This window comes from Drosophila pseudoobscura, chromosome X (assembly GCF_009870125.1).
Source record: "Drosophila pseudoobscura strain MV-25-SWS-2005 chromosome X, UCI_Dpse_MV25, whole genome shotgun sequence".
NCBI lineage: Eukaryota > Metazoa > Arthropoda > Insecta > Diptera > Drosophilidae > Drosophila > Drosophila pseudoobscura.
The window spans coordinates 56,227,644-56,290,638 of record NC_046683.1 but is presented as its reverse complement, the minus strand read 5'-3'; the positions used below and the strand labels follow the sequence as shown (position 1 = coordinate 56,290,638).

The following is a 62,995-nucleotide window of genomic DNA, read 5'->3' as shown; positions in this document are numbered from 1 at the left end:
TGTTCAACGGCAACAAGCAGTTGGGTGAGTGCGACCCGTTCCGTGCCCCCGTGCCCCCGTGCCCCCCCCTGGCCCCCTCTTGATATGTTGCCGTTTTCCTTGCCACAGAGGACAGCACCAACAAGTTCTTCAACGACAACTGGCGCATGCTGGCCGATGCCCTCTACACGGTGATCACCCAGACCATCGAGGACATTCTGCTGGACGTCCTCAAGAAGATATTCCACTACATTCCAGCCAACTTCTTTGTGAGCGACATTCCAACGCCCGAGCAGCTCTACGGGAAGGCCAAGCCGAAGCCCAAATGAACGACTGGGGATCTGGGAGCGGTGGAGGGACTGGAGGGAATGGCAGTGGCAGTGGGAGTGGGAAAATCGGGAAAGGTAAATCTTTAGTCGAGTCAATAATAAAGTGTGCGACAAAACAACAGCTCTGGAGAACCCTTTAACCTACCAGCACCAATCAGGGCTACACACACACACACACTGCTGACCTTCGCTCCTGCTCTCCTCTCGAAGGCATTAGTGTCCTTCAACTGTTGCCTTAGTGGCCGCATAGAAGTCCCAGACACTGTCCGGCCCGGCTCGGACCGCTCAAATATATCAGGATGGACGTCAGCAGAAGCTAGTCAATGCAGCCCCCCGTCCGACGTCCCGTGCAACAAACGACTGCATTCTGCAAATAGAGCCATAAACAAAGGGGATTGGGGGGATGGGGGGATTGGGGGGATGGGGGGATTGGGGGGATGGTGGGTAACCGCACATATGCCAAAGTCAAAACCGGAACCGGAAACGCGACCAGAAATAAAGGCGGAGCCGCGTGTTCAAATTAATTGCCGCAAACAGACCCCAGACCCCAAATTAATTTACATTTTTTATGCAGGTTTTCCAGTCCCTTTTTTTTGTTTGTTGTATGCCCTGTAGAAGCAGGGTATATGGGTTATCCCAGCGAAAAGGGAAGAGGGTAGGGCTTTGGTCGAGTCCATGGCTGGAGATTGGAGCCAAATGTGGGGTGTGGCGCCTCACAAGCCATCCGAATCGTTTCGAGGGTATCTTTCAGTCGAAATCGTCCCGCAGAGCCCTCGCACTCCTTTGGTTTGGGGCATCATTGGCTTTTTGAAGCCTGCCAATAATTTGTTGCAACTGCTGTTGTTGCTGTTGCTGTTGTTGCCGCTGCTGTTGCAGATGCCACAATTAAAACGTTTGGCGCAGCGGCCCAGCCATTACAAATGCCAAACAATTAGTTTAAATTTAATGCGCAATGCGTTTTCGGCCTTTTAGTTGCAACATTCTGCGGTTTGCGGCGGCCCCTCCCCTCCGCTGCGCCTCTTTTTCTCGCAAGCGACAAATCTCGTGCGTGATTGCAATAAATTCGCCGCGTTCTGGGCCCAAAAGACAGCCCCGAAAATGCAGTCGGAGCACCCAAGGTAAACAGACAATAGCACGGGCAGCAGGGAGGGGGGCAGAGGGGCAGAGGGGCAGAGGGGGATCCCCAGCAGACAATGGGAGAGCAGGAAAAACCAAAAGACAAACACAAAAGGAAAAACTATCCCCGGAGCGGGGGGCAGCGAGGCAGCGAGGCAGGGAGGCAGGGCATTGCGGAAACAGTCCCCGAAAGTATTTCAATATTCCCAGCCAATGTTGTTCAATATTTGCTGTGGCTGTGCCTGTGCCCCAGCCAGTGCCACATATGCATGCCCCCCGCCAAGCCCCCCGCTCGACGGGGGGGGGGCCCACGTGCTTTGTGTTGGCTGGGCCTCGGGTCCCGCCTAAAAGTATGCAGCGACTTTTAAAGCCCCCACCCCAAAGGCGCGCCTTTAATTTACACCTTTTTTTTAAGAGTGTTTCAAAACGTTTCGGCACACTGCTTGGGGGTTTTCCAGCCGCTTGGATTCATAACATATTTTTGACCATTTTCTAAAAAGGGCCTAACTGGGCTAAAAGAGCGTAAAAGGGGCTCAAAGAGGCTCTAAATAGTCTCAAATCTGAACTAAAAACGGTTCAAAATCGATTCCAATTGTATTTGCAATTTTGTAAAATATTTCTTGATGAATTTCGAACATTTTGGACCTAGGAAAAGGTAAAAAATTCCTATTTTTAGCAAGTTATAGACTTCCAGTCCCTCATGGATGCCCTTTCAACGAGTTTGAGCCACGATCCAAGGCCGCTTTGGGTGTTTAGAAAGCACTGCTATCGCATTTGCTGCCCCTTGAGGTTTATTCGGGGGCGAAAAAGTTCGTCAACAAAGTGCAACGAACAGTGGGCTGCTGGCCTTTCGGCCCGCACTTGACTAATGGCCCAATTAGATGCCATAAATTAAATATTTAATTATAATGTCCAGTGCCGTTGGCCAATTAATTAATACATAATTTCAAATTAAATGCTGTCACTGCACGAGGGTTAATTCAGGAGAGCATCGAGAGCATGGAGAGCATGGAGAGCATCCTGCAGAGCAGGGAAAAATGTGTCCCACTGGAGTGCCAGGAGTGCCAGGAGTGCATGAACTTTAAAGCCCGAATAATACGAATTTATGGCCAAATAATTGCAATCTCATTAGGACACTCGGCCGGCAAACCGAAACACGGACATGACACGGACACCGAGCGGTCCGAGTGGTCCGAGTGGTCCGAGAGGTCCGAGCGGGCCAATTTGCCGTGTGTTAAAATAAATATTCGCATTTTGTGAAATATTTAACAATAATTGAGCGTAAAATAATCGCCCAGCACCGCCCTCGATGGAGATAAAGCCCCCTCTGCAGCCGCATTCAACGACATGCATCCCGGGGTCCGGGTCCGGCTCTGGCTACGGCTCTGGCTCCGGCCGGAGTGCGTTAATTGCAGTTGCCGTTGCACAGGACACGGATTGCGGCGACAGCGACAATTGTAATTAAATAGACACCACAAATGCACCCCCTGCCCCCGGTCCCTGGCCCCCTGCCCCCTGCCCCCCGCCCCCTGCTCCCGGCCACCGGACAGCTGTGGAGCCCATGGCATCTGTGGTGCGTTCAATGGGAATTCCCAGATAAAGATATTATTTTGGGGGGAATGCATTCGATTAGGGGATACAGAGATACCATATTATTGGATGCATCTCGAACCTCCAGGAATTTAGAAATCTGCGGAATTTTTGGAGCCATTCAGATCCCATATAGAATTAAGAGGAAATATATAAATAATCGAATAATTGAGGAATATTTTATAGTTTTTTCCAAGGCGGGCAAACCCTCGAGGGATGCATGAATCTTGTTTTTATAAATGCCAGACTTTTCCCTAGAATTCCCAAATATTCACTTTCCATCCGATTCCGCCCACTGTGCCCTGGAGGCTGTTCATTTATTGGAAATTATTGAGTTGTTGGCATTAATTTTAGCACACACATAGGTGGAAAATAGTGGAGCTATTGCCCCATTGGGGGGCTGTGGTTCGCTGGCAATTTTCGAGCGTTTAATGAGCTCTTCCACGTTAATGGGAATCTCGTAAAAATAAACAACATTTCGAGCCCGAGCCCAGGCCCGAGCCCCAGGGCCATTAGGCGGAATTTTCGGTCATTGTCATTGGATGAATTGGACCTATCATCGCACCACCCCCCCTCAAAGCCCGCCGCCGCCCCCCCGTCGAGAGCTCCATCAATATTCAGCCAGTTTTCCGGCTTATTTGCACAAATTTTGTTGACACACACAGACAGAGAGGCGGAGAGCGGAGGATCTGCCCAATCGGGAAGGGAACAAACAATCAGGGAATGGCAGGAGCTTAGCAGACTTCCGCAGGAGCAGGGGGAGGAGGAGGAGGAGGTGGGGGAGCGGCAGCCAGAGGCAGTGGCAACGCTTTACAAGATTTTATTTACACCTTCTGCGAAAATGTTTACACTTCAACAGACAGCGGCAATAAGCGAGGAGTCCGCTCCAGGACCAGGACCAGGACCAGGACCTCCCCCCAGCCCGAAATGAGCAATATGTAAACCTCCAGGACGCCAAAGGCAGGGCCCCCCAAACAATTGAAAGTGGATTTCCACCTGGGAACAAAAAAAAAGAAAAGAAACGACTCAAACGGCAAGGAGCCACCACCACGAATCCTCGCATAAAAAGAATACCCTTAGAAGCTTGAAAAAAATACGGAAAATGCCAACGGGGCCTGCATAATGCGAGGAACTAGAACTAGGAGAGGGGAGGGGAGGGATGGAGGGAGAGCCTTGTCATAGCGTAAATTTATGTAAAAATTTGTAGCAATTGCAATAAGTTGGTCGACAAGGAGGACGCCGCTGACGACGCCGCCGGCGGCGAGCAGGAACAAATAAATTCTTTCGATTCTAGTCAGTTTTTTTTATGCGGATAGAGGGGGAGGGGAAGGGGGCTGGCAGGCCCCACCTCTGGGCTTCAGTTGGGGTATAACTTTATTTTAAATGCATTAAAACTTTAGCAAAAACTGATTACCAAATGCCTGCCTCGCCCGATTATTTGCCAAGCCCTTCATGATGTCTGAGCCGAGAGCCCGGCACAGAGCCCGGCACAGAGCCAATAATGTACAAGACAAAGATGCCAAAAGACTGTGAAAATTAACTCTCAGCTGGCAAAATGCTTCAAAGTGCAAATATTGGGCTCGGTCTGGGGCCCTTTGACTGGCGTCGCACCCCGCCCCCTGCCCCCCGCCAAGAGAAAGGAGGTCCGAAGATGGGGATACCCTAGGCGGTTGTTCCAGCATTCCCCCGGGGGGAATGTCTTGCCTGGCAACTGTGGCATTAGTGCCTCGAAAGTGCATCCTCCATGCCCCTTGAAAGAGTATTAAAAGCCTGAGATTTCATCTGTTACTCGCTGTCGTCGACTGTTATTTTTGGCAATCTGTTTGTTTGCCGATTGTCTGTCTGTCAGTTATGCCGGGTCCCCATCCCCCCCCTCCTGGTACACGGCCTGATTTAATAAGAATTCATTTCTTTTCGGCTGGGCCCGCCCTTTTCCTTCGTTGCAATTAACATAATTTTTGTAAGTGGATTTTCATAGTTGAACAAACTCCGGCTACGGCTTCAGCTACGGCTACGGCTCCGACTCCGGCTCGCGGCATTTGCGAAAACTTTAAATTTCAATTCACTCAAGCTCGCGAAAAACAAAAAAAAAAGAGAAGAGTGGGAGAGAAACTTTTGGCAAAGCCATTGAACCCGACAATCAAGAGACTCGGAGCCATCCATCTATCCGTCCGTCCATCCGTCCGTCCATCCGTCCGATATGGCGACCGGAGAGACTTCAAATATAGTTTAACACCCTTTCGCCTTTCTTTTTGGCCTGGCCCCTGGCGCGGGGCCACCATTTGCATTCCAATTGAAGTTTGATTTCGACTGCAGATCGGAGACGGAGCGAATGCAAATTTTTTGGGAGCGGGGCGGGGGGGGGGGGGGATTGCTAACCCAAAGAACCGCCGCTTTCGGGGTTAAGGTCTTGCCGGAATCTTCAATTGAAATGTAGAAAGCGTCGTCGCCAGCAACAGCGCTGGGAAGAAGACCTGTGATATAATCTAGGGGGCAGTTCAACGAACCCTGCCCCACCCGCCCATCCGCCCATCCGCCCCATCATAACTGGGAGTGGTGGTGGTCTATCATCCATAACTGGGCCGTGAATCCATAACCCAACCCACAGTCAGTGGTCGCCGGTCGACGGCTCATCAATATTCTTCCTTCCCTTGGGTTCGATTTGCATATATCTAACCCAATTTCTAGGTTTTCTTCGAGCTCTTCGCACTCTTCGGAGTCTTCGGATTGCCGCGAGTCGTTTTATTATCTCACATAATTTATTTGCCGGTTATTCCAGCAGCAGAACTATTTAAATGCAATTTGGAAACGGATTTTGGCCCGGGTCTATCGGGTTTTATGCGAGCACCTGATTGGAATCGAAGAGTGCCCAATCCCCAATCCCCAATCAATCTGCGACAATGTGACAATAATAATTGATAACCTTATAGCCGAAAAAAACGCGACAACTCGATTGCATTTCATTTACAGCCAGCAGGCAACAGGCAATGGAATAAATTCAATAAAAGTCACTCAAATGTCGATAATTGAATGCGTATACAACAGAAGAAACAGAAACAGCAACAGAAACAGAACGGAACGAAACGTACAAAAATTAACATTTTTATATAACAAATTTAATTTCGGACAATTCAAGCGAAACGATAATTGCATAAATTTACAGCCAGCCCCCTTTCCGCGCCCCCGTGGACGGAAGGACACTGCGAAAGATGGAACAACAGACACATAAACGGGTGGACGGGATGGACATCCATATCCATTATTCAAAGTAACACTCGGAGAGCCGAGACACGGCTGAAGCAATTACGATCAGGCCCCGGCTACGGTCCCGAAATGATATAGGGGTAGCTCTGTGCAGGGAGAGAGAGAACGCTCCTCAAAGGAGCCGCCAGCCTCTAAGTTATTGCACTTTTCTACGCGAGATTTATCGCCCTCGCAACGAGGCCGGGCCTTAGATATATAGATGGGGTAAAAAGCCAAGTATTTGGCTACCGGAATGACTCATGGACTCATGGAGTGGCGCTGTCAACGACTCTCAAACGCGGCAGCGATGTGCAGTGCATCCTTAATTACAGCCGGGGCTGCGGGCGGAGGGGGGTGCCCTGTCTCTATCTCTTAGATATCTACAAGTTTTTGTGCCAAGTTCCGTAGGCTCTGGTTACGTGGCTATTCGGGATCTGCTTATGAATATGGGACCTGACTATGGCCGACTCTCGCCGTCTGACATGTGTGTGGGTGCCATGTGGGTGCCATGTGGGTGCCATGTGGGGGGTGGGGTGTGGTGTCTCCACTCGAGCAGTTCCTACCTAAATCATTGTCGTCTGTTGCTCATCAGGTGCACCCATCCTCTGGTGCCCCTCCGCCCCCCCTCTGGTGCCATTATCATCGTCATCAATTGCGCTGCCTCCGCCGACGGCTGCCTGCAGACAGCTTGTCACCGTCGTCGTCGTCGTCGTCGTCGTCGTTGGGCAAACATGCGAATTTCGCAGTCGAGCAGGCAAACACGTGACGAGATGGAGAGAAGCCTCTGGGATGGAATGGGATGCGCACCGGAGTGCAGGGGGAATGGGGAGCAGCACAAGGCGACAATGACGACGTCAATCGTGCGACAAAAGGCATTTTGCATACTAAACTACAGACAGTCTGGGGTTCTGGGTTCTCGTGTCTTTATTGGGGGAAGCTCTCTCCCTGTCTCTCTCTCGCTGTCTCTCTCTCTTCTCAGCCTAGGCTGAACCTCTTGAGATTGTCGAATCCCTTGGACTTGTCGATGCGCCCATAGATGGTGGTCCGCGAGAGCATCTCGTTCTTGGGCCTGAGAATGAGGACGACCAGCTTGAAGTTCGCCTCGGGCAGGAAGCTGGGCAGCGTCTCCTCGTCCACCCTATAGCCGCGGAGGCTGTAGGTGCCGCTCCGGACGGGGCACTCCTTGAAGAAGCTGCCGTGCTTGAGCAGGTCGTCGTAGAGGAGCCGCACCAGGGGATCCGAGCTGCGCTGCTTCATCATCTTGCAGAAGTTCACGGTTCGGTTGATCAGGGTCGAGTAGTTGCCCGTGTCCGTCTCCAGGGCCACGTTGATCTGCAGCTGGACGTCCGGGAGGTCCGCGTGTGTGGTCACGTCCACGCTGATCCTCGAGTCGCCCGAGTCGTTGTGCAGCTGCACGTTCAGGTCCACGACTTTGCCGTTGGCCTCGCACTCCACGCCCGTGAGGATCACCTTGAAAGAACGCTGCGGGGGGGGAGGAGGGTCATTTAGTCGGTGCTGCAGAGTGTTTCCTCATCCCCCCGCACGACCCGGGAAACTCACCCAGGCGCCCGTCATGGGGCCAAGCACCAAGAGCAGCAGCACCGGGGAGTACCAGCACCAGCTCGAGCTGGAGCTCGAGCTTCGGTTGAGCGTGGGCACCACACGCATCTTGTTTCAATTTACCCACTGGGGGGACACTGGGACACTTTTGCAATTAGCCGCCACTTATATATTCCGGCAATTGGGCGATTAGTCAGGCCTCAATGGAGGGCAAAGCGGTGCGGGCATTAGGCAGCCCCCAAATCGATCCAATCGGTGGCCACGGGGAATTAGGTCAACTAAATGGAGGTGGATATGGACTTTGGAAACGCACTGAGGCCTGCCCGATCGAAATCGCAATTACTTGGACCATTAGCAGCCTGGATCGGCTATAAAAGGCGGGCCAGCCGCCGAGAAGAGCCAGTGAAGTCCACGAGCTGGTCCATCATGTTACCGAAGACTCTAGTTGTGGTGCAAGTCCTGCTGGCCATCTGCCACGGCTCCCTGGCCGAGGTGAGTGCTCGTTTTGGGCCTTCAAGCCGGTTCTAATCCCCCTTCCTCCGCTCCTCCACTCCGCCCAGAAAATGATGCGGCCCAAATTCAAGGAGATCAAAATCTGGAGCGACGAGAAGTTCGTCAGCCACAAGGTGGTGTACGACAACAGCGATCCGCATCTGAACTTCTCGATGGAGGTGCACCAGGAGCTGAAGGACGTCGACATCCACCTGGAGGTGCGCATCACCAACAAGGTGGACTCCCACTACACGACCACCCTGGTGACCACCCTCAACGTGTGCCGCATCCTGGGCTTCGCGAACCAGTCGCCCGTGGGCCGGTTCGTGCACGGCTTCATCCGGGAGTTCGGCCACATCATCGACAACTGCCCCATCGCCAAGGTGAGTGCCGCATCCACAGAGAGTCCCCGTCTCACGGCCAGGCCACGTTCCAGGGCCGGTACAAGCTGCATCGCAAACTCCCCCCCCACTCACTCCGCACTCGTCACTTACAGGGCGCGTACTTCATCAACAAGTTCTGGTGGCCCGAGGACCCGACCACCGCCATGCTGCCGGAGCTCGAGTTCGACATCATCTGGCAGGCCCATCTCCTGGACGCCGCCAAGAAGCGCACCCTCATAATGGACGATCACTTCACCGGGGAGTTCAACGTCCAGGACGTGAACAACCTCAAGCCTGGCATATTCGCCATGCTGCCCAAGACCGTCTAGGAGCGGTGCCTCCTCAATGGTGATCCCCCGCCGCCGCCACCGCCCCCTTCCCGGGATCGTGTCTCATGTCTCAATGGTATTTTTCGTGTTTTTTTTTTCTCTCTCTCTATCTGTATCTCTCCCTCTCACTCACTTTCATGTTAGCCGCAGCAAAAGCAAATAAAATTGTTTACCAACAACAAGAGCAGGTCTCCTAAAAGTATCGCCGGGGGGGGCCTGGTGGTGTTCCCCTAAAATCTGTCTATCCATCAGTGTCATCTTCTATTAGATTTGTCATATTTTTGGGCATTTGAAACGTTCGTACGGCGTGACACTCGACATTTGCATGGTTTTTGGCGCCGCATCCACAAATTGAATTAAAATGGAGCGCCATCCCGGGTGCCCCGGGTGCCCCGGGTGCCCCGGGTGCCCCGAGCCCCGGATGAAAACAAAAGGCCCACAAAAGGTCCAAATATCATCGAATTATTATTCAATATATTCGCAATGAAATGTTTGCCAATTGTGTGTGTTTGTGTCCGTCGTGTTTATTGTGATCCGGCGTTGACGGTGACAGTTTTTAAAAACGCTTTTGGCCATTTGAAGGTGGCCCCAGCTCTCGGGGGGCTATCGGGGGGCTCTCGGGTGTTTTATGATTTATGAGTGGGGGGACTGGCTGACTGGATTCACTGAGGAAGCAATAAAGCGACTGTAACAATGCCAACGGAATGCTAACAAGTTGCCACTGATTGCCAATCACAATTTCAATTTCAATTACCGCGCATAATGGGCCTCGAAAAGGGGCAACGGAATACAAGCAGCACAAATCTCTCGACAAATCTGCAAGCCCCCTTGCCCGCCCCCCTGGACCACAAAGGGAAATAGGGGGGTGGTGGGGGGGGTAAAAAAAAAGGTGCAAAAAGGTGAATTTCATTGTGCTAAGCCCTCGAAAATGCCCCGATCCGATCCACACACACACAATGCATTTGTTTTCACTTTGTTGAACTTGGGGAAAACTTTTTCAACGGCCAAGAAAAAGTTGAGGGGTCAAGCCAACGGCCATTTAAGCTCCATTAGACAGGCACACAAAGCCACACCCCTCCGCACCCCCCGCCCACCGCCCCCCGCCACGAAGTCGTGGGCCAGCTGCTCTCCACCCACCCACACCCCCCACGGAGGCACCCCAAAAGGGTTCTTCCGATTGCAGTAAATCTTGAAAAATTGCCATTCAATGCAAACATTTTGAAAACATTCATCAATAAGTTGGCTACGACTTGGGAGCCACCCCCCGAACCACCCTCATCCCCCGCCCACCCCCCAGGCAATGAACATTTCTCTAATGTGGCGTTAAGGTCCCTGCAACGACAGGCAGATTTCTCCCGGTGGAAGGACCACTTGGCAGCCTCACACATATGCCACATGCCACATGCCACAGGCCAGCCAGCCAGCCAGCCAGCCAGCACGACTTGCATCCCAGCCAGCCAGTCAAATCTGTCCATTTGGCTAATAAATCCTTGAGCAGCTTATTGAGCAACGTCTGCGCATAAATATTATGGCTGCCAACTGGTCGTGGACGGGGACGGGGACGGGGACGAGGACGGGTCCGCAGTGGAGCTCCGCAAGGACGCGGACCTATTCACTTGAATACATCCCTCCGTCTGTGCAGCCCTCCCCCCTCCCTCCCCCTCTCTGGCATTAAAGCTCGCCTGGCCACCCCTCGAACGTGTTAAATAAAACTCTATCCAAGGAACGTATACCCTTGGAGCACCCGGAGTCCCACTGCTTTCGCCAGAGGTTTGTTTTCCACAAATAAAATGTGGCCAAATCGGAGGGGACTCCGGCTCCTACCCCCCCGCAAGGAGCGGCCCAGGATTTGACGGGCATTCATCCAGGACTCCGGCTCTGGGTGCTCTTCCCCGCTCTGGCTCTGGCTCTGGCTCTGGAATTCTTGAGCCGACATTGGATTTTGGTTGACTGTCGTGTTGGTATGCCTGCGTCCAGGACACACTCCTCGCACCTCCTCCTAGTATGCCTGCGTCCAGGACACACTCCTCGCACCTCCTCCTAGTATGCCTGCGTCCAGGACACACTCCTCGCACCTCCTCCTAGTATGCCTGCAGCTGTTGTTGTTGTTGTTGTTGATTTCTTAAGTCCACTCGCTGCACTAAAAGGATATGCAAATTGTTTGAATAGCAAAGGACATGCTAAACAATCTCAGAGCCTCGAGCTCCAAACGGGTGGGTGGGGGGTTGCTGGGGGGTGAAGAAGACATATATTTGATTCTTTTCTGTTATTTTTTTGTTGGTTTTCTTTTGGTCATTGCATGCCATTCGTTGTTGCGCATTAAGTTGTAGCTACAAGGATACAGGACATTCAGGACATTCAGGACGCTCACATATCCCCTCGGCCGCAGAGGAAATTTTCGTTTTATTTCGTTGTATTTCACACTCCCTGGGTATAAATCACAGAGCCTCATGTTATTCGGCAGAACATTCGAAGAGACTCCCCCCCCTCCACCCCTCTACCAGGGACCAGTGTCTCCCCCTGCCATCTCCTCCCCCTCCTGCTGTGGGTTTATTGAATTAGTTGATTATGGGCCAGGGACAGAGACAGGGACCAGGGACCAGGGACCAGGACATTTTGGGGCTATAAATCTCCTGTTTTGCAGGCTTACTCAACACGGCTCCAATCTCATTTAAATCTCGAAACAAGGCCAATTCCGTGTTGCGGTGCAGTCGTACAGGTATCCGGGACATCGGGCTTAGGCCCGGCACAAGTCTCAAAGGTTAACCTCGTCGAGGCCGATGCCTGCTCTCGATTCTAATAACTGTCTCCGCGAGCAGGGAGCTCCCTCCCTCCCTTCTTACCCGTGTTCCTGGGGTTTGAGAGTACCGAAACTAGGGGAAGATTTTCCTCAGAGGTTGAGTGCTCTTTTTTCCCTACTTAGAGGTGGCAAAGGGGTCTGCAAGGTCTGTCAACAATCAGGGATCTCAGCTCCCCTTTGGTGGCTCGAGGCCGCAGTCTCCTCCTCAGTGGCTTTGTGGCAGGCAAATCTGATCCGAAATTGGTTCCACGGACGAGCTCTTCCGTCGAGCAATTAACGGACACAAAGCCATCAATTTGCCTTGGAATACTATGGCAACTGTGGCTCCGACTAAATCCCTTAACCCTAATCTTGAATCGATTCGCAGTGGCACGAGGCGGCGCTCCACTCCAGCTATTCATATCCGCTTTTTCTTCGATTCCCCACACAATGGGGCCAAATGCGAAATCATTTTCCTTTTTCCATTTTCTCTTTCAGGGCAGCACCAGGGGGGTGGGGGCGGAGGGGGAGGCGCACGCGGACGAGGACGAGGACGAGCAAGATGATGAAGTGCCGTCGCCAAACCGCATCTTTTATACATTTATACACACAAAATTTGTATACGTATCGCAGATACTCGTACAAGTACCCCCCCCAGGCCCCGCTCCCCTTCGGCAGCTGCATATTTATGCACAGTTCAAAGATCAAAATGAATATTTTATTTGATTTGATTCCTGGCTGCGGCTCACTGGCTCACTGCCACTCTCTTTTGGCTACAAGGAAAGCATTTTTAAGCGCTCAATCCCGGGCACAATAAACTCCTGGGAGAGGGCCAATTGTCTGCCAGCCCAGGATTGAGGATTGAGGATTGATGATTGAGGATTGCGGGGATGCGGGGATGCGGGGAGGCCACATCTGTGCTCCCGACTGATTGAATGCGAACTATGTAAATGTGCGTGGGGGCGGCCCGCGATGGAGCTGGAGATGGAGATGTGTTTAAGCGCTGATAAAGTGCCCCAAAGAGCCAAAGAGCCAGTGCCGGCAGGGCTTATAGGATGATGCGCCGGAAGGCACCCAGGGAACCCGCACCACAAATCCCCCAAGCGGACAAGACTTAAAGGACTCTTCTCTTTAAAGGCATCTTGGGCTTTATTTATCTATTAGCTTCCGCCCCCTCGCTGGCCGAGGGCTCCACCCGCCACCGCCTAGCCGCTGAGCTGGCTGATCAGCCGGCGCTGCCGCTCGTAGATCTGCAGCATGCGGCGCCTCCTGCGCTCCTGGCGCTGCCTCCTCAGCTGGCGACGACGACGAATGAAGGCGCGTCTGCGACGCCTGGCCGCTGCCGAGCCCGAGGATCCCGAGGAGGAGGACGACGCCGTGGTCGTGTCCGAGGTCGAGGAGGCCACGGTGGTGGTGGCGGCGGAGGGGGCGACTGTTGTGGTGGCAGTGGACGTCGCGGCGGTGGTGCTGGCGGCCGAGGAGCTGGTGGTGGTGCTGCTGCTGGGGGAGGCCACGGTGGTGGAGGAGCCTGTGGCACCACCCTCCCGGGCCAGCAGGAAGCAGCCGAGGACCGCGAGGAGGAGAACGAATGAGAAGCGCATGGTGAGGTGCTGTGTGTCTGATCTGGCGATCTGTGGCGGCTTTTATACCAGATCTTGCCCAGAAGAAGGCCCCCACTCCGAGAATTCCGCCCGATTCAATCGGCAAACACCACGGCTGACCCTCGGAGGTGTTTGCGCAGCTTCTCGATTGACATTGGTCTCGGTACACACAACAAGCAGTTCTTTTGGCGGCTCGCGAGTGGGTCGCGTGTGGGATTAGTGGTCTGTTGGGGCAGAACCCTATCTGAGGGGCTCTAGGCTCTAGGCGGGCAAATACTTCCTGCAACGTGGATCGGTGGGTGGATCGACGGATGGGTGGATGGATTTACACGGACAGATATTCGAGGGTGGTGCCCATCGGTACGGCAACAGACCGACAAGACGCTTCATGGGGAACTAGTCAAGGACGAGTCTTTCAGGCTATTGTAATGCTCCAATCATTGTCCAACGTTTCTAATGGCAATTGTCATACGCAAGGTGATCTGCTATCCCCCATAGAACCCGTGATAATGCCTCTCCTGGAGATGTACTGCAGATGGTCCCGATCTTCAAGGGAACCATCGGTACAACGCCAGGATGTGGACTTCCCAAACGGGCTCTATGCACAGTATAGTCTCTGCCCTCCCTTCAGTGAATAATCAACCGAATCCCATAGATCGGGGATCGGGGATCGGTGGGTCCCACTCCCAGCCCCAGTCCCAGTCCCAGTCCCAGTCCCAGAGATGGATTTTGGATGTAAAGGAGGGCGCATCGGAATACATTTTCAAAATACTCGTATATTCAATTTTTTCATATTTCAGCGGTGCTTAAAGGTAAGTGTTTCAAGAGTGGGCGATCTCTCGGATGCGTCTCCGAGCTGCCGCTTATCCTTCGAGCTGGTTGATCACGCGGCGCTGGTTCTGGATGCGGTTGCGGAGCCTCTGGGTCTGGCGCTGCCTCTGGCGCTCGCGGCGCTGGCGCTGACGGGCCAGACGACGACGACGCAGGCGTCTGCGTCGCCTGGCCGCTGCCGAGCCCGACGATCCCGAGGAGGAGGACGACGCCGTGGTCGTGTCCGAGGTCGAGGAGGCAACGGTGGTGGTGGCGGCGGAGGGAGCGACTGTTGTGGTGGCAGTGGACGTCGCGGCGGTGGTGCTGGCGGCCGAGGAGCTGGTGGTGGTGCTGCTGCTGGGGGAGGCCACGGTGGTGGAGGAGCCTGTGGCACCACCCTCCCGGGCCAGCAGGAAGCAGCCGAGGACCGCGAGGAGGAGAACGAATGAGAAGCGCATGGTGAGGTGCTGTGTGTCTGATCTGGCGATCTGTGGCGGCTTTTATACCAGATCTTGCCCAGAAGAAGGCCCCCACTCCGAGAATTCCGCCCGATTCAATCGGCAAACACCACGGTTGACCCTCGGAGGTGTTTGCGCAGCTTCTCGATTGACATTGGTCTCGGTACACACAACAAGCAGTTCTTTTGGCGGCTCGCGAGTGGGTCGCGTGTGGGATTAGTGGTCTGTTGGGGCAGAACCCATTCTGAGGGGCTCTAGGCTCTAGGCTCTAGGCGGGCAAATACTTCCTGCAACGCGGATCGGTGGGTGGATCGACGGATGGGTGGATGGATTTACACGGACAGATATTCGAGGGTGGTGCCCATCGGTACGGCAACAGACCGACAAGACGCTTCATGGGGAACTAGTCAAGGACGAGTCTTTCAGGCTATTGTAATGCTCCAATCATTGTCCAACGTTTCTAATGGCAATTGTCATACGCAAGGTGATCTGCTATCCCCCATAGAACCCGTGATAATGCCTCTCCTGGAGATGTACTGCAGATGGTCCCGATCTTCAAGGGAACCATCGGTACAACGCCAGGATGTGGACTTCCCAAACGGGCTCTATGCACAGTATAGTCTCTGCCCTCCCTTCAGTGAATAATCAACCGAATCCCATAGATCGGGGATCGGGGATCGGTGGGTCCCACTCCCAGCCCCAGTCCCAGTCCCAGTCCCAGTCCCAGAGATGGATTTTGGATGTAAAGGAGGGCGCATCGGAATACATTTTCAAAATACTCGTATATTCAATTTTTTCATATTTCAGCGGTGCTTAAAGGTAAGTGTTTCAAGAGTGGGCGATCTCTCGGATGCGTCTCCGAGCTGCCGCTTATCCTTCGAGCTGGTTGATCACGCGGCGCTGGTTCTGGATGCGGTTGCGGAGCCTCTGGGTCTGGCGCTGCCTCTGGCGCTCGCGGCGCTGGCGCTGACGGGCCAGACGACGACGACGCAGGCGTCTGCGGCGCCTGGCCGCTGCCGAGCCCGACGATCCCGAGGTGGAGGAGGCTGTCGTCGTGTCCGAGGTCGAGGAGGCAACGGTGGTGGTGGCGGCGGAGGGAGCGACTGTTGTGGTGGCAGTGGACGTCGCGGCGGTGGTGCTGGCGGCCGAGGAGCTGGTGGTGGTGCTGCTGCTGGGGGAGGCCACGGTGGTGGAGGAGCCTGTGGCACCACCCTCCCGGGCCAGCAGGAAGCAGCCGAGGACCGCGAGGAGGAGAACGAATGAGAAGCGCATGGTGAGGTGCTGTGCTTGATTCTGGCCCCGCGTGGGGCTTTTATACTGATCTCGGGCCCCAGAAAGCCGTGTAACCATTTGGCTCGACATTGTGTAAATATTTTTGTTTGCCCCACTTCGTATCTGGAGAACGTCAATGCTGGAAATACCCAAAACAGAGGTTGGCTAAGACTTGGAGAGTATCGACTCTGTGCTCATGGATGACGGATTATGCGCATGATCTGATGATGGCGCTGTAATCATCAATGGAGGTCTGCTTCCGGGAAGGATTTGGCTTAAAAGGCTTTGCATTTTGGAAATCTGGACAAACGACTCAGCGATGCGTCTCACGTTGGTTCTGCTTCTGGGCCTCCTCGGCTGCCTGCTCCTCTCCCAGCGGGTAGGCTGCGAGGGAACGGACACCTCCACCGAATCGTCGACGGACAGCACCACGGTCGGGGCGACGGAGAGTGTGGCGAGTAGCACTGCTGGTCCCGCCACTGGCGCCTCCACTGGTTCGACGACTGCCAGCCCCTCCAGCGCATCGGAGACCACAGAGGCGTCGGCGACCACAGAGGCGTCGGACTCGAGCTCGGCCACAACCTCCGCCTCCGCCTCCGCCAGCGCGGCTGCCAGGCGGCGCAGGATCCAGGCACGTCGGCGACGAGCGCGCTTGGCCCGCCAGCGCCGCAGGAGGCAGGCCCAGAGGCGCCGCCAGCAGCAGCGAAGGAGGCAGCAGCGCCGCAACCGTCGGGGATAGGCGAGGACATTTTTCAGACCAAAGAACTTTCGGAATTCACTGAGATCCTATCGGGACGTAGAACGCAAATAAAGAACATTTCAAAAATGTATTCAACATCTTAAATTGACTCCCAAAACGAAACTTTCGGCTACAGGGATATTTGTTATTGATTTTTGGTCAATTGATAGTCGAAAAATAGAGTCACGAGCAATAGAGCCATGGAACACTTGAATCTACGAAATGAAGAGGATTTAATCCACCAAAAACTCCAAAGGAAGGTACTGCAGTACTCGTGTCCCGCAACTTGGAAGATACAGGGATAAATAGGATTCCCCTCGATCCGAGTAATCATTCAGAGGCGAAGCTGATTTTCCACCGACTCTTAGCGTAGTTCCCTACGTATTCGCACTGCCTGTAAAATGGTGAAACATCCACGCAGCGATGACACCGCGATTCATAGGCGCTCCAGATTCCCACCTAAGACTATCCCTCCATCCAGTGACCGTGGGAGATGACTTGGTACCTCCGGAACGAGAACATCCACAGAGACCTGAACCTCAAAGTCGTAGAAGATGAGATAGCAGGACAAAAGGCAAGACATCAAGCAAGGCTCGCATCCCAATCCAAAGCCAAATCCCCTTGAAAGATAACTACTCCAAAGCCTAATTGCAAAGGAAGGTTAGGTTAGGTAGAGGTGGCTGCCAGGCTCGCTTGGAGATTGATACCGCTTGGGATCATTCCCTTCCTGCAAGTGAGACTTCATGTCAGCAGTTGTCCCAGCCAGATGCTCTTATAAAGTTTGCGATCTTCGTAGGACATAGCGTAGACATCTCCGAGATGTCGTTTAGAAAGGCAGAGCCTAAGTGTTGTAGCCTTCTGCTGAGAGCCGGACAGGAGCAGAGCAGGCGTTCCACTGTCTCGTCCTCGTCCTCGTCTCTGCAGCTGCGGGGCACCCAGCCTGTATGCCAGTCTCCTGTGAGGGAACTTATGACTGCGCTACATCTTTCCCTGCCTAGTTTGCAGAGCTCTGGGGTGCGCTTCTTGTCTATGGTCGGCCATGTTTGCCGAGCTGTGTGACAACGTGACCCTATTTGCCACTTTTCGTCTGTCAGTCGCTTGTATTACTCTTTTCTGATGAGCCATAGGCATACAAATATCCTCCTTATGTTGGAGAAGGGGGGTCGTAGTACCCCATCTGGCCAGCTCGTCCGCTCTGCAGTTGCCCTCGATGTCCCGGTGGCCTGGGACCCAAATGAGGCAGAGCCTCCCTGATGGCTGTAACTTCCGCTTGGAAGACGCTACAGTGATCCGGAAGCCTGAAAGATTGCCTTATGTTTAGCTGTTCAGAGCATATTCCTCCTCCGACCCTGCCGTCCAGCTTCGAGCCATCCGTAAAGATGCTGGGCCTGGGAATCCCTCGAGCCATTCGTCTCTGTGCGGGATGATGGTGCTGAATGGAGTATCCGTGTACTCCCTTGGTACTTGATAGTCCGTTCCTGCTGGGACAATGTTGTTTTTATTTAGTATTCAGCCCAAGCCACCACAGTAGCTCCGTAGAGTGCCAGATATATAGTTGCAAAAGAAATTGGAATAAGATATGATGCTTGTTTTTAGTCTCTTTTCAAATGTCTAAAAAACTAAAAGGAACTGAGGTCACGAGAAGGCCACGATCTTAGGAGGAGTCTTATGAGAAGACTTCTTAGGTCTTAGGATTACAAATAGTCCAGGGTTTTCTCCTGTTTAAATCTGCCATTAAATGAATGAATCTTTCCATGGTGAACGACAAAGAAGTCAAAGACTTATCCACAGTGCTGCGCATATTCTGCTGACGACTGAAACGCGACTGCTTCTTCCTCTTCCCAAAGCGTATTTTTCCAACCATTTGAACGGTTACAATAATACATTGTGATCTCCACCTAAGCTAACACCCAGAGCCCAGTATTTGGCTAAATAAAGAAACCAATGTCGGCCGACAAGCTGTGCACACATTGCCGAATTCCAATATTAAAACAGTGGAACTATCGCTTGATTACAACAATTACGAAGCCCAACGCAGACGACTGCCGGTATAAAAGCCCCACGCGGGGCCAGAATCAAGCACAGCACCTCACCATGCGCTTCTCATTCGTTCTCCTCCTCGCGGTCCTCGGCTGCTTCCTGCTGGCCCGGGAGGGTGGTGCCACAGGCTCCTCCACCACCGTGGCCTCCCCCAGCAGCAGCACCACCACCAGCTCCTCGGCCGCCAGCACCACCGCCGCGACGTCCACTGCCACCACAACAGTCGCTCCCTCCACCGCCACCACCACCGTGGCCTCCTCGACCTCGGACACGACCACGGCGTCGTCCTCCTCCTCGGGATCGTCGGGCTCGGCAGCGGCCAGGCGCCGCAGACGCCTGCGTCGTCGTCGTCTGGCCCGTCAGCGCCAGCGCCGCGAGCGCCAGAGGCAGCGCCAGACCCAGAGGCTCCGCAACCGCATCCAGAACCAGCGCCGCGTGATCAACCAGCTCGAAGGATAAGCGGCAGCTCGGAGACGCATCCGAGAGATCGCCCACTCTTGAAACACTTACCTTTAAGCACCGCTGAAATATGAAAAAATTGAATATACGAGTATTTTGAAAATGTATTCCGATGCGCCCTCCTTTACATCCAAAATCCATCTCTGGGACTGGGACTGGGACTGGGACTGGGGCTGGGAGTGGGACCCACCGATCCCCGATCCCCGATCTATGGGATTCGGTTGATTATTCACTGAAGGGAGGGCAGAGACTATACTGTGCATAGAGCCCGTTTGGGAAGTCCACATCCTGGCGTTGTACCGATGGTTCCCTTGAAGATCGGGACCATCTTCAGTACAGGAGAGGCATTATCACGGGTTCTATGGGGGATAGCAGATCACCTTGCGTATGACAATTGCCATTAGAAACGTTGGATAATGATTGGAGCATTACAATAGCCTGAAAGACTCGTCCTTGACTAGTTCCCCATGAAGCGTCTTGTCGGTCTGTTGCCGTACCGATGGGCACCACCCTCGAATATCTGTCCGTGTAAATCCATCCACCCATCCGTCGATCCACCCACCGATCCGCGTTGCCGGAAGTATTTGCCCGCCTAGAGCCTAGAGCCCAGAGCCCCTCAGAATGGGTTCTGCCCCAACAGACCACTAATCCCACACGCGACCCACTCGCGAGCCGCCAAAAGAACTGCTTGTTGTGTGTACCGAGACCAATGTCAATCGAGAAGCTGCGCAAACACCTCCGAGGGTCAGCCGTGGTGTTTGCCGATTGAATCGGGCGGAATTCTCGGAGTGGGGGCCTTCTTCTGGGCAAGATCTGGTATAAAAGCCGCCACAGATCGCCAGATCAGACACACAGCACCTCACCATGCGCTTCTCATTCGTTCTCCTCCTCGCGGTCCTCGGCTGCTTCCTGCTGGCCCGGGAGGGTGGTGCCACAGGCTCCTCCACCACCGTGGCCTCCCCCAGCAGCAGCACCACCACCAGCTCCTCGGCCGCCAGCACCACCGCCGCGACGTCCACTGCCACCACAACAGTCGCCCCCTCCGCCGCCACCACCACCGTGGCCTCCTCGACCTCGGACACGACCACGGCGTCGTCCTCCTCCTCGGGATCCTCGGGCTCGGCAGCGGCCAGGCGTCGCAGACGCGCCTTCATTCGTCGTCGTCGCCAGCTGAGGAGGCAGCGCCAGGAGCGCAGGAGGCGCCGCATGCTGCAGATCTACGAGCGGCAGCGCCGGCTGATCAGCCAGCTCAGCGGCTAGGCGTGCGAAGAGGTCTCGTCCTGGGAGCAGCAGCAGGCATAAGCAGAATTTCAGAATAAAATAGCAAAACAATTCAAGGGCCATCAGTTTGGAGCAATTTTTCGTGAAAGGCTTGGATGGGGGGGGGGGGGGGGGGGGGGGGGGGGGGGGGGGGGGAGGGGTGGGAAACGAAATGAAAATGCAAACGAAAGGGTTCGCCTGGCTGTGGGGTTTGCGGCTCTGCTGGCATCCTTGGGGTCTGGCCCCGTTTCGAGGCGCAAATCCATCAAAGCGGAGGCTGTGGCGCATTTCTCACGCTTCGGTGGAGCTCTGCAACTCTGAAATTGGCACAAAGGCGGACAGACGGCGGGACGGCGGATACAGACAGGATGTCGGGATGCCTACACAGTCTCCGGCTCCGCCTCCTGCTCCGAGACTGAGGCGAAAGTTTTCGCCTGCAGCGTTGGCAAAAAAACTTTTCCAGCCGCCGTCGCCACTGACGCCGACGTCGACGCTGACGCCGACGCCGCTGAGGCTGAGGCTGCATAAAATTTGTGTCCAAATATGATTTCTATGCTCTCGCACTGGCACTGGCTTTAAGAATCTCTATCCGGGGGGGGGGATGCCCCGATCTCGTCCTGCGGCTGACGCCTAAATGCGCCTAAATGAAATTTTTGCTAGTTGGCTCAAAACTTTTGCCGCTGCACCTTTTTCGAGCGAAAAGTTTGTTTCAAGTTCTGTTTCTGTGAGTCCTGTGCCAAAGCCTGTGGGCGGTGTGTGGGCGTGGCGGGGGCACAACTTTTATAATTATTTGATTTGGCAAATAGCAAAGGGCAAAGGGCAGAGGGCAGAGGGGTAGGGGGTCGGGGTTGGGGGCTGGCTTCGATATATTTTCGAGGGTTTGAAAAGATTTTTCCGGCACAAAGAAAACGGACACGGGGGCACCCGATACCCGATACAGCGATGAAGAGACAGAAACATCTGTAAAGAGAGAGCGGAGTTCTCCAGATGATCTTGGAAGGGGTCTGATCTTAGAGGGCCCCAAACTCTCTGGATTTTAGTTCTCCGAACATTAAAGAGCGACACAAAGAGCACTGCTGTGCAAACAAGTCATGTGTGCTTTACCTGTTCACTCAATTCGAATTTCGAACGAGTCTGGCCACAACCGAGCAGTAGAACCGAGACACTTGGCCCCACAAGAATGTCGTACATCCAGCTGCTGCTGCTGCTGCTGCTGCTCTCCGGCCTGGTCTTCCTCGAGTGCACCGCCGGAGGCTCGGTGGGGACCCCGCCAATGCTGCGCTGGGAGACGAGCTTGATTGGCGAGCGAAGGAGGAATGCCACGGCCCCGCCACGGACCTCGAAGCTGAAGCCATGGGATCGCACTTCCGTCCTCATATTCTTCTTCTCCACCTACATCATGTATCTGGCGGCGGTTCTGTTCTGAGAACTAACTTATTTGGTGGCATTTGTGGCTTGAAATCTGAGTAAAATGGCTCCACCAATGGCTCCACCTGTTTAACATATTTAAAGCATACGGGCTCCCTGCTCCGAAGGCCATGTGCTGGCCATATGCTAAGTGACCCTCCCCGGGGTGCAAGCGATGGCTTCGCTGTTGCTTTCGTCAAGTGCAACATAATTTATGACGCTTTCATTAAAAGCGACAACCGAGACACACGCCCACACACAATCACGGGGCTTGGTAACAAATGTCCAAAGGAGTTGTGCCCCAGTCGATGGAGTGGCGGCTGTGGCCGGGCCGGTCCGGGCCGAAAAGACAAGCCTCGCTGGGGGGAACTACCGAGTTCCGTGTGCCAGACAGTTGTCACAGAGAAGCAAAAACACATCAACCGGCTGGAAGGGGGAGCCCCAGCCCCAGCACCAAGCCCCAGCCCCAGCCCCAGCACCAGCCCCAGAGAACCAGAACGTTGCCGACATTTCACCCCGAACGGTGTCAATTTTTTAATGTCAAGCGTTTAACTGGCATACCGTTGCGCACACACACACACACAGACACACACACGGGAGCCCATTCCTAGACAGAGTCCTTCCGTCGCGCTTTGACATAATTAAAGGCCATTAATCACGTGTGCTGATTCAACAACGCCCACTCTTTCTGTCGCTCTGCTGCGGGGATAGTGGCGAGGGGAGGGCAGGGCATTGGGGCAGGAGACCCGTGTGACCCCTCATAGGGTTAATAAAGCCACTTGAGCCTCGAGTCGGCTCGGCTCGGCTCGGCTCGGCGCGGGTCGGAGATCAGGTCGGAGGCGCATTTAAATTTACCGAAAACCCGACCAAGACACGGCACTGATGCTGCTCCATCTACAGCTCCAGCTCCAGCTCCTGCCACAAAATTTGTCCGACCGGACAAATTCTTTTTTCACATGCTCTCCGCTTCGCTGGTTATTCCCTTGCCTTTTTTCCGGAGATGCCCTCTGCTTCTTTTTGTTGTGCTTTTTATGCTGCAGCATTTTGGCGTCAATTAACGTTCTTTGTTGTGGCGTTACATTGGACACATTTTGGTGGAGGTGTCCAGCGCCGGACCCAGAGCCGGAGCCGGAGCCGGAGTCATGGCCATAGCCATAGCCATAGCCATGGCCATAGCCCCGTACACGATGCACAGATACACCGCGTAGATTGGAAATGTCGCGTGGATGTGTTGCGCTTCATTGCGCCTCAGTTTGTGGTGATTCCCCAACAATTATGGGCCAGTCCAGTGCGACAATGCAATGCCCTGCACACTGATTGACGCTCGACTCGAGACACGGGCGGCACAGGCGAGAGCAACATACATGCGTGTGCATGACAGGATTTTTTATTTGATATTATTATTAGAAACGAGGACCCACGAGAAAACACTATGCATTGCGTGTGCATGATAAGGTTTTTTACTTGATTTTATTATTCGAAAATTCCAAAAACCTATCCTCCGCTGCTGAGGTACCAAATGACCGTATTTTTCATAGAGCAACTCCCGCCAGACGACCCAAACATAGATACACCCGAAAGGATATCCCCTGCATACCGTTGCTGGCGGCGCTGGCGCTTATATAGACTTATAGTCTCGCATATTGACCACGAGACGAAGGGGCGTGGGGCGGGGGGCGACACCTTTGCCCCGCCCACTGGGGGATTGATTTTTAACGAGCATGGACTCTCGATGCGCCATCAATTCTTTTCGGTTTTGTTTTTTTTTTCGCTCGCCTTTTTGTCGACCCGCTTTAATGCTGGGTGTAAAAAATTATGGAAAAACAATTTTTAATGGACTAAATTGCTGCAAAAATGGATGCCATGTGTCCGGCATTAAAGGGTTAAGAGTGCATAAAAATCGAGAAATTATTTCCGTTAAATGCATCGCATAGTGCGGCTCGTTAAGGCCCTTCCATGGCTATGGTTATGGCCATCGAGGGGATTTGCAGTCGAACAAATTGTATGCCAGAAAGCGTGAGGGGGGCACAAAAAATGGGCATTACTGAACTATGATTAAAGTGTTCTCCTGCATGACTGCCTGGCATGGCATAATGGTCCCCGGCAGGAGCAACGGGAGCGAGTGATGCCAGAAATCAAAAGCCCACCGAAGCCCGCCATAATCCCAGGGCAAAGCCTATCAAATCTTAAAATAATACACTAAACACCCGGAAACGCCGCACGGAGCAGCAGGAGGCGGAGTCTAAGCCACAGCCAAACATTTAAATACCCGGCAGGAGAGACACTTTGTGGCTTTAAGCTGCTGGAACAAGAACAGCCCCGGCTCTAAGTAGCAAAGTAAACATGGCATAGATGTCGCACTCGGTGCGGTATCCCGGACACATGAACAGACGGGCCGGACCGCCCAATGCAAAACTTTATGCAGAATGATGCCTCGCGGCCAATCCACCACACGAGGAGCTCCTGTTTGGGTGCTTGGGTGCTTGGGTCCGGGTGTTCTGGTGTCCTGGTCTACGTGTTAATTTGGTTCGGCGTAATTGTAACTTGACATGCATGCACCGGAGGGGTGGGGGGTGCCACGTGGAGGAACCCAAAACTGGAAAGTGTTTTAATTGAATTATTTTCATTGTCGCCCCAGCTCGAGCTGTTGCCTGCTGGCATTATTAACTTTTCTTGTTGCTACAATTTATGCAAACTTTCTAAAAATAAAAAAAAGAGCACCCACCCACACAGACACACGGACACGGACACACACAGATACAACTTGAACCCCAAGCAACAAAAAGTTAAATGAGTTAAACGAGCAATTTTATGAGCATGTCGAAAGTTTTGCAAATGCCCCGAAATCCCAAAAAAAAAAGATAAAAAGAGAAACAACTGAAGCATTCGATTGGTGTCCGTGGAATGAAATGGAAGTTTACCACGCGGTTTAGGCCGCGGGCTTTACGATACTCTGGGGATTGGGGATTGCCGATTGCGGATCGTCCTCCTCAATCTGGAGGTTTTTTGTCGAGGTGTTGCTGTTGGAGCATCGATTGATTGCAGGCGTTTGCAGGAGGCTGCTTCCCGAAATCCAATTATCCGACAGCCAACACTTGACCCACAACTTTCCCCTCGAAATGCTGCTGCTGCTGCTGCTGGCCAAAGTTATGCCCAAAACTATAATCCCAGCCCACTTCCCACCCACTTCGCACTCCCACACCCACTCCTCGTGCTCATTCTTATCGCATCAGTCGGCAAACATTTTCAATTTCAATAGCCTAACGAGTTGTTGTTCGGGCTGTTCTACTCTTTGCCCTGCACTCCAAAAAAAAAGCCCCCAACACAAAGGTAAATTTTCATAGATTTATTTCCAAATGCAAGCGACTTAGTTGCCATGGTTTTGTCCAGTGTATATGGCTTGTGGCCCTGAGCAAAAGCGCATAAAAATGCTCGCCCCCAAAAAGGCCAAATGCAAATTCCGAAATGCGGCCAAAAAGGCAACAAGGAAATAAGCCATTCACACTCTGGCTGATACGGAAGCTGATACGAGAGAAAGAGAGAGTGGATGGAATGGGAGATCGAGTGTATGTATGCATGCATGTCCCTGTGTGTGTGTGGGTGTGTGTGGATTCTAATTCAAAGGCCAAACAGCAGCCACAATGCCAACATCCACATCCACATTCAGAGCAGCAGGAGAGCAGAGAAGAGAGAAAAAAGAATGCGACTTGGTGGGAGGAAGAGAAGGAGAGTAGGAGAGTAGGAGAGAGAGAGAGAGAGAGAGAGAGAGAGTAAGGGAGAGATTGCACGATGTGCAAAATGTTCTTAATTCTCAATTCATATGCAAATTTATTTTATCGCCAGCTCTGGCTGCCGGCTGGCTGGATAACTGGGCGGACGACCGCCCGACAGCCTCGAATGGATGCTGCCTGCAACAACAATGAAGGATTGTGGCCAGAATCCGAAGCTGAACACCCCCAAGCCCCCACCACACTCAACCCATTTCAATCATCCATGGCAATGTACAGGGCTCCAATTGGTAGGGGTTTCGCTCCCTTCCCTTCCCTTCCGTGCTGGCTGGCTCGTTATTGCTTGTAACTGTGCATTTGATGGCCTGCTCCTGGCTCCAGCGCTTGATAATTGATCGCCGGCATTAGCAATTGCCAGGAAAACAATAATGAAAGCAGATAGCAGAACGGGAAAGAGTTCTTCCAACGTCGTCCCTTTATTAAATGTCACTTTAATACGTACAAAACCATAAAGCTTTATCAGTGAACAAAATGCGAGCATAGCTGCCAGCTACGTGTGCTATAAACACCTGACATCTACATCTTACACCCACAGATGTAGATAGCCCTATCCCTATCCACCCTATCCACAAAATCCACAAGATCCACACGATCCACCCTTGTTGCTTTTGCATTATAGATCGAATGTACATCATAATAAATACTTTAAAATACCGTCCTCTTCATAAAATACTAATACTAAAATATTTACATACCTTTCTTGTAATGTAGAGACATGTTGACTGCGTTCTGCCAGCGATCTGCTTGTTATAAGCTTTCAACTTGGTGTCGCTATAAAAAAAGAAAATAAAACATTGGTAATCGAAGCTGCTTCTATATTCTATGGAAGCAATTGTTATGCAAGTTATGGCAACACATTTGCCATTCCGACTGGTGTAAGGAGGGTACAAAAACGCAGCCATTTTGAAGAAACAGCCACGAAGAAGAAGAACGAAAGAAATCTGCGAGGCTCATTCCGCCTGGACACAAGTGCAGTGATGAGAATGGGCAGGGGAATGAGGATGGGGGATGGGGGATGGGGGATGAGAACTGTGCCCGATGATGAGGACGATGTGAAAGCGTTGATGATGGCCGAAAAGGCAATTGAGAAGCAGCTGTAGCCAGGACAAGGCTTTGAATTGATTTCACTTTGGGTCTATCCCCCAACCCGACCCAACCCAACCCCACCCAGCCCGAGGCACAGCGGAAGTCATGTCGTGCTGCAATGCCCGGGACTGGGACTACTGCTGCTGCCGCTGCCGATGCCGATGCCACTAGGCAGACAGTTTTTTTTTCCCTGGCAGCAGGACTCCGCATGGGGGACACTGCACGTCTGCGCAATTTCAAAGCAATTGCAAACGTTTACCAAGGCGCACACAAAAGTAAAGTAAAGTAAGGCGGAAGTGTTTTCCTGCTTTCTTTCCTTCATTTTCCTCGTTTTTGTAGTGGGTGAAAGTCTTTTTAATTGAAGTGGACTCGGGGACACATACACACAGAGCTGGACACTCTGCTTGGGTATTTTGAATTCAATGATGCAGCAAGCGGTCAACGCCTTTGACTGCTTGCAAGCAGCCGGCTCCTTCAAAAGGGACACCACCGGGCACAAAAAACCAGGCTCTCGGCCGAGGCAAAGACGGAAGCAACTATGTCCATGTCCAGGCGGCTGCCGTATATGTCATTAAAATTTACTACAATCTATTTTGCTTGCTAATTGGCACTTGGCCATGTCCTGTGCTCCTGTGCCCCGACCCCGACCCTGGCACTATCTCTGGCGCTAGCGCTGGCTCTTTGTGCCTGCCCGAAGATCTTCCTGCTTCTGCTTCTGCTTCTTCATGGCCATAATCATTACTTGCACTGACGACAACTCCGGCCTAATTGCCGGGAACGAGAAAGCTTCAACTCTATCATGGAAAATGCTCTGTGAGCGTTTAATTACGCCCCTGGTGTTGATGGCACTTAGTACTTGCTAAGCCACACCACACACACATACAAAAAAAAAAAAAACAACATTCAAAAGTCGAATTTAGCTTACCTTTAATGCAGTCTCGCCGCCATTTTTGCATTCCTTCAAGGTGACCCGCAGCGCAGATGCGGGAGCGAGGTTGGGGCCGCCATTTACCGCACGCATTAGCATGTGTCAAGTGCGGATGAACTTAGTCCCGGCCCTCTGGCATCCACGCCTTGGCCACTTTCCGTTGATGCGTGGCAAAAACACACTCAACTGCTTGAAGCGGCATCGCCGCACACGACCTGGTGCGGCTCCTCCTGCAGACGCCTGCATTGCTAATTACGCTGCGCAAACTTCCAGCGAGGAGGCCCCTCGAGAGCCTGGCTAATGAAATCTTACGAACGGACCGTAACGCGAGCACGAAATGTATTAGGGAATATTTACAGAGCACTTGAAAAACACTGACGAACTAATTTAGAGAATTTACGAATTTCACCGCGCGAAAAGTGAACAGCGAACAAACTGCGTTGTAGAAAAACTGATCGATCAACGGTGCATGGGATGGTGGGCAAGAGGCTCACGCTTAATTAGTGTTGATAGCCGTAAAACAGAGCATATATTTCTCTCTTTCAAACGGCATGTTATTCTTATAAGATTTTTTTGTGGCTGGGACTGAAAAAGAGGAAACTAATTATTTAGTTGCAAAAATGTTATTAGCATTGCATATAAATTTTATACATCTTTAATTTTTTCGCCAAGTTGGCACTGCTAAAATCTAAAGCGGATTCTGTTTTGTTTTGCCACACTACATTCCCATGTAAACACACACCTACACACATGCACACCCCCGCAGCCGCTTTTTTTCGGTGTTTGTCCGTTTTCTTTATTTTAGGGAAATTTGCATACCACCGACCACCAACAACCGAACTTTGACAATGCAATTTGAAAAGCCTGACATTCGCCCGATCCCTGCCCTGCCACATGTGGCTAAACATTAGCGGTCACTTGTTGTGGGAGTTTCCCCTTCTTTGGACTGGTGCTGGCTTTGCGGCTTTTTTCGGTAAGTTATTTGTTTTGTGACACTATCGCCGCTCGTCCGTCCATCCGTACATCGTTCTTATCGGGCAGTCGCTCCGGCTCCGGCTTCGGGTCCGGCTCCGTTTGTCTGCGGCTGCTCCCGCCCGTGCTCCCATGGGGCCGGACCCTGACACGGGCCAGCAGCCGTTGGACAGGACTTGCCACAAAACCGATTGCCACTGTCCTCCCCCATTGTTTGTCACGCTGCAGTTGTTCTGTTTTTCAGTCCTCCAGCTACCTGGATACGATACGTTCTCCGTGCTCACCTCGATTTATTATATGCTGTTTTGCTGGAGCTATGCTCCGGAAAAACTTTCTTAATGAGCCTCATACGGATTTTGTGGCTTCTCTGGCTTGAATCGATGCAAAGTTGGGCCCCGTCCCGAACAATAGGCCGAGGACTGTCCTGCGATTGGCAGAGGCAAAGGAGTCCCAGCAAGACTTGTAGATGCATATCAAGCCGGCTTCCGGTCCGCACTCGGCACAATTCCAGCACTCGGAGCCCATTGTTTGCACTCAAATTATTTACACATTATCTGCGGGCAGAGGAGCCAGCCGGAGGACAAGAACGGGAGCACAGTGCCCCCAAGGAGGACAGACAACACACACACAGGGTGAGACAGCCAGTTGTTATTTTAATAGTTTAAGTAACCATAATATGTTGAGGACTTTTTAATAAACTTGAAACACGAGCAAGCGTGAGCCACAAGGACACCAGAGACCGGCCCCCAGAGACAGAGCGAGGGGCGAGGACAGGACAGGACAGGACATGGGAAGGATGCGAATGTAGATGTGAACGTGGAACAACTGCAGGCGGGGCCAAGATTTATGCAAACCAAAATGTTGCCAAAAATTACAATTTAATGGAGTCGACTCTGAGTGGAGAGTGTGCGTGGCGTGGCATGGCGTGGCGTGGCCCATAATGAGCAGCGAGAAACTTGCAACAAAAGCCAAAGTCGACAAGACAAAGGCCACAACAACAACGACAAAAATAGCAAGAAGGAGTCGCAGGACCAAGAGCAACTAGAAATGTAAGCAAAAGTAACTTCTCTAATTTTGCAGGAAATATGAAGCCATTAAAGTGCAGCAGACAAGGCGAAACATGGCAACATCTTGACTACTGCGGCACACACACATACCCAGACAGAGCAGAGGCTGAGGCTGAGGCTGAGGTAGAGGCTGAGGCGGAGGCGAAGGCTGAGGCTAAGGAAGGAGCAGCCACTACCGGGCCATGTGGCGACTACTGTCCTGTGAAAGTTGTCCTCGAGAGTGTGAAAATAAATTGTGAAAAAGTCGCAGGAGAAGTGAAAATGGCAACTGGTTTGCATGTGGCCCCACGACAAACTGGAACTTCAGTGGAACTCCGCTCCATGGTTCGGCCAGCGGTAAGCGGTAAACGGTAAACGGTAAACAGCTGTTGCACGCGTTTTTTTTCCTATTTCTACAATTTATTTCCACACAAAAAAATAGGAGGAAAGAAAAAGCCGTATATACATATCTTTAATTGCCAACTTGGGCAGTGACAGGCGGCGAGAAAAATGAGCCCTGGTGAGGTCCAGCGAGGGATTCTGGGCGGCCAGCTGGTGTCACATGTCCGGCGCTAGTTGCACTTAATCACTGCCCCGGCCAGCTGGCTGTCGTGTCGACCCGACGGAACCGGAGCAACCGGAGGTGCCTTTCCCCTCTGGGCGTCACCTGAGTGAAGTCCCGGCACTAAGCCATCCAGGAGAGCGCTTTAATTGGACAGATTGAGAGCGGGAACAGAAGCTCCGAGCAATCCGCGATGCTCCCCATCCCGCACAGATATAAATATGCATCGAGTGTACGCCATAGAGTCGGACTACCAGATGGATCGACCGCAATGTCGAGCGGCACCCGGAATTAAGTTAATTTTAATTTACGCTGATTAATTGCATTGTCAGGCCAGATGAAATGTCCCGCCCTGGTCGGGCGCTGCTGTGGGTGCCCAACCGGAGGACCAGTGGCAACCGCATGCCAAGTGTTAAATGTCAGAGCAACGCTTTTAATACAATTTGGTGGCAGATGCGAGGCAGGGCGCTCGCGCCAGTACAGTGCGTATCGTGGATATAATTGAGGGGAATCGATATAATTAGGGTTTTTCGAATAATATCCAAGAGTGTCTCGTTTCTGCCACGGGTGCTCTGCGCTCTGCGCTCCGTGCTCCGTGCTGCGTGCTCTCTGCTCGAGTTTCGGCATCATCTAATCGACAATCGGCCACAAATTGCTGTTTAAGCAACGCACATTGAAATTCCGTTTGCATATCGGCCATAATGTCGTACATTAGGTTGCTTTTTTCCTCTCCTCGGATCGGGGGGCCACTATCTAGTGCGGCGGTGCACACTCAATTTAATGGTCTTGGGTGTTCCAAATTCGGGAATTAAATAGAACATTAAGAGCAAAAACGCTCCACAGAGAGATCCCTCAATTTGCATAAACGGCCAGAGGCGGCACCTGATAAACAGGTGTCGAACAGGATATAAAATTCTATTGGCTCTTTTTTTTATTTTTATTTTTATTTGTTTCGTCTTCCTTATGTGTAGGTTTGCCCTTGCCGAAGGTACATTACATCGCCCACAGAAGAAGTTCTTTGGGTGACCAAAAATCCACCGATTTCACTTCGGGCAAATATCTATTTTGTTCATATTCGGATAAAACATTCACAAATATAAATAAACGTATATTCAATGTTCTTTTATTTACAGATATTTTATAGATGGCTCTGTGGGTCCACTAAAACTACCATCTACCTAAACTTGAGCATAAATCAAGCGCATTTTACACAGCTAAGTAGATTCAATTACGATTTATTGGCAAATTTATTCAAATCTCATTTCCAGTTAGCCCCAACCAATCGGGCCATGTACTGTCTGGGAAGAGCATCCAACATCCGGACTGTACCTGTAGCTGTACTGTATCTCCTTCCCTTGTTTATGTTTTGCTCCGGAGCAATCCAACTATTGCGTAGAACTAGCCCAGAACTGGGCCATTGTCATGCGGAGGAGCACACGGCTTCGTTGGGTTTTTTTGTTCGAAAACATTGCGAGGCATTTGCATAAAAAGTTGATAATTAGGAATGTGTTTTGGATAAATCATACAGTGGATGGGATAAATACAAAGCGTGCAATTACGTCGCTGGGTGGCCCCGACTGGGAGTGTAAAGGATCCCATTACCCCGACGTGAAGGCTTGGCCAGAAACCTTTCTAAACTCACATGAAGTCCCTACAATTTATGAATACACAACCAGCGAGAGGCTCATTAAATGCACGCCAAATCGTTGGGAATAATGGAGCAAATGGTCATTAAGCCACTCGCCATGAATGCGATTCCCATTCACATTCTTCCATACACAAAGTCAAGTGCGCGGCTTAATATGCAAAAAATCAATTCAATTTTCGATTGTGCGGCAGCTGTCGCCACGTTTGATGTGATGTGCACATCAGAAGTCGCTCGCAGTAATTCAAAAAAATTAATCAAAAATCCATTTTGACAGCCTGCAGTCGGTGCGCAACGATCCGATGCGACTTGGCCATTCCCTGCATGGCACGCCGTCATGTGAGCCTGCTGCAGCAGTAGCCTATGATTGATGCGAATGACTCAGCCAGAAGCGGAGGAGACTCACTTAGCGATGAGGTGCACGTCGTGGGGAACCTGGAAGAAACTGCAATAATTGACATTTAAGAGGCAACATCTGGCGCCCACCGGCAGTCTAGAGAAGAACTCTTTTACTGACGTCAATGGGCTGGATGAATCAGCACCACGTCAGCCTGGATCCGAGCTGATCTCCTGCCGGAGATATCTTATGCACTGCATGTCCCCGGATGGCTATTTTTATTCTCTGGGCGGCTCACTTCTATCGACGAGAAGGCGATAAGGCGCACACGCACCCATAAACCTCGAATTATTTGGCTTTTCCTATCCCAGGGGCCCCGAAATGACCTTAAAATTAAATTGCCAATTTTGTTTTTTATGGCCAACATGTGTGTCCCCCCCCCCCCCCCCCCCTTGCTCGTTCCGGTGCTCTCGATGGAGGGAATTGGATCGAGACTAACTATCTCCTACTCTGATCCATACGCTGAGGCCAGGCCGTCTTCAATATCTGTCGATACCCAACACCCATCGCTGATTAGGTCCCCGAATTGACAGCTTTAACCGATCTCGGTCGATCCACCGTAAACGCGCAATACGAGCATGATGATACGAATACGGCTACAATATGAGTATCATCAAGATCCCAGCGATCGGAGTTGTCAGGCGGATGGTTCGCACGTTCCGCTGGGGCTACGACAGACCCGCGACGATCCCCTGCTGCATACAAAGCAGGGCTCTGGCTCTGGCTATGACTGTGGCTGGGGCTGTGGCACTGCTTCTGCCTCGGTATATGTCTGCCTATGGGTATATCCGATTTTTTTGTCGCTGCCTCTCATTATGCTCGTCTTGTTGGCCTTTTTTGCCAGTTTGGTTTCGTATATAAATCTAACGCGCTGCGTTGCCCAGACATCACTTCTTTGGTGGAAACTTCAGTGACAAGTTTAGCTCCTGCTGTGATCCCTTAAGTAACCTCTCCAGTCTGCCCAAGGAACTATATAGGAATTCTTCCTCCTCCCCAACCGTAAATCGCATATCGAATTAAATCCAACATGAAGTTCAGTGCTGCCTTGGCTCTGCTGGTGATCGTCGGGTTCGTGGCCAGCGGCGATGCCCTGCCTGCCAGGAAAAGTGAGTTGAGCGAGTGAATAAGGAGCCGAAAGTCCAGCCTGCTCACAAAGGATTAAATGAGCTGGAGATCACCACTATTCACCATTTATTCGATCATCAATCATCTCTCATTCCATTCCATACGTCATGCCACGTCACCAACATCTACTGAAGATCGGCAATACCTCGTTCCAGGAATGGTCTACTACCAGCAGCCCGCCGCCGCCGAGTGGTACGGAGCCGCGCCCCAGCAGCGCATCATGTACATGCAGTACGTGCAGCCAGGACGCACCCACGCCCGCTCCACCCAGGCCGCCAGCGCCCTTGTGGCCGGCGAGACCGTTGCCACCGGCACCTACCTGAAGGGTAAGCACTCGCCCACTTAACTCCACTCACTAATCCCAGCCAGAACTAACCGTGCGGTTCCTAACCAAAGATTGCAATCATGCAGAGTCTGTGGATGAGCTCAGCGCCGAGGGAGTCCAGGCCGAGGATGTCCTGGCCGCTGCCGGAGCCCATGGAGCCACTTCCGTGGCCGAGGCCTATCCCGACGAGGCTCCTGTTGTCCAGGTGGCCATCGATGCTGATGTCGTGCCCGAGGCTGAGCCCGAGGTGGCCGCCGTGGAGAACGATGACGCCGCCAAGGTGCCACGCGAATACAACTTTGTGTCCGAGGAAGCCGCCGCCGCCGCAGTTGCCGCTGAGGAGGAGGCCATCGCCGAGCCCGTCGCCGTTGCCGTCGAGGCCGAGCTGCCCGCTCCCGCACCCATTGCCCCCGTGGCTGCCGTTGTGCCCGCCAACCGTTACCTGCCCGCCAAGAAGAAGGTCATTGTCGAGCTCGATCAGTCCCCCGAGGAGGATGAGCCCGAGGTCGCTGCCATCGAGGATGAGGAAGCCGTGTCCGACGACGTTGATGAGGATGAGGAGGAGCTGGTCGTGCCCGTCAAGCCAGTGGTCAAGAACCCAGCCCGTCGTCCAGCTGCCAAGAAGCCCGTCAAGGCTGCCGGTCCGGCTGCCAAGCCCTCGAAGAAGCCTGCCGCCCCTCTGCCCGCCGGCACCTTCTTCCCCGTCAACTTCGGAGGCACCAGCGGCGGTGCCATCGCCATTGCCAACTCGTTCAGCACCGGCGAGGGCGGAGCCGCCACCAGCCACGCCATCGCCTATGGCTCCCCCGACTCTGTGCGTGCTCGCGTCCGCCCCAATCCCAGCAAGTTCCGTCACTAAGTCACCGACTGACGACTATCCTCCGCGTCTTGCTAGATCCAGTCTGTAAATGAAAGATTCTCCTGTAATTATTAGCGAAATTGTCAACTTTTGACCGCAGTTAAATAAACTTTTTTTTTCTCTTTTTAAACGCCATTGAAGGAAGTGATTATTCGGTTGGGGAAACGATCCGCTATGCATTTCTAATATATTTATGTTTTCTGTTTCATTTGACGATGATCTCGAGCCAAGATCTAAGCCTATCGAGATACAATCAAACTGGAAATGGACAAAGTAAATGCTCTTAAATGAAGAAAAAAAATCAACTAACATTCGGCTATAGGCTCGACTTATAGCTAAGGGGCGTATGCATTGATCCTTCGCAAATGTTACATCTTCTCGGTCGAATAGCATCCATCGTACGTGTATGTTTGCATGCATGTATATATATATATAGGTATTTTAAAAGACACTACGCGTATTGTACAGCTTTCTAGACTGCTGGATTTCGTTATTCATTTTTCTTTATACAAGAACTATAGAGGTATCCGGGGATTAATCCTCTGATGCTAGACTACATGGTTAACTGCTCGGAATTGTTTATAACTTTCTGCATAATCGCTCAACTTTTGTGTGACTAATATATAAAAACATTAATTTTAGTGTCTCCTCCACCTCCACCTCCGCCACTGGTGCTGCTCCTGCGACTCCTTTGGCTGTGGCTGTGGCTGTGGCCGTCCTTCTGATATCAGTAGCCGTACTTGTCCTGCAGCGAGGACATCACATCGTTGGCCAGATTGCTGAGGCGCCCGGCCACCTTGTGGACGCCTTGGCGCACACTCTCCTTCACGCTCTCCACGTCTAGGTCGGGGGCATTAAAGTTCGAAGATGAATACCCACCGCTTCCTCCTACAGGAAAGACATTTCAGAAGTCACAATCTGTATATGCATCTGCATGAAGCCATCGAATGTGCACTCACCCCTGCCAACAGGAGATCCGTCGCCGAAGTAGTCCGACGAGGATATGGCACGTGATCCCTGGAATCGATTCAGACTCGCGCCAGCGTCAGAAGACGACTGTTCGCTGGCGAAGTATTGGTCGGAGCCAAAGCCCTTCGAGTTGCCAAACTTCTGTTGGGCTATCACGGGATCGTTGCTGGCGGTGCTTTTGCTCTTGCTGGTTGCATAGGAGGAGGAGGAGGATGTGGCACCCGAGCCGCTGGCCGTCTTCCCCGACGCCTTGGGCTTGTCGTAGTCGTAGCTGTTGGCAAACATGGACGTGATGTTGCTATGCGTGCCGCCTATGGGCTCGATAGTCTCGTAGCCCAACGCGTCTAGTTCGAATTTATCCAGTTTGCTGGACCCGCCAGTCGAACTCTCCCGCTTCTCGCTAGAGTATCCTCCTCCGCCGCCGCCGCCGCCAGTGCCGCTACCGCCACCGCCACCGCTGTACAGCGAGTAGTCGGTGAAGAAGTTGTCATTCTCCAGCGAAGACAGTTTATTCTTGGGAGCCGCCGTCTGCTGGATGGTCGCCATGTCCCCGATGGCGGAGTGGGCCATATCGGAGCCCCGCAAGCTGAAGCCCATGCCCAGACGCTCCATTTGCTTGGCCTTGGCCGGATCCATGGTCTTCAGCTTTGCCTCTTCGCGTGTCTTCTGTACCGATAGTTCCTGGTAGGCCAGACGCATGCTGGCTACCGTCTCCAGCTCCTCTTCGGCGGTTTGGGGCTTGTCAGCGGGTGCTGCCTGGACGCTGGACGTCTTCATCTCGTTGGCCGCATTGGCACGAGCCTCAATGTCGGCAAAGTTTGTCTTTACTTTGGTGGCTCCCAGGCCGCCCACCTTACGAGCGCCCAGCTGGAAAGGATCCGAAAAGAACAGTTAATCGGACGCACCTCTGTGTATATGTCTCGTGCGAAAACTTACCCCTCCCTTCTTGGGCTGTATCTTGCGCACTCCTATGGAAGAGGGCACGGACGATGCCACCACCGAGTTGAGCAAATCCACGCTGGGGGCGCCGCTTAGCTGGGTCTCCAGATTAGTAAGCGATGGAGTCGGTTTCGTCTCCACCTGGAAGGCAGACAGTGATGAGCGGGGTGGGGTAGTGGTAAGATTGGGGGTGGGGCGAGAACAAAATAACTCTAAAAGCGCGGGCGTGTCTCTTCTGTTTGTGTCTCTGGGGGGGGGAGGTCTCCTACCTTGCTGATGTTGTTGTTTTCCGCGTTAAAGTCCGCTGGGGGGACATTGTCGTTGTCGCACTGAGCGAAGAAGTCCTCCTCCTTGGCAGCCTCGTTGCCCTCGCTCTTGTCGACCGCCGGCTCCAGAAGATGCAGCTGTGTTGGTGTCGGTTTTGGGTGTGTGGCGGTATGTCGATTGGGATTGGGATCGGAATCGGAATCGTAGTTCGGAAAAGCGCACGGCATGTTAGCAAAAGCAAATGTTAATCAGGTGTGACAGTGTCAAGAAACTCCAGGCAACAAATAACAAATTGTCAGAGCCAGACGTGGAAGTGGGAACTCACCTTGGTTCCGTGCACCTTCATGGCCTGCTGGGCCTGGGCACTAAGCTTGTCCCGATAGAGCTGGGCCGCCCTCGAGTTATACTTGACCTGGGCATCGGAGCTGGTGCAGTTGTGGGAGCGGAAGAACTGCGAAGCGTTGGCATTGCCGCCGAGCTGCATCTGGCGCAGCTGCTGCCACGTCCAGTTCGTGTCCAGATTGGTGCTCCGCACGAAGGTCAGGTGAACGCCCAGGTTCCGGTGGACGGCCGAGCAGTCGATGCAAATGAAGATGCCATACGTGACGGATGACCAGGTAGGTGCCTTGGCCGCGCAATCGAAGCAGGACTGAAAGCGGGGTCAAAGCGGGTCAGAGGGTGAGTGTAGGGGGCCGAAGGGCAAGCTGCAGAAGTAGGGCAACTCACTTTATTGGCTGGCTGAGCACGCAGGCGACTGAACACGGACTCGAGGTCCTGCTTGGTGGGTCCGGCAGCGGAGTTGGACATGACGAATTGCACAAAACTGAATTGTTTGCTCACAGCTATGAAAATTGTTGACGTTGCCTTGGAGTTGCTCTTTCACCTTTGAAGATGTTGTAAGCCCTGCAGCTGTATCGAATGGCGCCCGTAGTTACGTGTTAATGGGCATACACCCTTGGATATTATCCTACCGAAGCGTTTTTAACTAATTCTTTAACGTTTTCAGAACAGAAAGTACGTGGACGTGTGTTTTCCTCAAATGCAGTGGATTTATCGATAAAATATACCGTCAGACCCTCAGAAATATACCGATATACCGTGTGTTTTCCTCAAATGCTTCAGATGTTAGTACTGTAAAGTCCGCCAAAAGCATACATCTATTCGTGCGGCTGCCACGTTATTCCCGCTCCGAATTCTTGTAAAGTGGAATGTTGTTTTACAAAAATATATGTATTTTTGAACATATTTTAAATTTCGAAATTGATTGTCTACTACAGTTTTTGAAAGAATGCTCAATACGCTCACTTTGTGCACTCTTTCCAAAAACATCGATAGAAGTTCGTGAGTCGACCATAGACCAACTACAATATATTTCATTGCAAGGTGTGTGAGCTAGAGATGGAAGTGGTGTTTCGGTGCTTAGCACAATTGCTTAATTCAAATTGAAATCAAAGCGAAAATCAACAAAACACCCACCAACTGCATAGAAGACTTCTCTGCGGAGGACCAGAAGGTGTCGGATATGGTGAAATCGCCGTGGAAGGTATGTGAACATGAAAGACGAATATCTACTTGGGAAACGCGCTTGGCGCTACGAAAGTCGCAATTTACGAATGAAGTAACATTTGACTCCATCTATTTATGTATTTATTTAGCGAGAGGAGAATGGGTCTCAGTCGCCGTGCCGCATTAAAAGCTCAATGAGCATGGAGGAAAGCAAGCCGCAAATCAAGACTGAGCCAGATGACGATCAATCCGTGGAGTCCGAGAGGGATCCTTTCGACGAGCTGGCCGAGCTCCTCGAGGAAGAAAACGTCCCAGTGTACCTTGTTGAAATGCCATTAGTGGCGCCGCCACCGCCATCTATCACCCTACCCGATGACTGCTTTTTGTTTACTAGACGCACCAAAGTGGAAATTGCCTCTGCCGTGCCCAGTTCTTCGTCCAGCGTCAACGAGTGCTTGGACTCACCACATCAGCGCGCAGCTGGCTTGGCGCCCATTGAAGTGCACTCTCAAAAGAAAAGTCGTTCACATTCCAGGCGATCCAGTGTTTCGGCGCAACGGAATCAATCTAGGCGTGGGCGTTCTCGGAGTGGTGGATCTTCAAACAGACAAGAAAGCAATCAAGGAAGAAGTCTGATTAGATCATTATCATCAGTAGGGCACAAAAACAGGCAAAAACCTCCAGAGATAGATAGAAGAGAGGATAGAATCACTTCCAGTCGTAAAGGGGCTCGCAGCAACAGTTCCTCGATGGAAACTAAACAATGCAAAATGTCAAGGGGTAGGAGCCCAGGCAAGATCAAAAAAGGGAATAGCACCTCGAGAATATCAACCGAAACCGATAGATGTAGAGCACGCAGCCCGAATGGGACGAGTTCCAGCGATCGTGAACATTTTCGCAAGAAGATGTCCTACAAACGGTTATCGAGACGTCAATTCGCCGAGAATGGGCATGTGTTTGGCCGTAGACGTTCTAGAAGTGGTTCACCGAACAGATGGCACTGGCGCCGAGACAGTTTTAGTCCGATAATATCACCGCAAAGAATGCGACGAGAGTTCCGACCCAGACAGATTCGTCTCTATTCCCCAAAACGCCTGTCCGGACAGCGATGTCTTTCTCGTGAGCCAACCAGAAGCCCCTCAAGATGTAGATCCCGTCAGAGCGGCCGTTCTCATCAGCATCCTCAAAGACGCTCGCGAAGTGGAACCCGACAGCACCGTCTTTCCCGTGAGCCACCTATACGCCACTCGAGAAGTATATCCCGACAGCACCGTCTTTCTCGTGAGCCCCCAATACGCCACCCGAGAAGTAGATCTCATTCTGCTGTGAACAAAACAAGGATGAACGACAACGTTTCTCCTGTCTGCTCGGCCGGGTCAATTGAGATCTTTCGACCGAGTGATTGTACACTTCCACCGCTGGGACCTGTTGAGGCAATGGCTCACAACTCACCAAGACCGATACTACCAATAGTAACTAGTCGATTCGAAAATCCAGTAACACCATCTCCAGTAACACCGTACAGACATTTGCCTCAGATGCCAGCAGCCAGCAACCATATGTGGTATACGCAAACGCACTACACTCACTTTCAGTATAGCACCACGACTATGCAGGACGGTCCGAACTGGCAAGCGCCTGTCTATGGCTATGGAGATGCACCGCCTCCTGCGTTGGGTCCTTACGATCTGCGCCATCGCCTGGGCTCGACTCGCTCGTTGCCATTGGGCCCATGCGATCTGCGCCACCGGATCCAAGGCCGACCAGAGTGTTTTTTTCCCACGGAAAACACAGCATCTCCATACAATGTTGCCCCAGGCCAGACGGTCTATCAATACTATCCAAATGGATACTATTAGCTATCGTGGGGCGCGAAAATCAAAGAATTCTCTGCATAATGCGTATTTTTATTTTTATTTTTATTTTTTGCATGGTCAAGCATCATGGAAAGGCTTTATTTGTACTTTGATTCTGCATCAATGTCAATAAAAAACATTCGAAGGCTTCCACTTATTATTAATTTAATGCATTTTATTCGAGTGCCAATATGATTCAATGAATAAAGAATAAAGAATAGTCTTAAGGTTGCGAACTCCAGGGATAGGGATCTCTTGGTGTCGGCGAGTTCTCCGCAGGCGATGTCAAAGGGTCGCCTTGCTCTGGCTTGCCCTCTTCCGATTCAGACCAAAGCAATTTCAGACGTCTTCCATTCATGCTGAAATCGATGTCCGATGGCGGCGTCTTGTCCATAGACCAGTTACGGTTTATGTAGTGGCGATCAATATGGATTTGAGAGGATCTGGGCTGCCCTACCTCTGGCCTAGTGCTTCCCGACATTCTGGATATCTTGGGATATGGGCTGTTGGCAATTTCGCTGTTAAGTTTGTTAAGTCAGGCCACTAACCATACAGTATATATATATATATATATAGTGGTCAGGCCCAGGCTCAACCCCAAAGCAACCCTGAGGCCAGTACTGGAAAGTAATAATAAAAACATACATATTTAAAGCCAACTGGTCAAAACGTAAAAGTAAGGTTAAACTCGGCCCATTTTGTAGGCGGTGATGCCATCCAAACGCATTGAATAATGGAATGGATCAATCTTTCCGCACTCCCGTTCCAGAACAAAGCCTGCCACGAGTTTGTGATTCAGTGGCATCCGTTTGTGCAGAAACCAGTCGTGCCATGGGCGATCCTAGATTTGCTTTACAATGAAGAACACTGCATATAACAGTGGTTTCGTAAATGATGTAGAAACAAAATGGAATAAAATCATGCATTTTCTGGCACGTTGGGACTAGGGCGGCTAGCGTTTTAATCAGTGCTTCGACCTGGGCCCCTTCGGACTCTATTCTGCGAAACAAACTCTCCATAGAAGAAACAATATAAGGCTGAACAAATTACAGACACGCCCATGGCAGATATGGTGGCGCTGGTAGTGCCTTCTGCATTTTGTACATTGTTTCTCGTCAGAGCTCCTCAGCAAATTACTTCCCATGCAGTTCTTATAGATTTGCTTATAGAGCAGAAGGCCATTATTCTCCACACCATCCTTTTCGTTATCCATTGCTTCCTTCACAGGTGTTTCCAAGGCACTACTCGCAATTTTTTTCGTATCATCTATATTCTCCACACCCACACTTTGGCTCTCATCGTTTCCGTTCCCAACGAACGTTCGACCATTTTCGCAGCACGCAGGCATTTGTAATTCTTTACCGCGTGACGATCCAAGTAGAGGCGACGCATTATGTGCATTATGTTCATGGTGCTGACCTGCTTTACGGGACAATAAAAACAATCCTTTTACTCAAATTCAATTTTTATAGTATTCTTCATATGGCGATTATACAAGTCCAGCCCCTAAACACAAGGTCAAGGCACATATTGCAGTGGTACTTGCGATTGGGCAGAAATTCCCCGAGATCTGGAGTCCAGCATTTCTCACGGTATTTCTTGGTACCCATGGCTCCATTCCCTAAAAAAAAAAAATTGTTAATGTTCAAAATAAACTCAACGCTAACCGGCATTTATCAGTGTTGAAAAACTTGACCATAGAACGCGGCGTCTGTTTTTTAGATTTCTCTTTTAATTCTTGTTTCGCGGCGGCTCAGTCGGTTTCTGTTTCGGTTTGCTGACAAAAAAAGTAAAGGTTTGTGGAAATATTGTTTCGAATTGCATGAAGAATGATCTTCATGCTAATTGTATAGTTCTTGTGCGTAAAAGCTTTTTTCGCTGCCCGGCTTTTCCTTTGCTATTTCGGAGAGTGGGCTCCTCACAAAAAAAAGACAAATATTGTTTCTGTTTGCATAAAGATCATTGTATTACGTGTTGCATGCTGGAGTATTGTTCCAAAGCGTATTTCGGACATTTTTCTATCGGAATTTGTGCTTCTAAAATCTTACACACATTCATTAACATACATATGCACTTGTGTGTGGCACACATGCATGAGTACAATCTGCAACATATGTATGTGTGTATGGTGAAATATGTACATATGTACATATGTAGTATTTTTGAATAACTTCAGGAAAAACCGGTCAGCTCTTTCCATTGGTTTTTACGTGCCCTCGCCGTCTCGTTCACGCACACGCTGCCGCCTGCGCACCTATTTGGTTATCTGTTGATTGCTGCCATACTTGCTGCGCGGCGTCCGCCCCTACTGTATTTTCCACGCCCCTAGCCAGAGCTGGCACTCTACTGACGTTGCATATGGCTCAAAATAAGCCCAATGCGTTCATGGCGTTCGTCGCCGACTGGCGCGCTTGTAACCGCTTCGGTCGTGGCTTAAGCACTTCAGAGGCGGTGGCAAAGTGTGAGCCTATTTGGGAGGTAAGTAGCAATGCAGTGGTCAGTAATAGATTATAAACTGGCATATCGATTTCAGGGCATGAGCGACCGGGAGCGCGGTCCGTACAAGTCGAAGGCTAAGGATTCAAACGTGCTGGAGAGAGAATCAAAGACAGAGCGTCTGAACTGTCCGGGCGTCGCCATCTCAAAAATGCAAGTGGAGAAAAACGAGGCCATAGATGCAGAGCTTCAAATGAAGAGAAATATCAAACGCATTGTTTTGAAAGCGACAAATTCGATGAGTAAGGTACTTTGTTCTTAATGAGAGCCAGCCGCCATTAACAAAAATAGCTTTTGATTTTCGCTTGCAGAGTTGGAGGAAAAGGAATTTTTGTTTGTTAGCTTCAATTATTTTACGAAGGCCCTGAATGGGGATGTTTACCAGCCCGCTGAGCTTTCCGCCTGCCGCTTCTCTCTGAAGGGGGGCATAAGCTCTAATTACAGCACCATGATTAATCCTGGTGAGTGTTGCTGTAACCCTGATGCTTTGGACCTCGTTGTAATCAGAATTTCTTCTCAGGCCACATCATCTTTGGACAGACCAGCGATGCCCAGGATCATTCGCGGACTACGCACAAGTTGCCCTTGCCACCGAATGCCATGGGCGAGAAAAACCTGGGAAACTTATACAGTGATACCTTGAAATGGCTATCCGCCAGCAATGATGAGGAAGACGAACAACATGACCATCCGGTCATTGTCTACACAACCCCAGAGCTAATGCCGGTGGTAAAGTCTTGCTTCCGTTATCTGGCATGCGAGGGCGACACCGACAAACATGCTGAAAAGATTATGGTCTACGACATCTGCTACTTGTTTCTCACTTTGAAGAAGACTGTCTTGGACTTGGTTGGGGTTCCGAGCGATCACATGAACATCCATGTGACTAACAGCTTCTTTAGGAGGGACTTTTTTGAATTTAGCTCAGGGATTGCGTGCGACGTAAGTTTATAACAGTTGAAGATATTTCTAGTTTTTATCAATTTCTAAGCATCAAATTGTTTTTCTAGTACCATGAGGAAGTCGATCGAACCAAATACTGTACTAAAAGTATGGTTCTGCGTTGGGGATACATGATTAGCCACTACATTTGCGGAGACCTGGCCATTCCACTCCAGCCTAGAAAGCACGTTCCCATTGAGGTCAAGCACAGCTACACCGTGACTCCTGGCGACTCTTCATTAGCCCTTGACGGGACTTCGACTGATTCAGGCTGCTCTGGGTATTGAGATTCATTATACAACGATGGAGAACTCCCTAGCCTGGGTGGGCGCCGTCCCAAGACCCCTGCCAAAAATCGTTACATGGTAGCTGGCAAAAAGACCCTTCGCTAATTTGTATGCCTATTACAATAATATTATCATTACATTCTTGAACTCGCTAGCAGGAAAAGCAGTCAATTATTTTTAATTACACTTCCCTTCCGCGAAGGAAATAACATTTAATCTGACTTCAATTCAAACAAATACATATATATCTAATAAACTATGTAACAATTGCCTCACAGCCGTCCGCACTGGAAAGGAGGGAAGTCTTTGGGCTGCGCGAAACAGTTGATATGCTCAACGGATCCTGCAGGAGAACGAGTCGTGCGAACGCCAGGTTCAGCAGAAAAGCCTGACCCAGCAGCTCGCGCTGATAGCGCTCCTGCTGAGAGAACATATTTCTCAGGTCCGCAGGGAACTGCACCAGATTGCGTATTCCTGCATGTGCCTGCGGTGTAGTATCCGTCTGATCCTCCATGTTGTAGTGGGTGCGCATCATGGAAAGAATGGTGTCCTCTGAGGAGACCCTCTCTGTGCCCACCAAGTGGTTGAAGAGTCGGGCTGTGAGAAAGCGTCGCATGTAGTAGAGGTTGTTGCACTTGGTCTCGTCTGGATCGCCCCGGGACAGCAAGGCATAGCTCATAATGGCCGTCACTTGAGACTTTTGGATGTTCACATTTTGCTGATCGATGCTGCCAGGATTGCTGCTGGCCTGGGCCATCTGTGGGTTCTCTAATACATAGCAGTCAGCCTGCGGGATTTGGTGGGTCACGTAGAGGCAGCGTCGGGCCAGCTCGGCCAAGTGCAGCTTCTTGTCGTTCAGCTCGTGATGCTGCCAGTGGGTGAGTAGGCAGGGATCATTATCATTCTTTCCAATCTCAATTCGTGCCCAACTAACGCTGGTGACACCAATGCGAACTCCCACGCTCGACGTAGTGTGCACACGCTGTCCCTCGTCCATACCAGGAGTTATGAAGGGAGCCGTTCGCGTGGACTTTGGCTTCTGGACGGCATTTCCCTCGCTGCTCCTTCTGGTGCCCTCCGGCTCCAGCAGGCTTTTGAAGAACTTCGTTGCCACCTTCAGGCCAAAACCCTCCACATACAAGATGTCGTTCACATCCCGCAGTGGACCATTGCGCGTCCTCCAGTTGTGCAGTTTGCTGGCTCGCCCCTTGGTTATGTCGTAGCTGTGGTGTGTAGAACAATTCATATTATTATAAGGGGTAACTGGCGACCAGGGGTGTGTTGTGCATACCAACCTGAGCATCTGATCGATGCTGGAGTCGTTGAGCGTCTGCAAAATCTTCACGCGCTCCTCATCTGTATAAGCCGGCAACAAGCTGTTGGCCTGGTCATTGTCGGTCGCTACCGGTGTCACACGTGTTGAAAGGTGCCGTATATGTTTTCCGGGCAGAGACCAGAGTGCGCGGGAGTAGTAAAGCATATTTAATTAAATTTTAAACGTTACACAAAAATTAATAATACAAATAATATTTGGAAAAAAACACTAGAAAAGAATAGGAATCAGACTTATCGATAAAATATACCGTCCGACCGTCAGAAATATACCACCTCATTTAAAAAATATACCGTAAATATACAGACGAATTCAAGTAAAATTTTACATATTCCTCGTTTTTGATATTCCGTGGATTATTACTAACTATATAGAACATTTAGCCATGCCCACATAGGTTCATCCGATTAATAAATCTATTTTCTAATTGACTAGTTTTTTTTAAACCCTTGCTTTTATTGCATTTTGTGTAAAAAGAGGTTTTAGCGAAATAGGTCAAAACAAAAAAAGGATAGTGTTCATATTGCTCAATTTAAAGTTGTGTTTAATAATTCTGGCTAACTAAAACCCTTAGTTCTGCCTACATAATTTTAGGTCATTGATTAATAAATTTTCTACAAAGTTGGCTAGTTTTTAATCCATGCTTTTATTGTATTTTGACTAAAACAAAGTTTAAACAAAATAGTATTTTAGACATGATGTGCGCATAGGTTTTTGTATACCCTAGTCGCGCCAATTGGAATAAATCCGAAGCGGGAAGCATGGATTGACTTTGGCTCGAACGCCTTTATGAATTTCAATATGTCGTCGTTTGGGTTTGTTGCTATAGTTGCTAGTGTTTTTTATTGCTAGTGAAATACGACCTTAAACGGTCCCAGCAGCATTCGTATCCATACATGAAGATGTTGAATTCTGTATACAATGTACTTTTAATATTATTCTTATTCAATTAAACTTAGAATTCATCAGCAGAAGCAGATGTTCCATGCGAACGCATTTGTCTGGGAGCGAAAGGAATCCATCAATTGTTTGACTTGGTCATTTGAAAAATGAATAAGTAAATAAAAAAATTTTAAAAATAATGATAAATGTATGGAAATTATTACTTGTAATACTAGTATTCAATTCAACTTAAAAATTATCTGGAGAGTGTGTCCCTTGTCTGGCTTTCTCGTGAGTGTATGAACATCAAGATTCTACGATGGGGCTCAGGGCATCCTCGAAGCTTGAGGTATGGCTAGTTTCCTCCCACAGCTCCTCCCTCGTTGCGTTTGGGGTACCGCTTTTGAAATCGGCAATATCGACAATGGTCCGCATATCTCCCTCTCCATTTTTTTTGCAGAAATACAATTTCCAACTCATTTTCATTTGGATTCTGGTCTAAAAAATTTGACGGTGCCCGATGCCCATATTTAACAAGTCGAGTATGACCTCCACGTAACGTAAACCTTTACGTTTCCTTTCTACACGAGCCGCATATCCCAAATGGCCTCGCATTTTAGTGGACCAAGTAACGAATGGACCACCTTTTGGGCCTTGATCCCCAGCTCCTGCGGTATTTTCTGGGCAAATGCCTTCAAATTCTCCAGAGTGATCCCATTGAGGGACTTATACTTGACAATAGTCAGGAATTGGCTTTGTCCCAGCACTACAGAATACTGCCTAGAATTCGCTAAAGTTTTTAATGGGAAAAATGCATGGATATATGCATACCTTACCTGCTGAGGGTCCATGGATTGTTCAGAATTGTGGAGTAGTAGTCGCGCTGGTTATTATACCTCGTTATACCTTAGGCAATGGCCTCCACAAACAGATATTTTCATTGTAGCGGCTCACAAACAGACGCAGACCATTGTCGCTGACCCTGAAGTGGCTATTGAGTTTGGCACTTTCGTCGAGTTGCAATTCCTTGTCCAAATGGAACTTTACCAATGAAACGTACAAGTCGCACGTAGCAGCACTGCAAGGGAAAAATTTTGGAGGCGATGGCCATCATTGTCATTCTACAATTTCATGTTACCCAAGTTGAAAAAGGCATGCGGATAGCCTTGGGTGGCAAGTCCGGCAAGCGGCTGGTTGCGACGCTGTTCATTTTTGTTTGCCATCAGCTGAAACTCAGAGTCCTCGAGAGCGCGGCCACATTCAGTGGATTCCTGCAGCATCAACGGATGCTTTAGAAGAGAACATCGTGTCCTCGCTTAAGATTGAAGAGGAGCATTGGCCGTTGATGTTCACCTTGGGATCCTGGGCTTTCTGCGCATGAAAATAATATGTTGCAGAAGGTGGGCCAGGCACTGATAGTTGCGCGGATCGGCGAATGGACCGTGGTTGACCATCAAGGCACAGGATGCGTTGCTGGGCAATCCTATATGGACCGATGGTGCCGACAGCACAAGAGATCTAAACGGGACCATTGAGTACCGAGTGTTTTGATGGCTTAGCTCGCCTTTTCACTTACTTGTAAACTTTCGTGTCGTTCTCCGATTTATTGGGATCATCCAAATACTCTACATGCTCGGCCATTCTAATGCGTGTCGGCTAATGGCACAAAACTCACGTTGATCTTAATTGCAAATTATATTTCACTTAATTGGGATTTTGTTATAATAAAACCCGCCGACGCCAACTATCCGCAAAAACAAAATGGTGGAAAACGCGGGACGCAACTTTCAGTGGTGGGCATCTGACCTAGCGATGGGATGGCCGATGGCCATGCAGTGTGAGCCAGATTAATATGTATATGCTTTTTTGTCCATTCTAACTCGATTTGGTGACCTATTGATTGTTAGACTTGGTCATTTTATTGAAAATGGCGGTTTTTATAAGTTCGTATTCCACTAGACTTGAGTAAAAGGTTGGTGAGACCAAATAGATACCTTATGTGAAGAGCAGGCAGTGAGAGAATTACATATATAAACCATAATCTACTAAAGGCAGTTGTTGGCTGTAATTTCATAGTATAAATTTAGCGTTTCTTTGTTGATCCGTGCCACCAATTCGGTAAAAACACCATTCGAAAGCATTTATACTACATCTCAAGCTTACTGCATGCTTTTATTGACGATTTTATTGCTGGTCTTGTATTCTTCAATTGAAGTAGAGTGAAATATAGCTAATGGGTTTACAAATTTGTGTCCGTATTACATGACTAGTACTTTTTCCTCAGAGAAAATCATTGTATTAGGTTTTTGTATTATTGTTAGGTCCCACAATAAGAGGACGCCGCTCAGTGGATCTCACCTTATGCATAAGTTTACCATGTGCCTCAGTAAAATAGAGAGGAAAGAGAACGAAATGCTCATTGTTGCGTTCCATTGATGAGTTTCTTCAATAATTCAATGTTACTTACACATTTATATATTTCAATTCTTCAATATGGTAATTGTTTATGAAAATGCGAATACTAAAAGTGGGGGGCATTCGGTCTTCAGCAACGTGGGACGCACGTCGTGTTGCGGAATAAATGTCAACCATAAAATCGTAAATTTAATTGAATTAAAACAATAACAACAACGGCAAGCAACAACAAGTTCTGGGACTCTCGGTTGCCTTGCCATTTCTGACATAAAACACTCGCCTCGCATACATTATTTTTGTTTAAACTGTGACATAGTACAACTGCAACAGTAGCGAACAGCTGTGCTTCAGCGCCGATGCGGGTGCATAAAAGTGAAATTTCGTACGGGCTGGAGAGCAAACAACGCAAAAGTAAAAGAGAAACCGAAAACGAAGAGGAGGCACAAGCAGACACAGGGAATCCAACGAGAGGCCACTGGGAATACTGACTCTCAGCGCAGCCATGACGCCGACTGACTACAGCGTCAGCAACAGCAACAACAACACCTACAGATATGCCAACAACAACAGCATCCTCCAGAAGTCAGCCTCCAATTCCCCCACAGCCACCGCGCCTTCCAACGCCTTCCTAGAGATGGAATTGGCAACCAGCGAAGGAAATACATCCTCTACGTCTGTCACAGCATCCTCGCCCCTGCCTGCACTGGACAGTTCCGTGAATGTCAACGAGGATAGCACAGAGTGCGATGCTTTCCTCATTGGCAGCGGGGGGAGCAGTAGAAACAGCGGGTCGACCAGCGGCAGTAGGCGAACCAACCGCCAATCCTCCTCGCTGTACCGCGGCAAGATGCGCAACTCCTGTTGGGTGCGCGCCCACTCGTTTGTCACCCGCAACTGGTACTTGGGGTGCCTGGTGCCCGCCTCCATCCTGGGCGCCCTGCTCTTCGTAGGCTGGATGGCCCGCGACTATGCCAAGCAGCTCCTCTTCTGGATTGAGACGCAGAACGCCTGGCTGATCTTTGCCGTCTTCATGGCCCTCTTCACGGTGGTCAGCTTTCCCATCGTGGTCGGCTACTTTGTGCTGCTAATCACGGCCGGCTACCTTTTTGGCTGCCTGCGTGGATGGTGCACAGTGATCCTGGGAGCGAATCTCGGCATAGCCATTGCCCATGCCACCATTCGGAGCTGTCGTCATCGGATACCAGTGCAGAAGTGAGTAAAACTGGGGAAACGCTTTGCTTTGATCTACACCCGGTCGAGAGCTCTGCAGTGCGGACTCATGACTGATAAGCCCTCAAGGTGTGGATTTCATAATGGAATTTGCTTGAGGGATCCACCACTGATAAGAGCAGGCCCCAAATCGAGATATGTCGTTAAACTCGCACTTCCCATGCGACTGTAGGCATTAAAATCCGATATGTCATTAAGGCAATGCCTGATGAAGGAGGCTTCTCCTCCTGCACTCAATATTTACTTAGTTTATGGTCTATATTTGGACTGAGGGAAGGGTCTCTGTCGACAGTAGTATAATTGTAGTGCTTCACATGTGGTAGCTCTATTGCCTATTGCTGCGAGGGCCTTATCAGGCCTTACCGCTCGTACGACGAGTATTTATAAATACTTGCTCGTATTTATTGCAAAAGTTGGAGAAATAATTGCAAAGAGCGAAAGTTGATAGTTGATAACGACAAGTTTCTACACTTCCGCACTGTGAAGGCCTAACGGGGAGCGGAGGGTGGTGCCATTTCCATTTCCATTGCCATAAGTGTTTTTGTTTGATTTACCAATTAGCGACACAATTCCCCCGGCCCCGTTGGCACTGTGTATTGGTATATATATTGTAGAGTATGGGGCTACTCCAATCCATCAGAAATGATTTGCGAGTCATGTAGGCCTACATACGTAATGACTGGTTAATCAAGTGAAAACATTGCCCCACTAAAGACTGGTCTGGTGGCTCTCATTCATGGGGGAGGGTAAATAGGCGGACTGGTTTAGTGCCCCTAATAATTGGGCAACAAACCCATAATTGATGATGGGTTGGATAAACGCAGACAGTAGAAATAGATACTCGTATTTATGTACATATGTTCCATTCCATTCCATTCCATTTGATTATAGAATTGTTTGTGTATCTCCCACTGATTTGATTCTATTTTCAGGCTGATCAAGAACGATACGGGTCGGGCCATACTGCGCGTGATATCTGGACCGAGGGCCTTCCGTGTGGTGCTCTTCACGCGCCTTACGCCCATCCCCTTTGGACTGCAAAATGTGATATTCGGAGTAAGTCGAGAGAGATCAGAACAGATGTAGGGTCAAATGCGTTTGTTGAACTGTCCCAGTCACAGTCCCAGTCCAGTGGGCGACGGGACTCACTTTCCCCGTAAATCCTCATTCGATTGCCCTCTCACCATCTATGGGTGTGTGGGCATACACAATGACGGCTAGTGGCAACATTTCCTGACTGCCAATGCTGTCTTCCGTTTGCAGCGAACACCTGAGTAAACCTCATATCATATTCAGTCACACTTATCGTTAGTCACACTCGAACCTCGCTTTCATTATATATTCATAGTCGTCCCCCGTAAAAGTTGCTGCTGTAAATAAAAATTGAACTTGAAATGAAACAGGTTTTCCCCGTCCCTCTGCGCTTCAGATCAACGAAAAATGTACCATAGATGTATATAACTACTCTTCTCATTTACAGATCAGTTCCATCAACACTAGAGACTACCATGTGGCCACCTTTCTGGGCCTGCTGCCGGCCCAGACCATCAACGTCTATCTGGGCTCCACCCTGCGGTCTATGCACGAAGTCCTCAACGACAACGACACCAAGCTGACGGGGTACATTAGCTTTGTCGTCGAGGTAAGTCGAGGCCTTCTCCTACGCCGATTGGGTAATTCTACCCTATTGATTTTCCCTCTGCTTTGCGTGCTTGCTTTAAAGTTATCCATTTTCATTGCACAAAAGTTGGGGGGTCATAGTTTGTTCCATTACATACATACATGGGTGTTACGTACAACAGTTTGTTCTGATGGTTGATTGGTTGGGAAAGAAATTGGGGTGCAATTTGCACATGCTGCCCCTTAAATTCTGGAAATGGGGCTGACTTTATATGGATTTTCCATTAGCTAACATCTAGCACAACTAAACAAGTTTTTCTCACAAAAAAGTAGTTTTTTCGGCGGATTGTTTCCGTTACGGGAAGCTAGTGGTTGTGCACAGTGAACAAAATATATATAGCAGCCAGCTTGTATAGTTTTATAGCAACCAGCATTGAGTGATACTCGACTCGAGACGCACAAGCGAATGCTGCAGAGACGTAAGCCGAGGTATATTGGCGCTCAAATCGAGTTTAGCTGACGGTTGGTATACCCAGTACTCGAAGAGAATACGGGTATATTAGATTTTTGGGGAAAGTGGGAAAAACCAAAATGCAGAGTGTGAACCAGATCAAATCTATTGTATAGTCAGAGGAAACAAATGGAATTGCAGTGGCTAAGCAATGCGCTTCCACGCGCATGCCCATTCTCTCTCTCACTCTTCCTCGTGCAGTGTGCGCGATCTGGCGGAAAGGAGCGAAATACTTCCCAAATACTTTCGAACGCAATTTTAATAGAAAAAATATTGTTTATTAGTCTTCTTTTTTTAACCTCATTATAGAATATGCATTCTTGTTTTGGTTTCAAGGCTTCAAGGTTTCATTGCATGCAGGTCACGAATGAATTGGTAGAATAGAAATTTATTTTTGGTAACTAGGTTGCATTTTACATAAATTTCATAGCATATTTTTTGGGATGAACTTGGGTGTAGAATCCATATAAACTGAATGTAGTAATCACATTTCGGGTCGTTTCCGATCCACTGATAAAAATAATGCAAATATCTCATAAAACTACACTTTGAAGAGAGCATCAGGTTTATCTATAGATTTTAAAACTTAATTGACGTTTTCGAACCATATCTTGGGAAAAACTACAGAAATAGATTCGAAAAAGTGTCAACTGACTGGATAAAGCTTACTAGTTGCCCTATATTCTCAATTTTGTTGAATGTCTGAAAATCATATTTGGGAAGTAGTCCGATGGCAAAATTCTTAATTCTAAATCGTATTTGTAAATGATCTAAACTGTTCTTTTCTGCATTTAAGGTTATCTGCGGTGTAATTCTGATGTTTTGGGTGGTGCAGAAGGCGCGCAAGGAACTGTCCGAGACGCTGCTCACAGCGGACTTCAGCAGCAGCAGCAACGAGGGCAAGCACCCGGACATCCAGGTATAGCAGCGTGCCTGTGAGGAGGACTGCCCCCAGGCGATGCCCGAGAACTGCCCGAGCCCGACTGAATCTCCGCAAGAGTCGCACAAGACTGCATTTGTGCATTAACTAGTTTTCATAAGTGGAACTGGAGTTGGAATTGTTTTAGATTAAGAGTAATTTGGAGAAGTTCAGGTGATGCCATTGATGCCAAACATTAAGCTATCGCTACCTTTGTACAGCTACGCTACGGATATCGGTTTATTATTATCCATGACACCCACATGCACATGCCCTCCCAACGACACATCCCGCACATCCACACACACACACACACATACACACACACAAACTGATCAGACTAAGGATATATAGGTATATACATATACAAATGTATACTATGATTAGGAATATCTACAACTAAATCGAAGAAGCCTCGCTATTGCGGTCATAATGCTGCTCTATAAACGTTGTTCAATTACTAGCGGATAAGCTTAGCCAATAAATGAGCCAATCGGAAGTACAACCAGGCTAGCTCCTGCTTTGGGCCTGGCCGTATCTCCAGCCACGCAGTCGCTTGCTCATGTGCTGCTGGAAGGCGGTCTCTAGCGTATTCAGAGCCAACTCCACGTCCTCGAAGCCCACGCACAGCGGTGGCCTGAAGCTCAGCACCTGGGAGTGGGAGTAACAAGAGGTAAAGGATGTCAAAGCATGAGCTCTTTAAGGAATACCACCACACACAAGATTGACTACATACGAATGGATTAGCAGAAAGTGGTTAGAGGAACAGGAGAATATTAGATTATGACTTGAAATTGGCTTTTATTCAGTTAATTCGATTAATTCGACTTTTTAAATGCATTTGTTTGAGACCTGAGAACCCTGAGACCCTGAGAAGTCATCCCAATAGATGGAACACTTCTCCTCTTCACTGGCGGCTGGAGTTGCACGCTTTACTTCTTCTTGGCCAGAGATGCCGTGATGGCGCGGTCCAGCACATCCACGGCAAACTTCACATCCGATCGATCTATGCACATGGGAGGCTTGATGCGCAGGACCTGTGGAGATGCACGAAAAGGGATGCAAAGATAGAGACGCAAAGAGGTGCGATTTGCTCCGGGAAGAGCCCCCAGAGCGGCGAGGACTAAGCTCTTAGTTCCGGTAACCCTTTCATCAACGGGAACGTGAGTGCTTTGGTTAGTCAGATGTGCCCAAAAATGGAACGGAATATCCCAGATGCGGATGCACTGATAACTCATGATCGATGATTTCTACTTACGTTGCCATGGAGGCCACCGCGTCCGAAGAGCACACCAAGATCCTTGCACGTCTCCCAGATTTCCAGCACATGGGGCGTGGCCAGGGGCGTGCGCTTTTCGCGATCCTCGACCAGCTCGACGCCGATCATCAGCCCCTTGCCGCGGACATCGCCCACGATCTCGAAGCGTTGTTGCAGCTCCTCCAAACACTTGAGGAAGTAGGTGCCCACCTCCCGGGAGTTGCGCTGTAGCTGCTCCTCCTCAATCACGTCCAGAACGGCGATGCCCACCGCACTGGCCATGGGATTGCCTCCGTAAGTGTTGAAGTGCAGCGCCTGCCCCAGGGAGGCGGCAATCTCTGGGGTGGTGACGACGGCGGCCAAAGGGAAGCCGTTGCCAATGCCCTTGGCCATAGTCACGATATCCGGCACATAGTCGTGCCCCTCAAAGCCCCAGAAGTGCTCGCCCGTGCGGCCAAATCCTGTCTGCACCTCGTCCGCCACGAAGAGTCCGCCGTTGGCCCTGACCAAAGCAGCTGCCCGCTTCAGGTAGCCCTTGGGGAACTGCACAGTGCCGCCCACGCCCTGGATGGACTCGGCGAACATGGCCGCCACCTTGCCACGGGGCAGGCTGTACTTGAAGGTCTCCTCCAGCTCGTTGTAGTATGCATCTCCTGCCTGGCAGCCCCCCTGGCACTGGCAGCTGCGCGTCGTCTGCACGGGCGAGTCGCGGCAGGCAGCGCCGCCCCAGATGCCTTGATACGGATCGGGATTCATGACGTGCACTAGTCCGTTGTTCACTCCCGCCAGCGGGAAGCGCCACGTGGAGTGGGCCGTCAGACCCATGGTGTAGGGCGACATGCCGTGGTAGGCGTTGCGGAAGGACAGGATGTCCTGGTTGCCCGTGTGTATGCGTGCCATGAGCATGGCCAGGTCGTTGGCTTCCGAGCCAGAATTGACGAAGCAGACGCTCTTCAGGTTGCCCGGAAACTTGGCCACCAGCCGCTCCGCGTACTCGTGGATCTTGGGGTGCATGTAGATGTTGGTCGTGTGCCACAGCTTGGAGATCTGCTCGCTCAGCGCCTGATTCACCTTGCTGCCAGAGGGGAAGGGAAATCAATGACATTGAAAATCGATCAGAATTGCAGGAGGCAAATTCTCTTACGGATGACAGTGTCCCACGGAGACGGTGACAATGCCGCCGAACATGTCCAGGTAGCGACGCCCCTCGTGGTCGTACAGCCACTGCATGTGTCCCTCGTGGATGACCAAAGGCTTCTTGAAGTGGGCCACCAGATTGGGCGTCAAATGGGTCTTGCGCGTTTCAAGAATCTGTTCGTAGCTGGGTCCCACGTAGCCACTGGACCGATGCTGCGTCTCGGGCATCTCGTTCTGCACGAGGTTCATCACGGCTGGAGCCGCCTTCGAGTGGAGGGTGGTGCTAGAGCTGGAGCGGCTCGAGGAGGAGCGCGGCAGCAGCCGTCTCGTGTGGGCTGCAAGACAGATCGGACACGCTTCCCATTAATATTTACGGGAGATGAGACCAAGATACCCCCATCAGCACACGTGACCCTCTGCGCCGCCTGTGGGAGAACACAGGCAGCTCGGTTCGGGGCGCACACACTTATGGAAATGTCGGCTCGAACCTGATGAAATGCAAATTCATGTGGTCGGAGCAGCGAGCAAGGGGACAAGCGGACAAGCGGAATTCAAGTGCGAGGTCGCCTGGAACCGAACACGTATTGTACATACATATGTGGGATTCTATGAAATGAAATGCGATGCGAGCACAGTGAAAGCTCTAAGTGGCGTACAAACATTTAATTATATTTTCTGTGCCATAATTTCCCTTGCAATTTCATATTTCTTAGACTATTTCTTCTGGAGATGATCTCTTCTGAGTGTCCTCCCAAGTGGGTGAATACTGTACTATATGCAGGTATATTATATACATATTATATAGAATTAATTGATCTGAGGCGCAATTTGCTATGCAAAGTCTGCCAGCTGGAACTGCACTTGTCCACATATGAGTACCGGGTACTGCCGAGCACTCGTACTGTTTCCTAGGAACCGAGAATCGTAGCACCTGAACAGGCTTTCAACAGGTCATTGGCAGGCAGGGTACAATAAAGTAGATATTCCTCCAGACTCCACAGAAGGATTTTCTAATTCCCATTTCTATTCTTCTAAGCTAATGCGCAGTTGGAAGCATAATTGAATGTACTATAAATAGTCGTACTACTTGCCCCCATTTGAGGTGATAAGCGCCTGGCCTGGCTGGCCCCCTGCGGACTGCCTAGGCCACTCCAATAATCAGTGTATTGTACCTTGGGAGCAGAGCTGCTCCATGCTCCAAGCACCTGCCCTGCCGAAAAATCAACCTCCCGCCTTATCAGCACACACAAACACACAAATATTTGGCCAGATAGATCCAACGGGGACCGCGGACCTATAGAGCCACGCGAGCCGGTGCGTGATAAAAGCGTGATTATGGGACGGCAGCCAGATAAGTTGTACGTATGTATAGTATGCAGTAATAGGTGAGAAAGATCGCTGCCCGGTGATCAGATGATTCAATTCGATTGAGTGGATTCGGGGATGAATGAATGGATGAGATGAGTGACCCAAGGGTTCATCCAATATTCCAATTTGTAGCATTCTAAACTCTCAAATCTCAAGAGATTGCAAGTATCACTAATCTATTGCAGCTGACGTCAGAAATCATTTCAAACGATCGCCTGTGGTCGAGGATAGTTTTATGCCAACAAAAACTTACCAAACAAACGCTTGGACATCATATTTATTCAAGTTCCTGCTTTGCAGCACTTTTGTTTTCTGATATGATCCGGTAATACAGACTGCTCTGACAGGTCTCGATGCCGGTGTCGATCTCACACGAAGCCAAAGCTGAAAACGCGTCCGCGCGTAACGACGTCGACGAAGCAACTGAACGGTGGAGGTGCCAGTGACAGTACCAGTGCCAATGGCATCGGTTTGGCTGCGATCGGCCGTGATAAGCGTGGGCATAGCTTCGGCTGACGGTTGTTATCTGTTTATGAGTAGAGAGAGAGGCCTGCAATGTCAAGGTTTTCGGGCGAAAGCTCTCACTTTTGTTTGGAGAGTGGACAGGTGGGGTTTTCTCATAATAATTTATTTCAATTCTTGTTCGCTGTGTGTACTCAAGCAGCACAAAAACAGAAGTGCACAGGTATTCCATTTTTGTTTCTAACAAAAAATATATCTTCTCGCCATCGGATCGGATTGGATCCCTTTGGGTGATCGCTCAATTCTGGCTTGCAGTGTGCAGGTTGGAATTAACGTTCGGTTTTAATTTACATTTTGCTTTCTTTTTTTTTGATATTCTGTGTGACTTGTCTACCAATATGCTACAATACATCGCTTTATAGTGTAATAATAATATATGTACTTTCCTTTATCAATCAACATCACGAGTTTGCGCTTTGATTCTCACATTGTCCATCCTCTCTACCCTTACCCCTACCCGACCTAACGCAACCCTTTGCAACAAATATAAGAGACGACGAGAAACGGAAAAGATACGCGGGAGGGTTCTCTAAAAACAAGCTCTAGGCGGCATCCGGGGCCTACAATGATTACACAAGCAACAATAACCGGAACTGGAGGAGCAGCTGCTGCTCTTTCCTAATTCCCCAATCTGTCCAATCTGCTGCTGCTTCTGCTGCTGCGGTGGTCGCTCAGTTGAATTCGGGATAAAGATCTGGACTTCTTGGCGTGGCTGTTGACTGGACTGTTGACTGCTCGAGGCTGGCCGCAATCTGTCGCAGATTGTCTACACCAGTCAGCAGTTGCCTGCAAGACGGAAGACGGAGAGGAATGTATTTGGAAGCAGCCGGCCAGACACTCCACTCACCTCAAATTCTGTTCAGCATTGTCGGCGGCACTCCTCAGGTCCCGCGACACTTGATGCGTTCTGGACGGACGCGTTGCGCTGCTCCCGCTACTGCCCGTGCCACTGCCACTGGAGCCACCAGGAGTCACAACGGTAGCTCCTCCCGTGGCTCCATCCGTAGCATTACGCAGAGCAAAGAGTTCCGCCTGGAATGAAGCAACAGGATGCGAAAGGACACTTTTGGTTACAGATCCAAGACTCACCTCTAACTGGGCCACCTGTCGTCGGAGGCGCTGCGTGTTCTGTGTGTTGGCCGTCGTGGCCAGGGTCTCTCGCCGGCGCGAGGCCTCTGTGAACTGAAGAAGCTGCTGCTCAAAGTCATGAGCTCGCCTGGTCTGGGCGTTCAGCTCCACTCGAGTCTCTTGCAACTCACGCTGCAGTCGTTCGTTCTCCTGTCGCATCGTCGACAGCTGCAAAGGACCGGCCGCTTCCTGGGGCGGCGAGTCAATGGAATTGGAGGGCAGCCCAATGGCCACATCGGCTAGGCGCTGGGACGAGTGAATGATGGGACCATCGGAGAGGAAGTCGGGCAGCATTTTGGCGGTGGATCCAGCAGACGGCCCTGGGCCGGACTCGCCAGAGGATCCATCGGGTGGACCGGGCAGGGAGGCAACACCAGGCAGGCCAAGGGAGGCAAGCGCCGATGGCAAAAGCCCGCCACCCACTGCACCGCTAGGGGCCTCGGCAGCACCCAACGGTGAGTTGGGTGGCGAGCTCAGGTGTGCGTCCTGGACGGCGCACCAGGCGTCCGGCAAGTGGTCCTGCACAAAGTCTGGCAAAGCAGCTGCTGCACCTCCCCCTCCACCACCACCACCAGCTCCGGCACATGTCATTTTTGATGTGTCCAGGGGCAGGTCCAGCTTCATTTTGGGAGCGGCTGTAAGAACCAATCGGTTTGGGCGCAAATCCCTGTTTCCGGCCGGTCGTCGTCGAGGCGAGGATGAGGGGCATGGTACATGGGGCGGCATGTCGTAGCTGGAGTAGGAGCGCGGCACATACCGCGAGCTGGAACTGCTTGAATTCAAATTGGACGATGCCGATGGAAAGATGTCTGTTGGATAAATAAACCGTTCAGTTTGGGCTCATTTTTTGACTGATTTCAGATCGACTTACCATCGTCTATCCGCTCGTCGAAGAGCTTGTTGTTGCGCACCTGGGCCAAGGATACGTGATCGTCGTCGTCATTATCAAGGGCGTGTACATCGTCATGACCCAGCCGTAGATCTGGACGTTGACGGGATCCGCTGCTGCTGGGTGCTACAGCTCCTCCTCCACAGGCCGCGTACTCGGCCAGACTCGCCTGCGAGTCGAAGGAACTGAAGCGCGGGGACCGCTTCATTTTGGAGGAGGCACTGCTCCCGTTCGCGTCAGGTGGTTGCATGAGCGAGGCCGAGGCCGACTGGGGCACCTTGGGCCGCGCTCCCGTCGATGTCTGCACTGCGGCTGTGGCATCCACTGATGTTACAGTGCTCGTAGGCGCAGTTACAGTGCCACTACTGTTGAGAAAGTGCTTGAAGGAGAACGACGAGGAGGAGCTTCCAGTGTTTCCCATTGTGACTCCGGTTGATGTGGTGGCCCGTATATTTGTGTAGTCACCGTAGGCGCCGTCATTGCGATTGGTGCTACTGCCACTCCCACTGCCAGACAGACTCCCATTCAGACAGAGGTCTGCCACCAGGTCGTTCACTCCCCTGGATGTCGACGAGCATGGCTCCTCCCTCTGGGGCCCCTTGCCGTGTCCTACTCCTGTCAGGAGAGACTGCTGTTCCTTCTGTGGTGCTTGTTGCTCCTCCTGGGTAGCCGTTGTCGCATTGCTAGCACTGCCGTTGCTCCCATTTGCCATTTAATTGCACACACTGGTGGGATGACGATGACCACTTGCACTGTGAGTCGACTGCTTGGAATCTCGTTTGTCACTCTGTTAATCTCCCGAATTTGCTGTCTAAATGAATGTCCTCGCTGCGTGCTGTGTTCGATGTTGCGTTGCTCCCTTTGTTTATGCTTTTCCTCGCAATCTAGCTAAATTCTCATCTCATTTCTCTGCCGACTTTTCACTTGGGGTTTATTTTTGCAGCACTTTTGCACTTTGCAGCACTGGCGGAACATGCACTTTTGCCGTATCTTTGGCCTATTTAGGGCTGGTCCTACTATTTTCTGACCAATGCAGTGCTGGTAAGTAATTCATTAAACGATAGATTTAACCGAAATATTTTTTGAATTGATGTCTAATGATAATATACAGTAAAAATGCAGAATAATGCATTCGGATAATGGATGAATTCGGAAACAACCCCTTACTCTCACTCATTCAATTCAAGAGCTAACCATAAACGTACCACATCGAGATCGGGATATATATACGGAAAACAAATCAAATGCATGGATATAAAATATAAAATATACATGTCTGTGTAAAAGATATTATTAATTCATTTTCAGAGCAACTTGGAAGACACTATTTTAATTTTAAATTTACTAAAAAGGGTATACAAATGTCCATACCACCGGTGAACAGCAACAAGTGCTAAAATACCAACAACATGTAAAAAATGATGTGACATTCCATACTCACGTTACATTTCACATTTTTCGCTTGAACCTTTGTCTTAGACACAATACAATAAAATGGAGTACTTAACAGTAGTGATTTCAGATCATGGACCAGTGGGTATTAAAATAGTATGCACGACAGTGATGAAACTTTAGCGCAGTTCAGGTGAAAAATATCGTGGTCTTTTTCGTTAAGCTAAGATAAATGAAGGAATTACAAGAGTAATTATTATTATTGGTATAATTATCCGCGGTTTACCTCAAGATGTTAGCCTTGTTTACCTCACACACCTTGAAAATTGTATACTTACATAGCATTTTCTAGTATTTTCCAGTCTTAAAGTACGAGTTATGGACTAACCCTCTTGTCCACTGCACCAATGTAGAAATCGTGTAGAAATGCCATGTAGAGCCATGTCCCAGGCCCTATAGAAAACTAATTCGTGATCAGTATAGAATTTCGTATTGCTTGTCATCAAAAACTCAATTTTCTCAAAAATGAAAAAAAGGAATGTCAAAAAGTGGGCATCGGAGGTTTTTCCCACTGCCGCTTTCATGGGGATTGTATGAAAAAAAACGGCCAAACTCTTCAACAAACGTAAACATTTCCCTGCAGGTGTCGCCTTTGATAATTACATAAAAATGTAGTTAAATAATTAGTCAGTATGTTTTGAAACTGAGACGCATATTTCGGTATATTTCTGAGGGTCGGATGGTATATATTAACTTTAAATCCGCGGTCACACTATAAATTTGCCATCACCAAATTACAATTAATAAAATAAAAATAAAAGTAACATTTTTAGAATGAATTTAAGTGTTGTGCTGGTTTTGCTAAGCATCGTCGCCAACGGATGGGTAAGAATACATATCTATCAATAAGCCACTTATAATAATTTAATTTTTGCATGCAGTGCTTTCTGGAACATGACAGTTGGATTACAGTTGAGCTCCATCATGCGCTAGCATCAAACACGGACGAATTTTCTTTCCGCGGAAATGTTACCATTCCCAGTCTAAATTCGGGCTTGTCCAATGTAGCTCAACTTCCTTTGACCCATGGAGAACTAGACATGTTAAAGGTAAGTAAAACTACAGACCGGCATTAATCATACATATGTACCTATGCACTATGTACATACATATGTGCGTACAAAGGCTCACAGGTTAAATCGTACAGCGCATGCATTCAGATGAAGATTTATGAAATCGAAATTAATGAATGCACATACGAATGTTAAATAATATCGTGTCAGCTTAACTTTGGGCTATTTTTATTTTTCGATTTAAGGTTAAAATAATTGCACATCTGATTTCATTACCCCATGCTTTAGGCTCTTGGAAAACAAAATGAGTTCTACCGCTTGAAGGCAACTGTGGTATATCCCAACGGCAGTAAGGCACGCTTCATTACATCCAACAAGGCCTGCAGCTTGCTCCAAGCTCATCTGAACGATGTACTGTGGATCTCACTAGACCCTTCTGGATATGTTACCGCTGTTACTGTCTCGCAAGATGCATCGCCAGGTACCGACGGCTGCACAAGTGATGAAATAAATAAGTTAGAGGAAACGCATTTTAACACCGACGTTTTGATCCGTCACGCTGAGCTAGCTCCTGTACCAGATACAGCTGGCTTTATTCAAAAGGTCGAGCGCGAGCGTGAGGCCAGAGATCGCGGGGAAGTTCGTGATAACCGAGGATTCTTTGCCAAATATGTAAGCTAAAACATTGTGATTTTGAAAATATCAGCCAATAATTGTTTGGTTTTTTAGTGGATGTATATCGTTCCTGTAGTGCTATTGGTCTTTATTTCTGGAGCTACAAACCAAGACGGAGCTAAATAAGAAATCAAGTAACTAAAGTTTACATATTTCGTTAGCTCTTTTAATAAAAATCGTAGACAATTCTGTATTATTTAATACATAAATAATAAGTAATAAATTTACAAAAAATAAATAGGTGCCCCTTGCTAGCAACGTCTTATGGAACAAATTTAAAACAGATTGCTAAAATGGTTTGAGTTTTTTTTTATTTTTTCGGTAGTTTCTGTGTAAAACAGCAAATAAGCGTATTTAAAGTGCAGGTGATTTATCTAAAGAACGCTTGTTTGTTGCTTGGGAAAATATTTTTCAGATGTTTGTAGAGCAAAAAAGGAAGTATCAAGGCTTGACGTCAAATTTGGGCCGCCCCCTTCCACTCACATATAGAGCAAAAATCTGTGGCATCACAAATTATAAATTTTTAAAATAATAAAAAAAAAATCGAAAACGCTGAGCCATAGAGAATGACAATATCTAGCAGATTGCCAAATCTGCATCAGATCGGATTGTTATTATAGCCAGAAGGAACAACTGATATTTCAGTGGCTACGGAACACCACCCACGCGCTTACTCATTCGCTCTCTCTCTCACACTTTTCGTGCAGTGTGCTCCCCTTGCGGTGGGGAGTTAGATATAACGACTAGTGTGGGTGTTAGAAATGAAAGAGAGAGAGACGGATGTAGCGGAATAGAAAACAGT

The 62,995-nt window shown here is 50.0% G+C and overlaps 18 protein-coding genes and 2 long non-coding RNA genes across 27 annotated transcripts in view; 11 read left to right on the top strand and 9 right to left on the bottom strand.

Moving 5' to 3' along the window:
- Jhbp6 (Juvenile hormone binding protein 6) overlaps window positions 1-394 on the top strand; it is a 1,290-nt gene extending 896 nt beyond the window's left edge. Inside the window, exons 4-5 of the mRNA XM_001352356.4 lie at window positions 1-24; window positions 109-394. The exon at window positions 1-24 is cut by the window's left edge and continues 260 nt beyond it. Coding sequence (XP_001352392.3) covers window positions 1-24; window positions 109-308 — 224 coding nt within the window. The 3' untranslated portion in view covers window positions 309-394. The remainder of the gene's footprint in view (window positions 25-108) is intronic.
- A 6,771-nt stretch (window positions 395-7,165) lies between these two features.
- LOC4811933 (uncharacterized) lies at window positions 7,166-7,955 on the bottom strand. Its single transcript, XM_001352357.2, has 2 exons — window positions 7,818-7,955; window positions 7,166-7,739 (listed from the first exon to the last, which is right to left on the bottom strand). The coding sequence occupies exons 1-2, from the start codon at window positions 7,923-7,925 to the stop codon at window positions 7,233-7,235; spliced, it is 615 nt and encodes a 204-aa protein (XP_001352393.2). The 5' UTR covers window positions 7,926-7,955; the 3' UTR covers window positions 7,166-7,232.
- Window positions 7,956-8,215: 260 nt separating this feature from the next.
- Window positions 8,216-9,176, top strand: LOC4812300 (uncharacterized). The gene is made up of 3 exons (XM_001352358.4): window positions 8,216-8,309; window positions 8,378-8,692; window positions 8,806-9,176. Exons 1-3 carry the CDS (start codon window positions 8,244-8,246, stop codon window positions 9,019-9,021), a joined length of 597 nt encoding a protein of 198 aa, XP_001352394.2. The 5' UTR covers window positions 8,216-8,243; the 3' UTR covers window positions 9,022-9,176.
- A 3,749-nt stretch (window positions 9,177-12,925) lies between these two features.
- On the bottom strand, window positions 12,926-13,447 carry LOC6899920 (cell wall integrity and stress response component 2-like). The gene has a single exon (XM_002135252.3). It carries the CDS (start codon window positions 13,399-13,401, stop codon window positions 13,006-13,008), a length of 396 nt encoding a protein of 131 aa, XP_002135288.1. The 5' UTR covers window positions 13,402-13,447; the 3' UTR covers window positions 12,926-13,005.
- Window positions 13,448-14,157: 710 nt separating this feature from the next.
- Window positions 14,158-14,715, bottom strand: LOC6899921 (RNA-binding protein with serine-rich domain 1-A-like). The gene has a single exon (XM_002135253.3). It carries the CDS (start codon window positions 14,667-14,669, stop codon window positions 14,265-14,267), a length of 405 nt encoding a protein of 134 aa, XP_002135289.2. The 5' UTR covers window positions 14,670-14,715; the 3' UTR covers window positions 14,158-14,264.
- Window positions 14,716-15,432: 717 nt separating this feature from the next.
- Window positions 15,433-16,046, bottom strand: LOC117184991 (RNA-binding protein with serine-rich domain 1-A-like). The gene has a single exon (XM_033384340.1). The coding sequence runs from the start codon at window positions 16,029-16,031 to the stop codon at window positions 15,540-15,542; it is 492 nt and encodes a 163-aa protein (XP_033240231.1). The 5' UTR covers window positions 16,032-16,046; the 3' UTR covers window positions 15,433-15,539.
- A 180-nt stretch (window positions 16,047-16,226) lies between these two features.
- LOC6899922 (cell wall protein TIR3-like) lies at window positions 16,227-16,771 on the top strand. Its single transcript, XM_002135254.2, has one exon. It carries the CDS (start codon window positions 16,261-16,263, stop codon window positions 16,678-16,680), a length of 420 nt encoding a protein of 139 aa, XP_002135290.1. The 5' UTR covers window positions 16,227-16,260; the 3' UTR covers window positions 16,681-16,771.
- Window positions 16,772-18,722: 1,951 nt separating this feature from the next.
- Window positions 18,723-19,286, top strand: LOC6899923 (RNA-binding protein with serine-rich domain 1-A-like). The gene has a single exon (XM_002135255.3). The coding sequence runs from the start codon at window positions 18,775-18,777 to the stop codon at window positions 19,177-19,179; it is 405 nt and encodes a 134-aa protein (XP_002135291.3). The 5' UTR covers window positions 18,723-18,774; the 3' UTR covers window positions 19,180-19,286.
- Window positions 19,287-19,993: 707 nt separating this feature from the next.
- LOC6899924 (cell wall integrity and stress response component 2-like) lies at window positions 19,994-20,512 on the top strand. Its single transcript, XM_002135256.3, has one exon. It carries the CDS (start codon window positions 20,044-20,046, stop codon window positions 20,437-20,439), a length of 396 nt encoding a protein of 131 aa, XP_002135292.2. The 5' UTR covers window positions 19,994-20,043; the 3' UTR covers window positions 20,440-20,512.
- Window positions 20,513-28,369: 7,857 nt separating this feature from the next.
- On the top strand, window positions 28,370-31,729 carry LOC117184420 (uncharacterized). 2 transcript variants are annotated; one of them, XR_004469743.1, is made up of 4 exons: window positions 28,370-28,621; window positions 28,865-29,252; window positions 29,701-30,044; window positions 30,109-31,729. It is a non-coding gene; the product is annotated as an uncharacterized lncRNA (long non-coding RNA). The 2 variants fall into 2 exon arrangements; XR_004469742.1 differs by having other exon boundaries at window positions 28,865-30,044.
- A 1,408-nt stretch (window positions 31,730-33,137) lies between these two features.
- On the top strand, window positions 33,138-34,714 carry LOC4812587 (translation initiation factor IF-2). Of its 4 annotated transcripts, none has more exons than XM_033381685.1 (3): window positions 33,138-33,376; window positions 33,530-33,721; window positions 33,807-34,714. In XM_033381685.1, exons 1-3 carry the CDS (start codon window positions 33,298-33,300, stop codon window positions 34,577-34,579), a joined length of 1,044 nt encoding a protein of 347 aa, XP_033237576.1. In that variant the 5' UTR covers window positions 33,138-33,297; the 3' UTR covers window positions 34,580-34,714. The 4 variants fall into 4 exon arrangements, with proteins under 4 accessions (XP_033237576.1, XP_033237575.1, XP_015043533.2 ...); XM_033381684.1 differs by having other exon boundaries at window positions 33,792-34,714; XM_015188047.2 differs by having other exon boundaries at window positions 33,139-33,376; window positions 33,551-33,721.
- Window positions 34,715-34,730: 16 nt separating this feature from the next.
- On the bottom strand, window positions 34,731-37,972 carry ArfGAP3 (ADP-ribosylation factor GTPase activating protein 3). 2 transcript variants are annotated; one of them, XM_001352360.4, is made up of 6 exons: window positions 37,481-37,967; window positions 37,080-37,403; window positions 36,757-36,891; window positions 36,485-36,628; window positions 35,539-36,415; window positions 34,731-35,467 (listed from the first exon to the last, which is right to left on the bottom strand). In XM_001352360.4, the coding sequence occupies exons 1-6, from the start codon at window positions 37,559-37,561 to the stop codon at window positions 35,307-35,309; spliced, it is 1,722 nt and encodes a 573-aa protein (XP_001352396.3). In that variant the 5' UTR covers window positions 37,562-37,967; the 3' UTR covers window positions 34,731-35,306. The 2 variants fall into 2 exon arrangements, with proteins under 2 accessions (XP_001352396.3, XP_015043534.2); XM_015188048.2 differs by lacking the exon at window positions 36,757-36,891 and having other exon boundaries at window positions 37,481-37,972.
- A 139-nt stretch (window positions 37,973-38,111) lies between these two features.
- Window positions 38,112-40,280, top strand: LOC4812547 (uncharacterized). Its single transcript, XM_015188049.2, has 2 exons — window positions 38,112-38,297; window positions 38,410-40,280. The coding sequence occupies exons 1-2, from the start codon at window positions 38,277-38,279 to the stop codon at window positions 40,117-40,119; spliced, it is 1,731 nt and encodes a 576-aa protein (XP_015043535.2). The 5' UTR covers window positions 38,112-38,276; the 3' UTR covers window positions 40,120-40,280.
- A 1,524-nt stretch (window positions 40,281-41,804) lies between these two features.
- On the top strand, window positions 41,805-44,110 carry mael (germ-plasm component protein maelstrom). The gene is made up of 6 exons (XM_015188051.2): window positions 41,805-41,911; window positions 42,293-42,594; window positions 42,650-42,854; window positions 42,924-43,073; window positions 43,133-43,554; window positions 43,623-44,110. Exons 2-6 carry the CDS (start codon window positions 42,475-42,477, stop codon window positions 43,839-43,841), a joined length of 1,116 nt encoding a protein of 371 aa, XP_015043537.2. The 5' UTR covers window positions 41,805-41,911; window positions 42,293-42,474; the 3' UTR covers window positions 43,842-44,110.
- Window positions 44,013-45,386, bottom strand: LOC4812060 (transcription elongation factor, mitochondrial). 2 transcript variants are annotated; one of them, XM_033381683.1, is made up of 3 exons: window positions 45,137-45,386; window positions 44,776-45,064; window positions 44,013-44,709 (listed from the first exon to the last, which is right to left on the bottom strand). In XM_033381683.1, exons 1-3 carry the CDS (start codon window positions 45,319-45,321, stop codon window positions 44,098-44,100), a joined length of 1,086 nt encoding a protein of 361 aa, XP_033237574.1. In that variant the 5' UTR covers window positions 45,322-45,386; the 3' UTR covers window positions 44,013-44,097. The 2 variants fall into 2 exon arrangements, with proteins under 2 accessions (XP_033237574.1, XP_001352398.3); XM_001352362.4 differs by having other exon boundaries at window positions 44,013-45,064; window positions 45,137-45,385.
- Window positions 45,387-45,735: 349 nt separating this feature from the next.
- LOC6899928 (uncharacterized) lies at window positions 45,736-47,888 on the bottom strand. The gene is made up of 3 exons (XR_001453258.2): window positions 47,633-47,888; window positions 46,893-47,574; window positions 45,736-46,836 (listed from the first exon to the last, which is right to left on the bottom strand). It is a non-coding gene; the product is annotated as an uncharacterized lncRNA (long non-coding RNA).
- Window positions 47,889-48,478: 590 nt separating this feature from the next.
- Window positions 48,479-53,256, top strand: LOC4811932 (transmembrane protein 64). The gene is made up of 4 exons (XM_001352363.4): window positions 48,479-49,683; window positions 50,634-50,757; window positions 51,182-51,343; window positions 52,629-53,256. Exons 1-4 carry the CDS (start codon window positions 48,974-48,976, stop codon window positions 52,755-52,757), a joined length of 1,125 nt encoding a protein of 374 aa, XP_001352399.3. The 5' UTR covers window positions 48,479-48,973; the 3' UTR covers window positions 52,758-53,256.
- On the bottom strand, window positions 52,713-56,972 carry LOC4812476 (alanine--glyoxylate aminotransferase 2, mitochondrial). Of its 2 annotated transcripts, none has more exons than XM_015188052.2 (4): window positions 56,768-56,972; window positions 55,154-55,481; window positions 54,010-55,084; window positions 52,713-53,402 (listed from the first exon to the last, which is right to left on the bottom strand). In XM_015188052.2, the coding sequence occupies exons 1-4, from the start codon at window positions 56,787-56,789 to the stop codon at window positions 53,262-53,264; spliced, it is 1,566 nt and encodes a 521-aa protein (XP_015043538.2). In that variant the 5' UTR covers window positions 56,790-56,972; the 3' UTR covers window positions 52,713-53,261. The 2 variants fall into 2 exon arrangements, with proteins under 2 accessions (XP_015043538.2, XP_001352400.3); XM_001352364.4 differs by lacking the exon at window positions 52,713-53,402 and adding an exon at window positions 53,528-53,788 and having other exon boundaries at window positions 56,768-56,965.
- A 151-nt stretch (window positions 56,973-57,123) lies between these two features.
- On the bottom strand, window positions 57,124-60,030 carry l(3)04053 (lethal (3) 04053). Its single transcript, XM_001352365.3, has 4 exons — window positions 59,036-60,030; window positions 58,126-58,973; window positions 57,884-58,068; window positions 57,124-57,822 (listed from the first exon to the last, which is right to left on the bottom strand). Exons 1-4 carry the CDS (start codon window positions 59,763-59,765, stop codon window positions 57,708-57,710), a joined length of 1,878 nt encoding a protein of 625 aa, XP_001352401.2. The 5' UTR covers window positions 59,766-60,030; the 3' UTR covers window positions 57,124-57,707.
- Window positions 60,031-61,173: 1,143 nt separating this feature from the next.
- EMC10 (ER membrane protein complex subunit 10) lies at window positions 61,174-62,451 on the top strand. The gene is made up of 4 exons (XM_001352366.4): window positions 61,174-61,330; window positions 61,387-61,554; window positions 61,807-62,190; window positions 62,248-62,451. Exons 1-4 carry the CDS (start codon window positions 61,280-61,282, stop codon window positions 62,317-62,319), a joined length of 675 nt encoding a protein of 224 aa, XP_001352402.2. The 5' UTR covers window positions 61,174-61,279; the 3' UTR covers window positions 62,320-62,451.
- The last annotated feature ends 544 nt before the right edge of the window (window positions 62,452-62,995 follow it).

Bases quoted from the DNA above. Each gene is read 5' to 3' on its own strand.
- LOC6899920 (XM_002135252.3), bottom strand. From the start codon at position 13,401: ATGCGCTTCTCATTCGTTCTCCTCCTCGCGGTCCTCGGCTGCTTCCTG.
- LOC4812476 (XM_015188052.2), bottom strand. From the start codon at position 56,789: ATGATGTCCAAGCGTTTGTTTG. The intron at 55,085-55,153 runs GTAAGAGAATTT...CCCCTCTGGCAG, and splicing joins TCCGTGGGACACTGTCATCC to CAAGGTGAATCAGGCGCTGA. The intron at 53,403-54,009 runs GTAAGTAGAAAT...TCCCACTCCCAG, and splicing joins GCGGTGGCCTCCATGGCAAC to GTGCTGAGCTTCAGGCCACC.
- LOC4811932 (XM_001352363.4), top strand. From the start codon at position 48,974: ATGACGCCGACTGACTACAGCGTCAGCAACAGCAACAACAACACCTAC. The intron at 49,684-50,633 runs GTGAGTAAAACT...TTCTATTTTCAG, and splicing joins CATCGGATACCAGTGCAGAA to GCTGATCAAGAACGATACGG. The intron at 51,344-52,628 runs GTAAGTCGAGGC...TCTGCATTTAAG, and splicing joins ACATTAGCTTTGTCGTCGAG to GTTATCTGCGGTGTAATTCT.
- LOC6899923 (XM_002135255.3), top strand. From the start codon at position 18,775: ATGCGCTTCTCATTCGTTCTCCTCCTCGCGGTCCTCGGCTGCTTCCTG.
- EMC10 (XM_001352366.4), top strand. From the start codon at position 61,280: ATGAATTTAAGTGTTGTGCTGGTTTTGCTAAGCATCGTCGCCAACGGA. The intron at 61,331-61,386 runs GTAAGAATACAT...TTTTGCATGCAG, and splicing joins GCATCGTCGCCAACGGATGG to TGCTTTCTGGAACATGACAG. The intron at 62,191-62,247 runs GTAAGCTAAAAC...TTGGTTTTTTAG, and splicing joins GAGGATTCTTTGCCAAATAT to TGGATGTATATCGTTCCTGT.
- ArfGAP3 (XM_001352360.4), bottom strand. From the start codon at position 37,561: ATGTCCAACTCCGCTGCCGGACCCACCAAGCAGGACCTCGAGTCCGTG. The intron at 36,892-37,079 runs GTGAGTTCCCAC...ACACCAACACAG, and splicing joins TGAAGGTGCACGGAACCAAG to CTGCATCTTCTGGAGCCGGC. The intron at 36,416-36,484 runs GTAAGTTTTCGC...GATCCTTTCCAG, and splicing joins TACAGCCCAAGAAGGGAGGG to CTGGGCGCTCGTAAGGTGGG.
- LOC117184991 (XM_033384340.1), bottom strand. From the start codon at position 16,031: ATGTCGAGCCAAATGGTTACACGGCTTTCTGGGGCCCGAGATCAGTAT.
- LOC4812060 (XM_001352362.4), bottom strand. From the start codon at position 45,321: ATGCTTTACTACTCCCGCGCACTCTGGTCTCTGCCCGGAAAACATATA. The intron at 45,065-45,136 runs GTTGGTATGCAC...TACACACCACAG, and splicing joins AGCATCGATCAGATGCTCAG to CTACGACATAACCAAGGGGC.
- LOC6899922 (XM_002135254.2), top strand. From the start codon at position 16,261: ATGCGTCTCACGTTGGTTCTGCTTCTGGGCCTCCTCGGCTGCCTGCTC.
- LOC6899924 (XM_002135256.3), top strand. From the start codon at position 20,044: ATGCGCTTCTCATTCGTTCTCCTCCTCGCGGTCCTCGGCTGCTTCCTG.
- LOC6899921 (XM_002135253.3), bottom strand. From the start codon at position 14,669: ATGCGCTTCTCATTCGTTCTCCTCCTCGCGGTCCTCGGCTGCTTCCTG.
- mael (XM_015188051.2), top strand. From the start codon at position 42,475: ATGGCTCAAAATAAGCCCAATGCGTTCATGGCGTTCGTCGCCGACTGG. The intron at 42,855-42,923 runs GTAAGGTACTTT...TTTCGCTTGCAG, and splicing joins GAAAGCGACAAATTCGATGA to AGTTGGAGGAAAAGGAATTT. The intron at 43,555-43,622 runs GTAAGTTTATAA...TTGTTTTTCTAG, and splicing joins GCTCAGGGATTGCGTGCGAC to TACCATGAGGAAGTCGATCG.
- LOC4812547 (XM_015188049.2), top strand. From the start codon at position 38,277: ATGGTGAAATCGCCGTGGAAG. The intron at 38,298-38,409 runs GTATGTGAACAT...GTATTTATTTAG, and splicing joins TGGTGAAATCGCCGTGGAAG to CGAGAGGAGAATGGGTCTCA.
- LOC4811933 (XM_001352357.2), bottom strand. From the start codon at position 7,925: ATGCGTGTGGTGCCCACGCTCAACCGAAGCTCGAGCTCCAGCTCGAGC. The intron at 7,740-7,817 runs GTGAGTTTCCCG...CCCCCCCCGCAG, and splicing joins GCCCCATGACGGGCGCCTGG to CGTTCTTTCAAGGTGATCCT.
- LOC4812300 (XM_001352358.4), top strand. From the start codon at position 8,244: ATGTTACCGAAGACTCTAGTTGTGGTGCAAGTCCTGCTGGCCATCTGC. The intron at 8,310-8,377 runs GTGAGTGCTCGT...CACTCCGCCCAG, and splicing joins GCCACGGCTCCCTGGCCGAG to AAAATGATGCGGCCCAAATT. The intron at 8,693-8,805 runs GTGAGTGCCGCA...CGTCACTTACAG, and splicing joins ACAACTGCCCCATCGCCAAG to GGCGCGTACTTCATCAACAA.
- LOC4812587 (XM_033381684.1), top strand. From the start codon at position 33,298: ATGAAGTTCAGTGCTGCCTTGGCTCTGCTGGTGATCGTCGGGTTCGTG. The intron at 33,377-33,529 runs GTGAGTTGAGCG...CATCTACTGAAG, and splicing joins TGCCCTGCCTGCCAGGAAAA to ATCGGCAATACCTCGTTCCA. The intron at 33,722-33,791 runs GTAAGCACTCGC...TCCTAACCAAAG, and splicing joins CACCGGCACCTACCTGAAGG to ATTGCAATCATGCAGAGTCT.